Raw genomic sequence first — 72,089 nt, 5'->3', positions numbered from 1 at the left:
AAATTATTTATTAAAAAGAAAGACAAAATTAACAATTAACCTGCAGGCCAGTAATTCGGTTGCCAGCAGATTTCTTTTTATTAATACAGTGTTGTGTGTCCAGCTCCAAATTTTCACCTATATCCAGGACAAAAAGGTAATAAATATTATGATACAATTCATTAACACTTAGACAAAGAGATATAGAGAATGCATAGAGATACATAAAATACTGGTACAAATCAAATGAGAAAATAAGGTAAAATCAGCTACCAATCCTTAAAATATTGAAACCAAAAAGGATATGACAATGGCCAAATAGAAAATCAGCAAAGCACGAGTTTATACCCGAGTAGTCGTAGAAGCGGCAATTTCCAGTGATAGAACCTACAACAAAACCCTGCACAAACGAGAGGACATGAATAACCAAAATTCAGAAGGGAGATTGATGATATGAAAATTAATCATAAATAAAACAGTAGTCAGATTCAAACCTCTCCATCTGGTCGATAGCACACAGCAGTTACCACATCCCGAATATCAACCCAATCAATGACCCGATTCTCTAGGACATCCCACACTCGAACTTTTCCGTCAATAGAACCACTGATGAAGTATCTTTCATCAGCAGGATTGAACTGAACGCTCGTCACTGAAATCCAGGGGAAATTAAGGAAAAATGATGATAAGTTACACGGCGAAAAGATAGAGCAAACTAAAGATTTATAGCTACAATATTACTGAAATTTTTTTTAAAAAAAAGGGTAATGCTGAGGGTAGCAGGAGCATTATCTCATCACCCCCATATCAAGGTCAGGATATAAGAGTTATAGCAAATTCTCATCGAACTTCTGAATAATATCCTAGAATTTTTGTACGTACCGTAATCCTTGTGCTGGAAGATTGCAAGGCAGCCATCACAACCAACTTTCCACATACGCACAGTTTTGTCCTTAGATGATGTCAGGAGACGCTGCAACCAAAAGTCCAAGATTAATATTCACAAAGTAGAAGCAGTATAAGAATGAAATGAAAAAAACTAAGAGATTAATCTCAAGATTATCTGGTCTTAAGATAACTACGAAATGGATAAAGTTAAAATATAAGAGAAAATCAAATAGAAAAAGCATCCTAGTGTGCATACTTATAAATTAACAAATTTAATTTATAAATGAGGATGAGGCTCACATCAGTCTTAGACCAGGATATATCCAAGATATCACTTTTGTGCCCCTGGAACTCGTGCAATGGAGTCTCTTCAATCTCGACAACCCTCTTGGGAATAACAACAGGAGCAGAATTTCCATCTTTTCCAAGCATTATCCTAACATCTTTAACTCCATCAATAGATTTGTAAGATACCTCTGAAGTAAATGATTTACAGCATGATTCTGCTTCTCTAATCTGCCATATTCGCACGATGCAATCCTCACCGCCACTTGCTAAATACCATCCAGATGGACTGAACTGCATAGCTCTAATCAAACCCTTATGGGCCTGAATTTCTTGGCCCATGTAGAGGGCGGTGAATTCTCTGTACTTCTTCCTCTGATGGCTAACTCTCGTGAAACGATTCACTGACGTGATCTTAGGCAGAATATCGGAAACACATGTTCGAGGTGCATGCCTCCTCTTTGAAAAGTTCCTCCACCATCGTTTGGGGTTCTTTTTCAGAGCATTGGAGCATCCTTTGTTTCTTTGTCCTTTGTGAGGAAGTTCTCTCCTCAAGAACTTCAGGAAAGAACGTGAGAGCCCAATTAAGGTTTCAAATTCTTTCATGTTCATAAAATTTTCAGAACCACCCTCTTTAAACATGCTAATTAATCCTTGCTTGCCGCCATCATCATGAACAATGAATCTCTTCCCACTGTCGAGATCCCTTATACAGTGGGCACAATCCTTCGCTACCTCTTGGTCAGAAGAAGATGAATCCAAGACAGCACCACTGCTGCTTGTAATTCTCTCGGACTCCATGGCTTCTGAATACCTACCACTTGTACCCTCTTCTCTATGTGATAAATGGCTCATTGCAGTAGTCAAAAGTCCATCAAATCCCACTTCAGTAATGAATCTGCTTCTTCGTTCCTGAACACTCATCAACTCCCCTGTCCATAATGAATAATCAAATTTCCTTAGCTCTCCTTCTTTGTGGCCGAAAGTACCGTCCTCTGATGACGAAGAGTCGATGGAAATTCTGATATTGTCAAATGCATCATAGAATATATCCTCTCCTTCAACCTTGGGTTCATTGGGGCTCAGCATGTCTGATCAAGCTCATCTAGGAAGCAATTTACCCCACTATAGAGAGCCTTGGGAAAGGACTGTAAGGAATTATTATGATATTTGACCTCACTTGTCGATGATGATAATGCCCTTTGTGGTTGTCAGAGCAGAACCCACAGTGATCAAACTATAAAAAGAAACAACAGAAAGAAGATAACAAAGTGAGATAAATTCATATTGTATAAGTAAGAAACAGGCCTATTGTTGACGTACAATTAATAAACCATCTGATACAGTATTTAGACATAAACAGAGAAAAAGAAAAATTAGAGTGTTACACATCAGGGAGCAGGCCTATTGCCTTCAAGTATGCAGAGTGAAGATGCATAGAAGTTAGAAAGACCCCTTAAAGAGTACAGATTGTTGACAAAATATACAAAGAAAAATCGCGGGAGTGATTAGCAAATAACATAAAAAATATATCTTGGTATAAATCATGGTCGGAATATGGGAACATATTGATTGACCTGGACTCAAAGAAAATAATTTTCTTTCATAAGATACAATTCTAGCATTAGTATGCGGTCAATAGTATATATCTTGGTATAAATCATGGTCGGAATATGGGAACATATTGACCTGGACTCAAAGAAAATAATTTTCTTTCATAAGATACAATTCTAGGATTAGTATGCGGTCAACAAAATTGGACTGTAGGACCAAATAGCAATAATTGAGAAAGTTTGACCCAGAAATGTTATAACAAATCAAAGTTTGAGGACAAAAAGTGCAATTTACCCCCCTCCTTCAATTTAGAATCTAAAAATATCAGATTTTCCAAGAAAGAGGCCTAATTTGATAATATGGTCGCTCAAAACACCATTTTTATACTATAGACAGCTCAAAAAATCCAAGTGTTTATAATATTCCCTTCTGCAATGCTTCAAATTGAAATCACTTTTAAAATTTTTGGGCCTTTTATAGTATAAAAATAGTACTTTTTGGCCCGACATTACCAAACTAGGCCTATGTCACTAATAAATTAAGGCTTAATTAGATAAGCCTTAACATTTTCGTGATATTTTCTCCAGGAAAAAAAAAATGCCAGATACAACTTGCATTCAGTCTAAACCCAAAACCCCACCTAAAAAAACAAGCAATCAACATAACATTATATAAAATCCATCCTACGTTCATAAAAACTAAAACACTAAAACCTCCCAACGCAGGATTAAACCCACAAAATATAACGAACCATGAAGCCGAACAAAAAGAACAAAAAGAAGATCTCAGAGAAAACAGAAGCGAAAAATTCAAAAAAGCTAACGCATTTCACCTTCCAACTACTTCCCAGCTCCAGGTTTTCAATTCTCCTACAGCAGAAGAGAACAAAAAGGTTCCTTTTTTATTTATAGTTGAGCCAAATTATACTCTCCTTAAAAGCCCAATCAAAACCAATAGGTCAGCCAAAAAAAAAAAAAAAAAAAAGGCATAGAAGCATTACTCATAAAATTAAAGGAACAGATATTAATGCTAACACAACTACAGGAAAATGAGTGTAACAATCTTTTCTTCTTTTTGAAAAAAACACTCCTAATTCATGCATAACATGCCAACTTGCAATATGTATTATTCATTTTCTCAAATATTCCGTACAGCTGTACCTTTAGTGAAAACAAGCAATCCACGTACCGAGATGCCATGTAGAATTCAATAAACATATCAACCTTACAGATGATGAGATCGTATGAGTACGTTTTTAAAGCAGGTAGGATGACAAATAAAAACAAATCAGATAGTTTTAAATGCTAGCTGGCCATGTAAGATTACTTGAAATAACTCAAAAGCCTCTGATTTGATGTCCCCAGTTTGACTATTCTACAATTCCAAATTGCANATACATATATGTATGTATGTATGTATGTATGTATGTATGTATCTATCGCAGATCACTTCTCTCTCTCTCTCTCTCTCTCTCTCTCTCTCTCTCTCTCCTCTTAATATCACAGTGAACCGTAAAAGCTATTAAGCGACGCGAGATAAAAAGACGCGGAGCACGGAATAAATAAGAAGAGGAGGTCAAAAAGTTCGAAGAGTCCCTGCATTATCCTCTTTTACGCTTCAATCCATCTTTTTTTTAAAAAAAAAAAAAATTCAGGCTCTGAACTTTCGCTTAGAATTGTGAACTTTCACAATTTCCTCAAATTCTAATAAACCAACTATTAGCAATTGTTTCCAAAAACAAGAAAGGAGTACACAAATCAAGTATGGTATACATTTTATCCCAAAATTATAAAAAAAAGTTGGAAAAAGGGTTTTTTTTGGGGGGTTTCCCCAAACGAGTTTACTTTACTATTTTGTGATTTTATCTTCATTTCAGGGACCCGCCACCCTGTAAAATGTTAAAAATTCATAAACCACTTTACTAATAAAGTGTATATTTTATAAAACGTTCCGTGGCTGAGTGAAATCAGTAATCACTTCACTTTTGTAATTTATAAAGTTTAGCACTTTAATATCCTTCTCACGATAAATTCTTGTGAATAATAAAAAAAAAAAAACTTTGCTATTTAAACTATGAAAAAATAAAATAAAAATCTACCAACCGTCCTAGCGCAAGTGGCAAAGGACTTGATGGTTGGTATCCGAGATCCCAAATTCGAATTCTAGTTGATTCATATTTCAAGCTAAGTTTATTTCTAAATAAAATAAACGAAGCGAGTAGTATGCTACTTATTTCTCAAAAAAAATAAAAATAAAAATAAAAATTCTTTAAACTGCAAAGACAAATTAAATATGGGTTTCATAATCATATCTACTCATTGGTCCAATAATATAGGAGCTAGGCTGAGCATGTCCAACATCTGATTTGACAATCAATTTTATACATAATACATGATCTACGGTATTAAAATTATTTAAAAAAATAAATTTTTTAATTTTTTAATCTTATTTGATTAGTTAACGTCTTAACGAGTAAGATCAAGTATTTAAATAAACGGCTAAAAATAAAATTTAATTAAAAAATAATAAAAAATTAAAATTTCAAACGAGAAGTACTAACATGGCTCTTGCCAGTAAATATAAATTTTTTAAAAAATTTTATCTAATTTGAATTGTTCGGCACTATTGAACTTACAAACATACCACATCGTTCGTTAAAATGATAAATTTTGAAACCTTTGATCACTTGACAAATAATATCAAATGATTATAAAATTTAGTTTATAGATAATTCTAATAGCGTAAACCATATCAACCATAAAAAATTATCGAATCAAATATCTTATCATCAAGAACAACCTAAAAATTTAGACTATCTCTGTGGATCACAAGCGCTAACCAACCAACAATTCTAAAAAACACGTGCTAATAAAAAATGGCGCATCAATCGCATCTAATGGCTCAACCACAGCGTTTACAGATTTCGATCCGACTCAATCCATCTGAACGTTGGGTCTATTGTTGAATCTCATGTGAACCGCAATCTAATTCAACTTATTAGTCATCTGAATTTATTATCATATAGTAAAAAAATAAAATCATTTTAACTTAATAAAAAATAACCTCATGCAATAAAATCGCCGTTTTTAAAGCATGGCAGCTCCGGAAAACGAACCGGACAGCCTGGTGCGCTAGCGTAGCTCCGTCAGACCTACTTCTGAAAAGAGCCGGTCGGTGCAGCCTATGATCCGGTCACTCACCGGCACCTGTCCTCTCCCCACTCCAATCTTTTATTTTTAAAAAATAATATAATTTCAAAATTTACTGCTAAGTAAATATTTATACTCATAGTAATAAAAGTTTAAAATGTATAATAATTAAAAATTTTAAGTTTATACAAAAAGTAACACAAAATAAAAATTAGAAAAGTAAATAAATATGTACTACTTTTTTTTTTTTTTATCTAAATCACTTATGTTTGTTTTTCGCACAGGAGATAAAATTCTACTATTATAAACGTTGGAAAAATCCAGATGAATCTGAGACTTTTTTTTTAAAAAAAAAGAAAAGAAAAGAAAAAGTTTCGTACGCTGCAAAAGTGGGAGGTGAGAACCCGAATCACGGGCGCTATCCAGTAACCGTACGGTACATCAGCGGAGAAAAGCCGAACCCCACGCCGATCTCCTCGTCCGCGCCCTAACCCTAACCCTAATAATGCGATGGGTTTCGTCCTCCTCCACTTTACCCTCTCCCTCGCCATTAATGAAACCCTCGTCCTCCCTCTTCCCCCAACGCCTTCTTCGCCACGCCAAAGATCTCCTCCCCCAGAAGGTAATAAAACCCCCGATCCCTTCCTTAAATTCGAATTTAAACCTTAAATCACCGGAAATCCCCCAAAAAATCGGGAAAAAAAAGAGAGAGAAAAATCCGATTTCGATTCGAAAACTCTCGATCACGATTCACGGATTCAGAAGTTAGTACTTACGACGGATCGATCGCGTTCCTCGCGGCTGCTCCTCCGTCGTCTTCTTCGTCTCCTCTTCCTCTTCCCGATTCGCGGGTCCTCGTCATCGCATTCGATGCGTCGTCGTGGTTCTCGAATCGGGCGAGGAAGGAATCGGATTCGAGCGCGTTCGTGCGTCGGGGGTGAGAGCGAGGGAGGGGGGGTGGTTTCTAGAGGAATCAAGTAGTGGGGTGGGGAAACCATGTGGTTTTATAAGTGAGGTGTTGGGCCCCACACGTGGGTCTAATGGATCGTATTCGGGTCGAGCTGGGTTAATTGGAGCCATTCGATTTGGTTCGGGTCGAACGCGTATAGGCCAAATTACATTTTTGGTCCTTAAGTTATTATACCTTGTTTGGATTATTTCATTTGATGTATCTTAAGATTAAAAAGTATAATCAGCTGTTATATTATTTTTTAAAAAATAATATATACAATATCGTCAGCAAAATATACTATTCTAGCAAGTAATTTAATTAGTAAAAATTTATTTTCTAATTTTCATTCATATAAAAAAATTAAACCTTTCCAATATTCTTTTCTGACACCAATGCAGCGCTTTAGTCTAAGTTCCACTTTGTTATTGGTATGTGATTGTCACATAAAATAAAAATAATAGGTTTTATGACAGTGCAATGCTTTAAAATTTGGATAGTGGTATACTAAAATTTAGGGTAAATTTTAAATACCATTTCTGTGGTTTCACACTTTCTCATTTTAGTGCCCTGTGGTTTAAAGTGTATTAAGTTAGTGTCCTGTGGTTCATTTTTATCTTTTCGTTAGCTTTTTCGTTAATATTTCGTTAAATTATGTACAAAAAAAACTTTAGATATCTAACCTAGATTTATCGAATATTCACTTTAGTACCCTTTAATTTTAACTTTGTCACTGATTTAATGAAAAAAATTAGTGGAATTCATAATAAAAAGATATGAATGAAACCATATAGCACTAAATTGATACACTTTAAACCACATGGTATTAAAATGAGAAAGTGTGAAACCACAGGGGTGGTATTTGAAGTTTTCTCTAAATTTTATGAGTTTATGTGGCTTATTTTCTTTTCTTATATTTAATAGCAACATAATGATGCTGTTTAGAAAACTTGATCGACTAAAGTAAAACACTTCGAAAATTTTATATTATTGAGTATCCAACTTTAGATGTTCTTGATAAGAGAATCTTCAATAATAGCTACTGGGCTAGTGGTGTTTTTTACGCAATCCAATTGAAAAATTAGACCCAAAACCTAATTTTACATATTTGATCCAATCATCTCTTGGATTTAGGTCAAAATTTGGTTCATCTCCATGGTTTTAGTTTGGGGAACGTTGACTTTGTTATATCTAAACACAAGTGCACCTTAACTAAAGGGGAATTGCAAGTGGGTTCTTCATAACCAATAATTATGTCACGCTTTATTTATCCCTAACTTTTCACTTATTCGTTAGTTTAATTACGTTGACCACGAAGCAAGCATGTGCTGGTGAATACATATAATAGAGAAATTGTTCACAACCATTCTTAACACCATGCACAGTTTGTGTGTGAATGATTAGTGGATTGTAGTTAGGGTGCATTCTTTGTAATTAAATGAAATTTTTTTATTTAGGTAATTAATTATAGGGGTAGTTGTAACTAATTAATATCTAAAACATAATTAAAAGTAGGATGTGTTAAAAGTATTCCTAATAAGGGTATAGTTTTTCTTGTGTGAATTGGTTGGGGGAAAAGATTAGTCATGGGTAATGGTGTCCGGACGCAATGGGCCGGATACCCAAAATTTTATCCAAATTTGAATCCGAACAGCGGGGATCTACGTTTACTTGGTGTTAAATGGATATGGATTTAAATTCGGATATGAATTTTGTTCTTACCCGATGTGAACCCGACCCTAACTAGGGATGTCAATGGGTCGGATTCGGTGTGGATTTTTTTCAAGATCCGAGCCCGAGCTCGAACCCGAAATCTAAACCTAACCGATTTTTAAAATTCATATTCAAATGGGAAACTGACAAAAAAATCGACAAAAAATTAGGATGATAGCGGCCCTCTATTGTTGAGTAGGTGGTTGGTTGAATAGTATGATCTACCGGGTGGAAATAATCAAAGGAATAGATCTAACGGTAAAAAATTAATTTAGATTCGGTCGGGTTTAATGGTGTAATATGAGCACGCACACATTTTTTCGGACCGAAACAGGTCAGAGGTTGGCCCGGCACGACAAAAGTTACGGTCCGGGATGGGTCAACGGTTCACGAAGTTCAAATTGAACTATATCTAAGAGGAGAAAACATTAAGAAGATGTTAAAGAGAAAAGAAGCGCAAATTGCGGGATATGATGGGCACGGTGGAACCCACCGTAGTCTATGACGATACAAGTTAAAGTGCTATTTGAATAAAGCTGCTTGTACAAGTACTATATATAAATCTCTTCAGAATACTCTGATCATCTTTCTATTATAAACAAAAGCAAAAGCTTCGAGCTAAAACTTCTACTATTAATTTCACAAGCTCATTAATTCAGCTTCTTAGTATTGTGAAATTTTAACTTTTTATTTGTCAAATGCTTAACTTTTACTTATCTAAATATCAAAGCTATTGCAAAAACTAGGCCAGTTAAATGCTTAGTTTAGTTTAACTCTCTACCTTGTTGATGCTAACTCATTTGATTTTTAATTGTACCTTTGTTGATAATTGTATTTGCTACTTTAAGAACACATATAGCAGTCAAAACAAACACATTGAAATCGGCACTACAAAACAAGATTGTATTCTCCGTTTGCGATGAAATGGGCACTACAAAACAAGATTATATTCCACATTCATTGTCTTTCATGCTTTTGGACTAATTACTTCTTAAGCATGATTTATTGGAGCAAACAACATAACACAGTTCCTTGTGTTCATACTAGTTTAAGGAGCATTAATTTACCAGGAATGGTTGAATGATTAAGACCATTTATAGAGTTGGTTAATTTACAAAGTGGGCTTGAATCAAACCAACTTGACCCAACCCCATCAACTAGGTAACTCACTCATATTTGTATCCTTTTAACATCATTCATTAAAGGAAAATTTGAGGAATTAAACTACTATAATGAAGACCAAAAAAGAAATCGAACAAGTTCGATTACAAGAGGATTAAGCCAGAGATGCATAATGAATGAGAAACATATATATCAAAGTAAGAGCAAACAATTCACTAACCACAGAAGAAGATGGTCCGCGCGCAGTGGTGTGTCGACAAAACTAAACGAGAGCTCCCTCGTTTGATCTCGCAGATGAAGGAGAGAATCGTGTGCAGGCGCATGCACAGCGAGAGATCGAGAGAGAGAGAGATAGAGGAGTGTAGGAGGTTCGCAAAGTTTGCGGAAACAATTAATGTGACACTAAAGTATACAAGTAGGAGAGTTTATTTGGGTTGTTTGTTCAACAAAGTGTTGCATGAAAACCAAGGAATCAATCAGGAAAAAGTGAGAGACAAATAGACCACAAAGTGGAAGTTTTATCCAAAGGCAAGTTTAAGTTCTCAGTTTCAACACCTGAACTTGTGGTTCTTATATTGACAAGGTCATGCTATGGCCATTAAAATAAGAAGAGAAAAACTTTAAAAACAGTAAGAAGCTTCATCTCACAGATCATAAGAGTCACAAAGCCAACCCAAATCTTCAACATATGCCCATAAAGATACACCTTTTTTGGCATTAAATGCGAAAAGGTGAAGAGAGAATAATTTAATCATCAAACCCCACATTGTTGTTCACCACTCCAAGTACACTGCCAATCAGGAAACTATTATATATTTTTCTTGTGATCCTCATGCCTCTCCTTTCATTATTTTTTTTTATAGAAGAGCTTGGACTACTCTTTGCTTGTTCTTTCGTGTTCATGGTCCTCAAGTTCTAATACAAATTGCAATTAAAATACGCGTGGTCAATGATCCAATACATTTTACTTCGATTATCATCGAATATCGTAGCAAATTAAACTATTGTTTATTGGTGATTTGGCGCGGTGTCGATTGGCTAGTGAATGATTTCTTCCAGATTTCACCTTTTTGGGTTATACATTGATTATGTGATCATGAGGATTCCTAGTATCTCATACTTGTATCTTTTGAAAGTTAATGCTATGTATACAGCAAATTAAAAAAGATGTGGGGCAACACCAACCACTCGGATTCGATTATAAAATAGTACATGATCTTTAATCACATGGAGAGGGGATCAACAGAGGGTGTGATTGATTAAGCGCGCATGCACAACACCAAATTGTCACTGACTTATTTGCTAGTTGTTTGTTGTTAGGACTAATATTAAAATTAGCTTCCAAAACATGAATGTTTGTAATTAGTTCTCATCCAAAGACGACAATTTCGTACAGAGAGCACAGAGTTCGATGATCGTGGAAAACTAATCGTATTCTCATATACTGGCTATGTTTATCATTTTAATAAAGAAAATGGGGAGTAATATATATATGGCATCATAGTTTCTGAAATTTAAGAAACCTTAATTTTCTTTCTCAAACACTAAATAGAGTTGAAACAATAGTTCGATTGCAAAGTTATCAGAAAACTTTTCTTTTAATTGATGATCTATTAATGATACTAATATATTACCTGCAAGATACAAGTCGGAAAAAAGAAATATGAATTGGACCACCTCTGAATTATTTTAGCTGCAAGTGTATCAATGTTGGTCAAATAAAGTATATGTTTACATGATTTCTTTATGCTAAACTAGTACTGTAATCTGCGAGTTAGGCGATCGACGTGGTTTATTTAACTAAACAGTGCACTCTAGCTGTCATTAATTAGTGCTCAGGGAAACAATGAAGCTAGGATTAAGATGGCGATAATGGTTATCACGACCGAGAAATATATAGTACTGTTTTTAAGTGAAAACTTTTAGAACCATTTAGGGTCACCTTTTCATGTTTTGTGCATATATAGAGCCTTGTGAATGCATAAAATGGTACATAGGTTGTAGAAGGTTTGTGAAATGTAGAACCTTTAAACTCCATGAGTGCGATATGGCATTTGAACTCAGAATCTCTATTTTAATATTTCATAGTCGCCAACATAAAGCCTCTTGCCTTTTGACAACTGTCTCTTGAACCTATCTTTTTGCAACAAACTATTAACACCAATGAATGAGTCATGCGTAGCTTTTGCGGAGTTAAGTAAATTGATAGAGCTTTTTAGAAGCTTGTTGTTAGCAAAGTGAAAGAAACGTTAGTATACTATTCAAAGGGAGAGGCTAGTGAGGAGCTCTTTGCATGCTTTTTGGCTTATAATGATGATATGTATAGCTTAGGTTCATTAGTGATTGTGGACACGTATCTATTCCCTTGTCATGTATATATACATCTATCCTCATGAGTGATGTGCTCTTTCCTAAGATTCACAAATAGCATAAGAGGACACTAGTGTGTCTATGCATTAAAAATGGGTCCTCCTCTTGTGAAAGATTATTATTAAACATTGAATTGTACATATGGGACAAGCAAGCATGATGTGTGAGAGGTTTTATGTGACACAAAAATGTCTTTGAGGAGCTAAACTAGTAGAAGCTTTAAAAATTTCGTCGTATACGCATCGCATGCACGAAAGTGGTAGGAGATTTAAAAGTTGACATTCCTATACATGCTCTCCATTTGCACAAGCTCATCTAGGTCATTGAGAAGCAGAATAAGTTGTTTATTTATGTAGTATCTTAATTTTTTGCGAAATTTGGCAAGTGATATTTTTTCATTAATCATGAATTGCGACTCAAACTGTTGAATTCCTACATAGAACTAATGTTTGGGTAATAGTTTAATACTTAATAGAGCTACTTTTTTGTCCAAATAAGATCAATTCATGTTGTGATTTCAATAACTTTGGATTAAAATCGAATCTTGTTGCCAAATTATTGCATCTTTCATATCCAATTTTGCATACATTGTCACCCCTACAATGAAAAGAGCCAAATCTTAGTAGCCTCCCTAACCATGTAGGATGCTAGAATCTAGCTAGGTTTGTGCAAATTGATCATAATAGGCTTTATAATTAAATGGCTTGGATCTTAAAGGGATACATAGTGAGAAAATAGAATGTCACCTTTCCTTGTGCTTTTTTTTACTTTCATTTATAAAACAAGGTGTACATCTAATCCAATAAAGTTTAACCATTCATTTCTCTTTTCTCTTTTTTTTTTTTTTTTTTTTGAGAGAGAAAAGGTTCATATGATACATTTAATTTACCAAATCTAAGTTGAACAAACAACTTAATGAAAGAATCTACTTGGTAAAAATTAATATTCAAATTTTAGTTGCAACAATTCTAAGAAGCATTGTATAACAAAGTTAGTGTAATGTTTGTAATAATAATAATAATAATAAGGGGCAATTGCTTATATACCCCTGAAAAGTTTCTGACTTTCTAATTTACCATTTTTAGAAGGTTAATATTAAAAATGCCCTCCTTACGTTTTAAGTTATTTCAAATATACCACTAGAGTTAAATTCTGTTAGTGAGCTATTAGCAATAGCCGTTATTTCTATAAAATAACTATGTTGCCCTTTTAAATAGACCCTCCTACCATCACCAATTTTTCTTATTTGTTGTTAAGTTAAGGACAAAATAGATATTTTAATTTGTTTAATTCTGGTAGATATTTAACTTACATTTAACCCGAGATAATTTAACGGGTGATAACTGCGAAGGTATATATTTTTGAATAACGGAGGAACATATGAGGGGTATATTGGAAATTAAAAAAAGGATAAATTAGATATTTCTGAAGTTTCGAGGGGTATATAAGCAATTATCTCTATTAATAATAATAATAATAATAATAATAATAATAATAATGGGGCGGGTACAGCCGAAGACTATAGATGGGCCGGGCTAAAAGTGAATGCCCTTTAGTTTAAATGGATAGGGTCGGATCCGGCCCATTATTCAACGGTATGGGCCCTATTTGGGCCACAGTACGGCCCATGTTTTTTCGCAGATTCCTCTTTACTATGGGCAGTGTGAGTCGATCCCCCAAAAAAACCCCTCTCTCTCTCTCTCTCTCTCTCTCTCTCTCTCCTCCTCCCCACGAAGCTTTCGATCTCTCCATTAATGGCGACGATGCTCCGCTCCTCCTCCTCATCCTCCCTCGTGCGGAGGCTGATGACGCTCTCGCGTGCGAGCTATTCGTTGATCGCCACAGCCGCATCCGCTTCACACTCCAACGCCGTCGCCCGATCCCCTTTCTCTCGCCCTAGCCCCTCCATCGCTCGCCCTATCTCAGGTTATGCTCTATCTCTATATCTTGGGTTTTCGGTGATGTGGGAGAATCAATTCCCTTTTGATCACCTATGTGGATTGTTTGTTAATAAGAGTAATATATTATTAAGGGGTTTTTTGTTTGATTTATTGTATTAGTGAAGTTATTGGATCGTCAAACGTATGCTAAGGGATTTTGACTGTTAACCTTACACAAGTATTAGGGTTATGGAAGGATCAAAATGAGGTAGTTATTGTAAATACTTTGTGAAATGATGGTTGAACTTATGGACATTGATCCTGAGGACAAGGAAAATCGAAACGTTGGAAGCTGTAGAATCAAAGTTCAACTCTAAAATTCTAACAGTTATGTATGATTAAATAGATCTGATTTTTCTATTGCCCTCGCAGCTATTTTATGAGTTCCTTTTGCCGCTGGATTTTTGGATTTGATCACTTCATTTGAACTGTTAGAGGGCTCAAACCAACTCAAAAGGGTTAAAAGTGATTGGTGGAGAAATCACCTACATCACGTACAGGCCAAAGTTCTTTTTGCTATCTAATATGGAACTATTAGTCTTAACACATGTTAGATGCGATTAGCACGTCGTACAAACCCAATCCACATGCTAGGCCTAGGCACAACTAGAATGCGGCGCAAGCAACTATACGTGCTATGAGTATCACAGTCACTGGACAGGCCGGAAACTAGGGAGTCTGAACTTGTTAGAGGGCTCGAACCAATCCAATAAGCTTAAGCTGATAGGTAGAGATTTTGTACAAGACACAATTCTCTTTTGCTTTCCAATATGGAACCATTAGTTTTGACATGAACCGGGTTTGATTTTTTTTTTTTTGTCTAATAGTTAAAACTCTGTATAGCTCTTACATTAACAATATCATACTCTTTCTCCACACATTTTGGTTTATACTAAAAGTCTCCCATGTTCGTTCTATCTCAGATTACAATTATCCTTTTCCATGGGGTTTTAAGCGCTTGTTTAGTTCAAATCCTAGCCACTTGCCCACCATTGCTGACCCCGACATAGAAGTGGCATTCAAGGATTTATTGGCTATGAGTTGGGATGAAATTCCGGATTCCGTATTGGAGGAGGCAAAGAAGGCACTATCTAAGAATACCGATGATAAGGCCGGTCAAGAGGCTCTGAAGAATGTCTTAAGAGCAGCTGAGGCTTGTGTCGAATTTGGGGGTGTGCTGGTATCCCTGAGAATGGCTCTTGATGATCTTTGTGGCCTAAGTGGAGAGGTCAGTGCATATCGTCTCTGCGAACAATACCTTCTTTGTTTATTGGGAAAGCTGGTGGTTTGAATTTTCGCTAAAATATATGGATGCTTCTGTAATTTCTATTTATAGGTCATTTAGTGACGAGCCACTTTACACCCCCCCTAATTACCAGTCTTTGTAAAATAAAAATTTGCAATCTGTTTTCAACTCACCTCTCATTATCTCTTTTACTTCGCTATTATGAGCAAGTGCTACTTTCTGCAGAATGTGGGTCCTTTGCCTGGTTATATAGAAGATGCCGTAAAAGCTGCATATAAACGTTACATGACCTACCTGGATTCCTTTGGTCCAGATGAGCTTTATTTGAGGAAAAAGGTTGAAACAGAGTTGGGGACAAAAATGATTCATTTGAAAATGAGATGCAGTGGCATTGGATCCGAATGGGGGAAGGTAAATTTCTACTCAAAAAGTATTTTCTTGCCATGTTAGTTTTTCTTGGGAAGGTCTTGCTGTTTCGTACTGATTAACTAGTCATTTTTACTAATTCCTAATGAAACCCATTGTGTTGAAAATTTTGTCTCAACATCGTATGTTTCTTAGGCATGCCTCCAGTATAAAATTTGTCCTTCCTATTGCTTGTCTTCTTAAATTTAACTTCTTATTATGCCTATGAAATGGATCAAATCCTTGGATGATTCTTGTGCTTATTTGAGAAATTTGTGCAACTTGAGGTTTTAAGCTTCATGTTGCAAATTATCATTACACCTGATATTTGCAGTGCACTGTGCTTCTATATAGCTTCCTGCTGCTGGGATTTACAGTAGGCAACTTCCTCGTTTGAATTTTGTCATACCTTTTTTTCTTTTTTCCTGGAACATATCAAAGATTTTTTTTCCTGGAATATGTCATATCTTTTTTTGGGATGCTACAACAGCCTTAGCAGTTCAATATTTTAATGCTGTTCAATGTGGTTGAGAATGATGTATGCACAAAAATGTATATCAACTTAAGACTACGTTATGGGAGAATAATTAGCTAGTAATATGTTTAGTTAAGTGAAGTTCAAAGTTAGCTTCCGAAGCCATGCTAGTTATTACTGCCTCCTTTCCATTTGTGAATAAATCCCATGTATCCCAAGTTCTTTTTTGATGGCTATTACATATTGACACTGAAAGTATCAAGTTAAGAATTATGTAGTGTCTCTTTCTGTCCGTAGACAATTCGAGCTTACTCCTAATGGTATTATGATTTATGTTTGAAACAGTGGAATCAATGTTTCACCATATTTGATGTCTCTTTGTTTCAAATGTATGATATGAATTGTAAATTTGTAACTAATAAAAAACAGATGAATATGTACTTAAGCTTAATGGTGCGTTTGGTTCGCATTGTAAAAGATTACTAGGAATAAAAGATATCCGAGAATCTTATTACTATTCATCCTATTACTAAGAATGTGAAATTCCTGTGTTTGGTTCACACGGTAATATTAATTAGCCATTTTATCTAATAGTACAAAATTTATACAATTAATTAATTTATTTATTTATTTAATTTTAGATAATGTTACCAAAAGTTTCAACATCTTTTTTAAAAAAAAGAGAGAGAGAGTATAAGTTAGAGAGAGAGAGCATAATTAAAAATATAAAAAGAAAAATATAGTCGAAATTAGAGGGAGTGAGAGAGTTGAAATTTTAGAAAGAGAGAGAGAGAGAGAGAAAGCTTAGTTTAGAGAGAGAAAAAAAGTTGAATTTTAGAGAGAAAAATAAGTTTAGAGAGAGATATAAGGTTAGAGTGTAAAGAAAAATAATATCAATTAGCCGGCGGGTAGGAAGAAAGAAAGAGATTAGACATATTATGATTACCCCAATCCATTAATATGAGGATACCCACCCTCCCTCAAGGGAATGAGATTAGTACTTTGGGGTGAATCTTATTTCCAAGTGAATCAAATATTACCAACTAGATTACTTAGTGCATTTAGCCAAACACCGTCATATTTTTTTATTCCCATTGGATTACTAGGAATCTTTAAAAGATAGCGCAAACCAAACGCACCCTAATAGTTATGATTTGCTGTTACTGGAGATGTTAGAACGACTATGGTCCTCCCTACGCTTATAAGATTTTTTTTTTTTTTTTTTTTTTTTTTTTTTTTTTTTTTTTTTTTTTTTGTTGTTGGAGAAAAGGTAGCATGCTACCACTTCCAAAAGGAAGACTCTATTAGGTCAACTTTTATATTCTTTATCTGGACATCTAGAGTTTGCAAGTTTCTTTAATGTAAAGATGCAGAAGAAAATTTCAATTGAGTGATATAGAAGTACTCCCTCTTTGTTTGAATTATCGTCAGTTCTTCATCATAATTGAACATCATAAGCCCTTCTCCCCTGCACAGAAGAAAAACAGAAATATTTTTGAAGTTAGTCTTTTGTGCATTTTTAGTTCTGGCTGCAAAGGGAATATCTTTGAATATCATAAATGCTAGGAGGATGCATTCAACACCTATCCATGAGATATCTGCATATGTTATACAACATAGACGTGGTTAGGGCGTTGAAATATTTCTGCTTCGTCCTGTAGTATTTAGAAGTAGGGCTTTACAAATGACTAGTGAGCATGATGTATCATGATACCACAAGCATTATTTTTGCCAGACAGAAACAAAATTCACTATAAATGGGTTTACATCACTTTGTTTCCTAATGATTTTGTCAAAAATGTCAACTCGACAAACTAATCCTTTAACTTTGCTTGTAGGTTTCACTTATTGGCACGTCAGGGCTTTCCGGATCCTATGTTGAGATGAGATCTTAAGAAAAGATGTGAGAGCTCTGGAGTTTCGGTTGCATCTTTTAATTTATCTGTTTTGGCTGTTTGTGGATGTGTAGTTTGTGTCCTAAATAATACTGAGACAATCGATCACTTCATCTTTTCTAGTTAAAAGCCGTGAGTACTTCAACGCTGTGGGCAAAAGAAGGAAGAAGGTAAATTCCGGACTTAAACCGAATAAAGATGGTTTAGATATGTTTCCTTTGGCTTGCATATAATTCCTTGCAAAATGTTTATATTGCTTTTACTTCTGTTGTTTATTATCTGCTTGTCAGCTTAATTCTATGTGTGCCGTTTACTTCGCATCTTGTTTTGTGTGGTTATTAATAAACAGAAGATAGCTGTGACTTGTGAGTCTTGTGACAGTAGGTAAGTTTGAAAGCATTCTGTGGTCAGATGTCCATTAATTTTGTCAATTGATACAACAATTCAGAAGTAAATTGGTGATTAGGTGAATCGGGGTGAATTCGAGTTATTATTAGCTTAGGAAAGGTTGTTGGACAATACTGAAACTTATTTACAGGAAGAAGCTTTTGAAACTGGAAGGACGAACAATGATACGCTTCTGAAATTCCTAAAGAATTCTTAAACATGCTAAATGAACTGACTTTAACAAAATTCAAAAGAGATAAGAAACAGTAGCCTTACCTTAATAGTCCCTGTATATATGTGAATCAACCTGTTATCTTGGGTTCAGCTATTTATGTGGATTGTAGAATTAAATATGTTGGTCATTACAGATATACCAGGATAATAATATAGATCACATATATACCAAGACAAGATAATTATATAGGTTAATACAAGGAACAATAGCTTTGAAAGTAAATTTGGTTTTCTAACTATGGATCAATACAAAACACATCTATCTACTGTGATAAATAACCGAAAGGAAGAAGATCCTCGAAAATAAAAATAGGAAGAAATGCTATGAATGATATATCAGTGCATGGACAACAATTCTAGGATTGCATCACATATTTGTATTTAACCATACTTATTTGCGTCGAAAATGGATTGACTTTCTAGAACAAGGACATTATAATCCTCATATAAAAAGCTCAGAAATGACGGAAAACAATCTATTTGATTTACTGGAACATAAAGGGGTCTCAGATGATTTTTCCAAGTTAGATGATTTTTCCAAGTTTTGGTAACGGACGTATCCTAGAGCATATATATACCTTTGTCATATGAACGGTGATAAATTCTACAGGTTTATGAGTTATTTATTAAGTTGTCCTTAGAAACTATTATATTTTCTATCCCATATATAATATTTCTGTCACAACCTCTAACCTAAATATTTGAAGTAGAAAACAAATCGAGGAAGCCCCGCACGAACCGCGGGATGCATACTAGTTGGTAGCTTAGATGGTCGCAGCAATAAAATCCAAATTAGTCAAAGCCATTTTTGAAGGTTCTTCATAGCAGTTCGAGACACAAGGGTCCCATCTGAGATTGTAGAACAAACCACGGGGCTAAGGACATGAAATAGCGCGCACATGAACACATGATTGATATAACCTCTCTGTCTCTTTCTCTCTCTCTCTCCATAGCAATTACATCCAATTAAGTACATTTTATCTTGCATAAAAATACTAGAACTTTTTTCTTTTGGACATTATCTCATCTTGAAGGTCTCATATTCTTCTTGACTTAGACGATTTGTCGTGACTTAATAGGATTGATAAGGTATGAATATCTCTCTCTCTCTCTCTCTCTCTCTATCATTCCTCCTACAATTAATGTCAACCGACCAAACACTATTATGTTGGACCTATCAATGATATTTTTCCTTGAAATTATCGTTCTGTTCTTGTATAAGCCTCTCATTCTGGTGTGTCAAAATGTGATTGATTCTCCTCGTCAGTTGCACACGAGAAAAAAAAAAACTGTTAAAGAGAAGAAGCACTTGGGCGAGACCACCTCTCCTCTTGCTTTCTCTCTCTTTACTATTGTTGGGTGAGTTAACTTGTCGCTGAGACATTGATGAGAAGGGCTTTTCACATGGCCACACAACTTGGAAGAAGCTCTTAGCTCTCATGGAAATGTCCAAAAATTTCACGGATGGCAACATAATATCTTACTCCATGTAGCAACCATCTCACTTAGGTTTCGGTGCCTGATTTAATGTTACACGAGGCACCAGTACAATCCGGATCCTGAGGACTGGGACATGTCGCATCATTGCCTTAGTAGCTTCTTTCATGTCCTTGAAATATTGTATGCAAAGAACTTGGTTCTAATTAGAACTCGTGGGAGAGAAAGGAGTTGATGAATGGTTATTTTTATGATCTTTCAGTGTCCGTAGCAATTTGTAGTTATGCATTCAGTATTTTGGCTCGGGGTAACTTTTAAGTGCTTGTGAAGTTGAAAGCTTAAAATGGAAAGGTGTAGACAGATTGAAAAAAGTGCTTCTTGGATTTGATTTGTTTGCTGGAAGTGCTTTAGTGCTTGAACTATGTATATCCGAAGCAGCAGTAGAATTCCTTTTCCTCTGGTCTTAGAAACCGATTGGACATCATTTATTTCTCTGTCTACTCACTGGTGGAACAGTGATTTTTTTGACTGTGACTTCATACAGATTGGGTCAAGTTCAAGTTTAGAGGAAAACCGCAAATTAACAAACCTTTATGTTTTTTCCTTAGTCCAGCTTCTGGAGCAATTTTTCAACTTATATCTAATTTTAGAAAATGTTATCCGTAAGTGAATGTTTAATTTGATGTTCCGAAGATTCGACAAAATTGCTCTGCTCGTCTGATGTTTTTTTGTTTTTTTGAGAGATAGATAGTATGCTACCCACTTTATTTATTTTATTTAGAAATAAATTTAGCTAGAAATGTGAATCAATTAAGGTTTGAATTTGGGACTTCGAGTATTAATCACTAAGTTTTTTGCCACTTGCGGACGGTCGGTCCGTCTGATGGTTCTTGTGCTAAGTTTTCTACTGCCGTTTAGTAATGTTGAGTGAAACTTTGAAACACTTTGGAGTTTTTCTTTGCGGAGCTTCGAAACATTCAAAAAGTGCTTTTTGGAAAATGTATTTTCAAACCATACTTTTAGCAACCAAAAGCAGCAAGCTTAATGATCCTAGTCCCTGTTGGCCACTAGGATTCATCATTTTGATATTACTAAGGATTTTTCGATGGTTTATTTCTTCAGTGAGCTTGCTAAGCCATGCCGTAATACTACTGTTGAGTGATTAGTCTCCTATCTAGTGTTTTTGATCTTTTCTAGCTCTTGGGAATTGCAAAATATCTCTTTTCTATACTACCACTAAATAGTTAGTACATCACATAGCTTCTGTATCCTTTACTTCTCACTCGTCAAAGTTAGATTAGCAGAAAATCATAGTAATTTAGAACGCCATGAGTCATGGTCTATACTAGGGCTTTTTTTTGTATTTAATCTCTCACAATTTTTTTTTCACAAATAGCCTTACGAAATTTATAATTACAAAACTAGTCCTATTCCCACCACACAAGTGTCACGTTAGTGGCTGTGTGTAAGTTGAACACGGTAAAAACACAGTGAATGATTCACTATCTTGAAGCTAAAATACATTACGGGATTGTTTGAGTTTTTTTGCAATGCGGGGTTGACTACTATTCAGCCCGTTCAAATGCGGTGAATGGTTCACCGTGTTTAAATACGGTAAATCATTCGCGGTGTTCAATTTAATCCTCCACAGCTGCTAATGTGGCGCTTGCGTGGTAGTGATAGGATCAGTTTTGTACTTATAAATTTTGTAAGACTATTTGTGAAAAAAAAATTTAAGAGGGGCTAAATGTAAAAAAAAAACCTATATACTAACATAACAAGGATTTTTTACAGTATTAATAGATTCATTTTTACTAAAATAAATTAAATTTATTAGATCTAACCAAATTTAGGTAATGCTAATGATTCAATATCAAAAGATCAGCTTTATAAATAACATACGTGTAAGTTAAAGTTAACACTTGCGCTCACCACTGCAACAAACTAAAGTTAAGATTAAAGGGGTGCAGTGGTTTTACAGCGTTGGTGCAGGATTTTTTTTTNAATTTGTTATTTATAATCATTATTAATTTATTATTTATACTATATTATGTAATTATTTTATTATTAATAATTCATTCTTAATTAATAATTTATTAATTTTAATTATTATTTATTTATATTAAATTGCTGACAAACTGGGAATTCATTGTACAGAAATATTCTGCTGTAGAGGTCAAATCACCACACTCAAAATCTCTAGGATTTCACGCCCCAGCAATGGGCCCCACCCATGTCATACGACCATGCCCCTAAGATTATGTAGCACAGTGAAACTATGTGCCTGGTCAAAGTAATGGCTACAAGATCCGGTCCTTGTTGTGTCCCTTATCACCGACTCTTAACCCCCGTAACGACTCCAACAATTCATAATTATTATTATTATTATTATTATTATTATTATTATTATTATTATTATAACGAGATCTTTATATATCCACATAGTATTGTGTAGTCAAAATAAGAGTTAAAGAGTTAAAATACATTTAACTATATCTTTATATCTAGCATCCTCACTAAACTCAGACATTCAAAAACTATAAAGGGTAGAAGCACATGAATAGTAATACCCTTTACAAGTATTACCCCATAATTTGTTAAATGAGATTAAGCTAAAATTCTGTACCATTAACACTGTTGTGAACATGATCATGAACAGTAAATTATCAATAAAACAAGAACAAGCACACGAGAGGGTTCAAAACCTCATCTTAGCATGTGTATATATATTTCTCATCAGGAGGAAATTAAGGGACAAAATGTATATACCTATACCAACTGTCTCTACAATATATATTTCTCTGCAAAACCCTAACCCTTAACTAGCTAGAAAGGAAGATTATATATCATGAGAACAAGTAGAGAATGAAAGACAACAAACAAAAAAAGAAAAAAGAAAAAAGAAAAATAAGAAACAAATTTACATCCTCAGACATTCTTTCAAACTGTGGACCATATTGTCAGATTTTGAGCTGCACCATCTTAGAAGCTTCTCTCTCTCTTTCTCTTTGTCTCTATGTCATGAGCTAAAGTGATTACTCCACTGATCAAAAAGGTATATCATAGGATACCATTCTCTAGCTTTATGTAAGTAAAGAAAGAGAGAGAAAATTAACATGCACCCAAGGAAAGAGATCTAAGGAGGAAGAGAGAAACAATGTATATATATATGCCTAAACAAAATTAACATGTACATTGATTAAACCCAGCTCATTGCTCTAATACATACATACACATATATATATATATATATATATATATATATATATATATATATATCCACTCATCTTCAAGCATCAAGGTGAACTATGGCTCAGTGCTCCAATGGAGTTGTGCTGCCGCGACGGGCCGGACGGCGGTATCGGCATCCCCCTCGGCAAAAACCCTAGGAAATAGTTAGGGCTCCTCCTCGCCAGTGGCCTCTCTTTGAATGCTTGCATGGTTCTTGACCCATGGCAACATGAAACCAATAGAAGCATAAGCCACCATACTAGAATTGAATGAGAGGAAGATGATGAAGAAGAGAAGAGGAAACCCATTATAAATTCACAAGAAGAAGATGATGAAGAAGCTTGAATTAAGTTCACTTGAGTTTAAGAATAATGAGTAGAGATGAAGAAGAAGAAGAAGAAGAAGAGAGAGAGAGAGAGGAGGGGGAGGGAGAGGTAGAAGAGAACTTAAAGGTGTAGTGGTGGGGGTGAAGAGCTTGGAGGAATTAATGTAAGGAAATGGCAAAGGGGTGGAGAGGGGAGAGGGATATTGTGAACGTAAGTATTATGGGTTGGCACCCATGATCATTAAATATGTAGTTTATATACATACATGGATTTGTTAGAAACCAAAGAAAGAAAGGAAAAAAAAAATGTATTAAAAATTATGGATAGGCTTAACCATACAACTAGGTTGTAGTGCAAATAGTAGTAGTGGTGATGGTGTGGGGGAGTGGTGGGGTTGGAATGTTGGAGAAAGAGTAGAAGGGGGTTTTTTTGGAAAGTGAATGAATGGACAAGGAGATTAACTAAAAAGGGTGAATTGCACTACTAGCTCCTCAACTTTTCTCCAAGTTTAATTTTTCTTTTCTCTTTTAACTTTTAAATTCGACATTCTACATTTTGATTTATTAAAGGTGTCTCACTTAATTTGATTCTTTTTTTTTTTGTAGAAAATATTATTACTTACATCAGATCACTTCATCTTTTCATCTGTGCGCACTTAGATTAATCTATCATCCATCCAATTTTTAAAGAGAGACAACATAGCAACCCAATGGTCGATAGAATCAAAATATGAGATGAGAACGAAGTGTCAATAGATGCATATCTAACATCTAAATGTACATAAAATTTTATTGTACAAAAACAAGGACTAGTACTAATTAATAAGTTGCTTTAGAAGTTCAAGGACCAAAGGTAAAGTTGGCCAAAAGTTGGGGGAGTAGGGATGCAATTTACCCATTAAATAAAAAAGAATGGAATTGGGCAAGGACTAATAGAAAAGGTGGGGGAGGTTCTTGTCGGCCAGTTAGGTGGGTAAAGGGTGGGGAGGGAGAGGCCCACAGGCATTCAATGGCCGACTTGAGGAAATGCTACTGTTGTTTCAAGCCTCCCATGCATGGCCCTACATGTCCCTTGGACCAATTAATTTTGATGATGTGTTCTCTCTCTCTCTCTCCTGTAAAAGTATTGGAGAAGTACTTAACATAGGATCAGTGCTGTGTTAAAGGAACAATCATTTTAGGTGATAATGTTTGATTGAATTTTACTTACTTTATCCCTTTTTTAATTTTAACTTAACAAATAGCTTCTGAGCGGCAAAAACAAAAGCTTTATTGTAAGGAGAAAGATAGTAAACTATCTGTTTCATTCATCAAGAAATATGAAGTCAGCTACAGAAAGTGCGATAACCAAACCTCAATATGCAAGAGTAACAAAATAAAATTTGAATGAAAAGGAAGAGTGAAAAGGAAACCAAAACGAGGGAGAATGATGGGTAACAAAATTTGAGTAAAATCATAAAATAGAGTAAGCGCTTTACTTTAGAGCTTTTGCTTATGCTATTAAGATAATCTAAAAAACTTTAATAATTATAAAAAAAGTAGTATTTTTTTCTTAACAGTATTACTTGGCACTTCATCAATCAATACTATGGTTTAATGCTGCAATGTGATATTCTCTGCAGCTTGCACTTCTTTGAATGCATATATATCCTCTTGAGTATTTATATCATGTGGGATTGAATGCCTTATGGTACAAATATTTGTCAAATAATTATACTGAATAGTATAGTGCATGTATTACTTTTCTTTTCTTTTCTTTTGATTTTTAGGATTGTAGAGACCCACATGTGATAAAATATAATGAAATTGGTTAGGAATACAATTACCCAGAGATTATAACTCCAGATCAATCAAGTAGCTGTGGTAAGTTTTTTATTATTATTATTATTGTAGTTTATTTATTCATGTTAATTGATGGGAAAACCAACAAGTTTCCCATATTGTAAAGGGAGTCAAGGTTGCAACTGCAAAGTCATGGTTTTGTCCCCACCATATTTAAGTAGATGGGTCCAAATTTTCCCATGATTTAGGCATGTTAGTTTGCAACTAATTGGAAGGAGATTATTGCCATTTAATCATAGAAATTCCACATTAGACTATGTTATGGCCATAAAAGAAACCAAATCATAGTTTGTGTAGTCAAAAAACACAATTTGTTTTTGGTAAAAAGAAAATCATAGATTAGTAATATGATGGAAAATGCTGATAACAATTATGTCACAAGTTATATGCATGCTTTGCCATTTAATTAGCTGATTTTGTGGCTAATTAGCTTCTGTGAGCTCCTAATCAATTTTCTCCATGATCAATGGCCTAACCAAATCAACCTATGAAACAACCAATCAAATTAACTGAGCATCTTCTGGTTTAGTAATTCTACTTGATTAGATGCAATCATAATCAATAAGCCAAATACAAATTAAATGGTAAAACTCTTCTTTTTACCAGATTGAATGCATTGTGGAAGCTTCTAGTGTAGAAATTCACAACTCACAAGCAGGTCAATGCCACTGTAAGTTTTTTTTTTTTTTTTTGAGAGATAGGTAGCACGCTACCCGTTTCGTTTATTTCTTTTAGAAATAAATTTAACTGAAAATGTAAATCAACTAGGATTCGAACTTGGGTCTCGAATATCAACCATCAAGTCTTTTACCACTTGCTCTAGGGACGGTCGGTAATGCCACTGTAAGTTGTTTGTCTATCTTAAAGCTCTATCTTTCCTATTATTAATTAAAAAAGCAAAAAAAAGAGCTCTATATATCTTAAAGTAATTTTATGGAATTACTAAATAGAAAGAAAAATGAATGTGGAATGGGTAAAAGCTATAGTGGGAGGAGGAGAATTAATTAAAAAGTAGTCCTTGGCGAGGAAAGGACGAGATCTGCTTACATGCGCGGATTCCTAGTCCTTTCATATGAGAGAGTGTAGAACATGGAAAAAAAAAACAAAAACAAAAAAAGAAAAAAAAAAGGAAAAGAAAAAGGATGATCATAGAGGTTAACATAAATAAATTACTATTACAATTATTATCATGTATGGTGGGGATTGTTTGTTTTGTTTAAAGTAAGGAAAAGATGTGGCCTATGTCTCCATATTTATTGAGCCATGGCCCCACTATCACACTTTTACAATTATAGCATTGTTAGGGTTGTTGCCCTACAAATTATACTCTAACTCAAATTTGAAAGGCTAATAGAGCATGTTTGGATAGCTTCTTAATTAAAAACTCTTTCTCTAGAGGTTTAATGCCGTAAAAAGTCAAAATAAGCTTAATTTTAGAAATACAAGCTTAACTCGAATTAGTATTTCTATAGAAATTCAAGCGCCAGAACAGGCACCAATAAATTCACAAGTTGGAAATAGAATTGGAAACTGTATATAAAACAACAGTGTTATCAATAGTATTGTATTGAATGACAGGAAAATTCATTAAATCTTCTTATTAATATTCACTAGTGTAATTTGATCAGGCTCAATAAATCCATTATGTTCATACAAAAATGGACCGATAATCTACGAAATATTTTCTCCTGTTTACATTGCATCTAGGATTGTAATGGATTAATAATACATGTTTCCAATTTCCAGGGTTAGTAATAGAATAATGTTAATTTGTGGTTACCATAATTAACCCCAAAGGTTGACCCTTATTAGGTGGCTGAGTGGGAAAAGGTGAGACACATTAGAGTACGTTTAAGAGAACAAAAGAGTACTTTAAAACCTTGTTTTCAAAGGCATAATGCTTTATAAATAAAAGATAAAAGATGCACATAAGCTTATATTATAAGTTATGTATTGGATAATTAAATACAACTGTTGCATGCATAAAAGCTAACATGAGCCCACAAGATTATTCTCAAAGTACATAATTATTCTCCAATGTGTCTACTAATTGTGTCATATTTGAAATAATTAGTCCAATGTTGATTGTGCTATTAATTAACTACAATATCAAGGGGTTTTAAACTGAGTGTTATTAGTTGTCAAAGTTATAGACATGCATATCATCCTTGATATTTGCACCATGTTCTCATTCTATTGAACATGTCATAGTTGATGAGGTGGAGCTTGTCATAAGATTTATAATAATAATACATATAAAATAGTAGCTTACATGCTATGTGCTCCATGCAAGCTCACAACTCATCAATCTACTAAGTTGGGTGATATTTTATTCAATTTAAAATCATACAAAGAATCAAAAATAGAGCTCGAGACCTAAATTAGTACAGATAATTTGGAAGAGTTTACAAGATTTTACAGGGGAAATTTTTTTTTTCAAAAAAAAAAAAGGAAAAAAGTTGAGACATAAATTATAGAAAGGCAAGTTGAGCTTACCCACTGATGTCGGCGTCCAAAGATGTTTCGGCGCCGACTACAAAAGGGGGAAATGGCAATATGTATCACAATTAATTAAAAGGAAAACTTCAAAAACCCCCCTGTAGTTTTGTAGTTTCTCACTTTGCCCTCATGTGATTTAAAATGTATCAATTTCCCCCCCCCCCTGTGGTTTTTTTTTCTCTTTTGCTTATCAATTTCATTATTTTTTTTCTTAAATCAGTGATAAAGTTAAAATTAAAGGGTACTAAAGTGAATATTTGATAAATCTAGATAGATATCTGAAGTTTTTTATATATAATTTAATAAAATATTGACGAAAAAGCTATCGAAAAGATAAAAACAAAACCACGGAGGCAAATTGATACATCTTAAACCACAGGGGGGCAAAATGAGAAACTACGAAACCACAGGGAGGGTTTTTGAAGTTTTTCCGTAATTAAAAGTGAAAACTTTCCATTTTAGGTAAAAAATGAGAGATACCAAAATTAGAAACTTATCACAAAGCCCACTTAATCTAGCCAGGCCCAGTAAATTATGGGAAAGGGGTGCAAAAGGGCCCAATACGACTAAATGGGCCTAATGTGGCCCATACGTATGTAGGCCGAATCTAAGTATCGACGCCAATATGATTAAGTGGGCCTACAAACGGCCCAGGTATGGTAACACTTAAAATTGTACCCTGATTTTTATTTTTTTTAATTGTTAAAAAAATATACCAAATAAAATATCAGGCACGCACGCACGCAGAGCACGAAATAAGTCGACGGACGACGACATAGTATTGATCAGCGGAGCAATTGGGCCAAGCAAAAGCTCAGTTGCAATAACATTCATTTGCCGTGTTTGGCTTAGGCATGTTTAGTTCACCAAAAGTGAGGATATATAACACATGAACTCCGCTTTCAGAGAACCTCATATTAAATATTTTTTTATGTTAAATACCTACTGCTTCTAAAAGAAAAAAAAAAAAAATGATTGAAAGGGCAATAGAGGCATTTTAGGAGAAAAAAAGTAGAAAAAATTTCAAATATCACTCCTATAGTTTCACATTTTTTTATTTTAATATTCTATGATTTAAAGTGTATCAATTTATTACCCGTGGTTTTATTTTTCTCTTTTTATTGTTCTCTTTACTAATTTTTTTCCGTTAAATCAGTGACAAGATTAAAACTAAAAGATACTAAAGTAAATATTCTTTTTTGCATATAATTTAACAAAATGTTAACGGAAAAGCTGACGAAAAGAAAAAAAATGAAACCACGTAATACTAAATTGATACACTTTAAACTATAAGATATTAAAATGAGAAAGTGCGGAATCACCTGTGGTATTTGAAGTTTATCCAAAAAAGAAAAAAGTATAAACTACTCACAAATATGAGAATTTTCTTTTTATGGTAATGTTTATAATAAATCATAAATATAGAACAGTGTTAGTGATGGCTCAATTCACCTTATTCGGTACGCACTACCTCGTCAAACTTGGAAATTAATATATTCTACACGTAAAGCAAAGACCCCATCCAATTTAATGTGTTTATTTAATGAGATTTGGTGGAGTCCCAGTCAAATAACAATGACTTCCTTAATTAAGTGCTTTAATTGGCTACTTCCTATTTTGGAGGTTACATAACTTATCTGAAGTATAAATCAATTTCGAATCTGCTATTTATTATTCATCATTTTTATTTGTTTGATTTAATTCAGTCGACAGCTCTTTGATTTTAAATTTTAAATACTTCGCTTATTTTTACAAATTTAGTTACTATTCTTCACGCAATCTTCGTAATTATCATTAGCGTAAATTTTAAGGTCAAAATATCGTTAGCGGACGCAAATGAAATAAGTTGAAAAATTGCATAGTAAAATCTATATTTTTTTTTCTTATAAATTACTGATATAGACAATACATGATGTACAAATTCTTAGTCATTTGTTTATAGGTATAGTTATATAAATTTATCGACACATCAATATCAATAATAAATAAGAACTCAGAGTATTCCATTATTAAGAATTTTTTATCAATATTTATTAGAACATATATATATATATAGAGAGAGAGAGAGGTTTTAAAAACTAATTTGTTAATCTAGTTTAAAATATTACATTTATATTTACTAACAGAGTCCAGCTATGGTACTTGTAAAAACACCAAGCACTTGATATTTGTAAGTTTTTTACCGTTATATCTATTTCTCGGATCATTTTCAACCATTAGATTATACTATTCAACCAACCACCCACTCAACCCTAGGAGGTTCATATCATTCTAATCGCATATCTCTTAATCCAATGGCTAAAAATCTACAAGCATCAATAACTTAGTACTTTTAAAAGTATAGAAGCCCAATTCTTACTAACATATCAATAATTTATAGGATCTTTTTGGGTCCTCCAAAGCAATTTCAAATCTTGGAATTTTGGACTCGAATCCAAACCACACGACCCCAGAATCAGTCAACTACGAAGCGTCACGATCATATCTACCGTGCGTTACGAATAAAGATGCATGTGGGGGTATCTTTTACCAAAAATGGTTCGTATAGTAGTTTTATTTATTTGGTACCTTTTTGACTCGTAATTGTTATTATACAACATTGAAATGAACCCCATAGATTTGGGGATCTCTCCACCCCAAATGTATGATATTTTCTAAATTATGTAAGTTATGCGGCTCGGTTCAATTTTATAAAATATTAAGGGCTAATTACATCACTAGTCACTAATATTATTATATCCCATCTTTCTATTTTGCTTCTAATTTTTTAATCAGTGCAATTAAGCTTTCAGCATCTATCAGTTGTTCCAATCAAGTTAGAAATAATTTTGGGTTAATAAGCTAGTAGATAGAAGGGACTTAATTAATTGAAAAGGTCCAATCACGCTATGTTGAATATTATTTCACGTAATTTCATATCGTATCAGAACATGAGGTTCAGAGTACGACACCCGTCAGACTCCCAGTCTTATTTTATTTCTTTCTCTTTAATTAAAATTCATATTTTGAACGAATTAAGAAGTTTCGAGTCCAAATATCATTCTTCTGCTTAAAATTTTGGACGAATAATATAATGAAATCTCTTGCTAACATTCGGAAGACGATTGGAAACCCAATTGGATCCTTTAAGAGTATCAAAGTTTAAATGAAAATTCTATTAAAGATTTGATGAAACTAACAAATATAATCATAATCTCTCCCTATAAAGTTTGGTCGTACCAATTTTTGTAACCTAATTTGTAGAGAATCATATCTCTCTCTCTCTCTCTCTCTCTCTATATATATATATATATATATTTTGGTGGTGGGAGTAGGTTTGGTTGGTACCTGGTCTAATGTGGTTAAAGGGTTGGGACAGAGCCAACCCAACCCATGTGAGCTTGAACCAAAGCTGTACACTTTTAGAAACAGTTGAACCAAACTAGTTGGTGGACACACACCTCAACTGAAAAAAGTTCTTTCTCTTTTGTTTTGAGAGATAGGTAGCACGCTACCTGTTTCGTTTATTTTATTTAAAAATAAATTTTGCTGGAAATGTAAATTAATTAGAATTCGAATTTGAGTTTCGGGTACCAATCACCAACTCCTTTGCCACTTGCTCTCAGGACGATCGGTAAATTCTTTCTCTTTTAGTTCAAAAAATTGGTGCTTAAGTTTCCTCAACTAGAAACCACCATTCCACCCTAGTATTATGACTTGTTTTAATGCACTAGCTATAGTTTCCAAGAACAAGGTGATAACATTAAATGCAGGTCTCTAACTTCTAAATAAGTTGGTTGGTTATAGTTTCATATATTTTTGTTTGCACTCACAACAATGTTAAAAATTGGAGAGTGCTACATTTCTTTTATTTTTGCACCCAAGAGCCTTGCAACAACAACTAATAGAAATATAAGAGTGTTTGTGTTGCACACAAGTTTATCATTGTATAACCCAAATTAGCAACTAAGCAGGCCTAGAATCTACTTCTTTGATAGTTATTTCATTTGAGACCAAATTATTGCAAATGAAATCCTAACAAAACTTGCACACTAATAAGTGCCATATCCATAAATTCATAATATATATTTACTAAAACTTAGTTTGGTATTGAGACTCATCTGACGCTATTAGATAAAATGAAGTTGCGGTAAAAATATATAGGGATATACTTCAGCGTTCTTCGGTGGGACTGCAAAAAATATATAGTAACCGACTCGTCGCGATATGCGGAACGCAATATTACGTACTGAAACAAATAGAATACTTTTTCATCGTACTTTCTCACCACACATAACGCAATCTTTCTATAATCCCAAACGAGTCCTAAATAGCAAAATGAAAAGCACCTTTTTTAGTCATAGTAATCACTTACTAAGCACAGTTAGCACAGTATTGTTATGCTGATGATAAATAGTACCATGAGGTAATCGGTCACTGGTTGAACCCAATCGCTGAGTTGAATGGCATTAGTATAATGTTATAAATATTTAATTATAATTTTTTTATACAATATAAAGTAAAAAAAAACTTATCCTAAATATAAATGTTCTACAATATTTTTAAATATACTTTAATTAATTATTAAAATATATGATTAAAGATAAGTCGGCAGGTTCATCGGTTTACTAGTAAAAACACTAATTTGAACGAGTTAAAACTGGTTTGAAGTCGGTTTGGTTTTATAGGTTGAACCGAATCAGTTTGGACACTAGGTTGCACGGCGGTCCGACCGGCCAGATCGATTTGAGTTTCAAAACATTGGCTACAATCGATTTATACAGGTTTTTTTAAAAAAATTTAATCAGTCCATTTCAATTTCTTTCTATTACAAGATCTTGTTTTTCTTTTTCTTTTTCTTATATCATTCTATTTCAATTCGAGAGATTAATATCTTACATTGGTTGAAATATTCAATCGGATCTTATTCCAAACCCTGCACTAGTGATCCAAATTTATGGCTACGCCATCAAGAATCCAGTGAGAAAACCTGGAAATATATATATATATATATATAGAACTAGGCTACTATACTATCGGTAGCACGGAGCGCTCCGTGCTACCAAATTGTTTTCGATGATGCGGCTTCCAAATCGACGATCGGCTCCGTTAGACTTGATCTGTACTATTGAAAGTATTTAGAAACTAAATTTCATAATTTTTCGATATCATTTACCTATCAAACAAGTAGTCTAAAATTGAACGGCTGAAAATAAAAATCTCATGAAAAATAATGATAAAAGATTTAAATTCAAGATCAGATATACTGATCTTACTCTAAATAGTGAAAAGAATTTTCTATAAAATTTTCATCGCATTTGGATTATTTTACACCGTTAAACTGACAAACACACCACATTGGCCATTAAAATTGTCAATTTTGAGATCTTTTGATCACTAGTCAAATGATGTCGAAAAAATNAATTAATTTACTACCAGCTCCGGTGACTACTATATTATATTTATATACCTAGTAGTGTCGGTAGCAGGAATCTAAACTAGGAGAGAGAGAGAGAGAGAGAGAGAGAGAGAGAGAGAGAGTTAGACTGGTATGCTATCGGTAGTACAGAGGCCTCCGTGCTATCAAGTTGTTTTCAATGAAGCAGTTTCCAAATCGACGATCGGCTCCGTTAAATTTGATCTACACTATTAAAAGTATTTGGAAATTAAATTTCATACTTTTTCGACATCATTTGACTAGTGATCAAAATGTCTCAAAATTGACAATTTTAATAGTTGATGTGATGCGTTTGTGAATTTAACGGTGTAAAACAATCCAAATCTAGTGAAATTTTTATAGAAAATTATTTTCACTCTTTAGAGTATGATCAGTACATCTGATCTTAAATTCAAGTCTTTTATAATCATTTTTTATGAGATTTTATTTTCAGCCGTTCACTTTTAGACTACTCGTTTGATAGTTAATGATATCGAAAAATTATGAAATTTAGTTTCCAAATACTTTCAATAGTGTAGATCAAGTCTAACAGAGCCGATCGTCGATTTAGAAGCCGCATCATCAAAAACAACTTGATAGCACGGAGGCCTTCGTACTATCGATAGTATACCAACCCAGCTCTTATTATATATATAAAGGTGAGCTTCGATTCACATGTAAGTCAAAAGAAAATAATAAAAACCCCAAAAGTCAAACCTCAAAAAAAAAAAAAAAAAAAGAAAAAAAACAAGGGATAAAAGTCGTGAGAAAGTCTCCGGAGAATCCAAAGTGCAAAAGCAAACGCGAAACACGGCTTAGAACGTGAATAACAAGGCCTATATATGCCGTGTTCATCAAAATCACTTAATAATACAACACACTATTAAAAACTGTGTTGATTCGAATTGTTGAAAAATAAATAAGAATCTATAATTTTTATTATGATCAAATATTGATAGAATTCTATGGATCAAACTTCCATATCTAATTTTTTACTTTTAATTGCCTGTAATAACATATATATTCTGCAATAAAAAGAGTCGAAAACTTTTTTCAGTTCAACTATAAAAGTACGACAAAATTTTTTTTTTCTTTTCTAATAATGGTTCTAAAACAACACTTCATCTAACTGTATTACAATCGATCTTATAGTTCAAACCGGTTCCGAACAAGTTGGAATTCTTATCTCTGTTGTTAAAAAAAAAAAAAAAAAATCTTTAACAAAAATATTTTTATAGTAATTTCTAATTGTAATACTTTATTGAATAGCAATTAATGTACTCAATACCTAAGTCTTAATTACTTGCTGTGATCTAGCTAAGCTCTAGGTTGGAATGCACTGTTGGAATGCACTGTGGACTAATGACCACTAACTCTAATTTCTTTTTTTTTTAATTATAAGCAACACACCTACCACATTAGGTTGATCAAAATTAGTTGTAAAGTTGTAATTTCCATACTTAAATTTTCTCTTTTTCCAGGTTTTAGAATGATTGACTACAAAGGGAGTATTTAATTTTAAAAAAATAGTGATAATAATAATAGTGGTTATTAGTTAGAAATAGTAATAACAATAATTAGTAATAATTAAGATCGATTGGTTAGAAATTGTTGGGATCTCGATCTGTAATAATGATGAATTTATTAATTAATCAAAACACGGCCTACACAAAAAGCTATAAAAGCTTCTCTTTTTTTTTCTTTTTTCTTTAAAAAAAAAACATTAATTAAAACAAAAAAGAGTTTGAACCCCACTTTGTCATTTGAAAAATTACTCTCGAAATTTTAATTTTTCTTTACATTTGAGAGTTCCTTATGTTTCATCTATAGTTTTTCGGCCGATATTAAATAAAATTCAACATATATGTATAATCTATATGTTTTTTTTGGCTAAATTGTGAGAGTTACGGATATAATTATGCAAAAAAAAGGAAAAAAAAAAAGCAAGAGCATTAAATAGATTACTTGTACATACGCGTATACGGAAGTAATAACGTATACACAAGGGTTACGAATTGAAGAGAACTGAGAACGGTATATAAACTAAACCCAGATATAGCTTAGCATAACAAAATTAATTTCTATAATTAGCCAAATAAGTGGAACCAAATACGATAATTAAAGCACTAACCTGACCCGCGCGTACACGCCGCTCTTAATATTTCATAATTAATAGATATAATCTGCAAAGTTCACGAAGTTTGAATTTATTGATGTAAATTTTGACCGATTCAAAAAGGAAAAAAAAAAAAGACTTTTTATTGGAATAAAATAAATGGATATGAATATTATATTTCGTATGTCTTTTTAACTTGGAAATTTTATAGTATTTAATAGATGAAAAAGATAATTATATTTAAATAATTCGTAATTTATTCTGATATTCCAGGTAAAATCAAGTAACGGTAAAATGCATCCCACGTGTTAAGACCCACGCGTGTGATAAACGTCCGTTACCTTTCTCACGGATCCGAGCCGTTAACTACGAGCGACGACCAACCCGTGGAGTTCCCGCGGCGTTGGTTACTTGGTTAGGCACGTGGGCCCCACGTGCCTCCGTAGACCATAATCCCTACAATAACAACAGAACAGTACCAAGCCAGGGTAAGTGAAAAAAAAAATTAATTATTAGTATCTAAAATTTTAAATTCGAAATCTAATTACTTTATATTTCTAGCAAAATTTATTTTTTTTTAAAAAAAAAACAAAATTTATAGCAAATTACCTTTCTTTCTAAAAAAATTTGACGAAATAGTCAAAGTCTCCACAAATATATCAGAGCAAATCACAAAACTCAATTACAGAGATAATTAAATCTGAATTCAGATGTAATCTACGGCCTCTAAATAGCTTATATATATATATATATATATATATATATATATATATATATATATATATATATATATATATATATATATATGTAAATAGCAAAAATTGTTGAGAATTCACTATTTTATAATGCTTCGTTTGAGATTGAAATTGAATGAACTATATTAACCTAATAAGTACAATAAAGTAAAATGAATTGAGCGTACTCGCCCGGTTAATGTATAATTTCTATGATTCAGTCTCCAACTTTGTCCTTTTTTTCTTAAGAGAGAAAAGTAGCAAGTTATCGACTTTATTTATCTTTTTCAGAAATAAGTATAGATTTCGAATTTGAAAATTTTGAGTATCAATTATTAAGCCTTTGCCAACTACATTTGGTACGATTCTGTCTCCAACTCTTTCCAATTCATGCCATACAAACAATCAATGATAAAGAAGGACGGAGTAGTTGAAAAAAAATAATTCATCATATTAGTACGTAAAAATCCCTAAAGTGGTACAAGTAAAAAAAAATAATTTAGATTTAAATTTCTAATGGGCAATACAGAGGCCTCTGTGTATACATGCCGTGTGCATCAAATACCCTCTCAATACAAAAAAAACTCCTAACTAAAGGATGCAAATGGATCCAGGCTAGTGGAGCATCCGTACTGATTCGTTTTTAATGAAATCGTAAGTGATGGTCGATCTGCTAAAAATCTGTCCTAAATTTATTTTCGTTTCAATTCATTTCAAATGAGTGTATAATAAGAAAATATGATAAAAATTAATCCGTTCAAAATATATGTCCTGATCCGTCACAAAAAAAAAAGAAAAAAAGAAAAAGAGAGATGGCGATCTTTCTTGCATTCGGATTCGTCCCGTTTGCATTCCTACTGGTAATTCCTAACCACACGTGGGTCCCACAGCTCCAGTAAAATTACTGTGGAATAATGAGACCATATAATATCACGAATAATCCCACGTAACCAATCCCCACCCCAGTTTTAAATTTTGACCTATATCCCCACGAAATCAGCTAACCCGGAACACGCACCTTTGACCGTAGACCAAACAAGGCAAAAAGAGAAATAAAAAAATAAAAAAAAGAATAAGAAAAAGAGAGTACTTGAATAAACGGATCGACACCATTATTAATACCAGTGAAAAAATATGCGCAGCAAACAAAAGAAAAAGAAAGATGGGAAAGCAATTGGCAAAGTAAACAAGAAAAACCCAAAAAATTTGAAAGCAACCCCCCATCCTACGTCATCACCCTCCCTCAGTTTCTTTGACTCCCTCTCTCTCTCCTTTGAAAAGGATGAAATATGCAAGGAGACCCCTCTACTTAAAATTATTTTTTCTTTAGTTCATATCTACCTAATTTTATACAACATCTGACCCAAAATATTAAATTTTATTATTTATTATTTTATTATGCTTTACACAGTACAGTCATATAATTATACGTGACCTATATTACTTTTAGGTATTAAAATTTATTATATTTCGCTATATGATTAATTTTTTTTTACAAATTATTGGTTAGGTAGTAGGCATCAAATATTCTTTTTTATCAAATATTTTTTCTTCTCCTCCTGATATTGTTTGCCTAAACTAAGGAAAGTACAAGGACCAATTGTAGAATAATCTATAGTTAAGGGGGGTTTTTTTATTTTTCTCCATCTACTCCTACATTTCCATTTCCACCACCTTAAAACCCACTCCTTCCCCCATCTTTCCCTTTCTACTCCATTCTCTCCTCCCTCCCTCCCTCTTTTCTCATCATCTCTTCTCCCTCTTCTTCTTCTTCTTCCTCCTTGGGAGCATCACCATCCCAAATCCCACACACAAAACACATCACAACACACCACACCACACCCATTATTAATTAGCTAGGAATCAGAACAATCAGGGGGAGTAGCAACAAGGAGGAATTAGTAGAATTAATTAAGAAGATTATTAAAGAGTAAGCAAGGTGTTGATAGATAGATTGATTGATTGATTGATGATGATGGGGAGGAGGAAGGAGGAGGAGGGGGAGGAGGGCGTACTGGCGCAGAAGAAGAAGACGAGGAGGGCGTTGGAGGTGAAGGTGCCGAGCTTCTTCCGCTGCCCGATATCGCTGGACGTCATGAGGTCGCCCGTCAGCCTCTGCACCGGCGTCACCTACGACCGCTCCTCCATCCAGCGCTGGCTGCAGTCCGGCAACGCCACCTGCCCCGCCACCATGCAGCCCCTCTCCTCCACCGACCTCGTCCCCAACCTCACCCTCCTCCGCCTCATCCGCCTCTGGAACGACAACGCCCCTAACCCTAACCCTAACCCTAACCCTAACCCTAGCGCGATTACTAGTACCCTCTCCTCCTCCTCCTCCTCCTCCTCCCCATCCGCCGCGGTCAAGGAGCTCCTCCGCGAGGCGCGCGACGCGGCGGACCCGGCCCCGGCGCTGCGGGAGATCGCGGCGATCCTCGAGGAGGACGACGAGGACGAGGGGGAGGTCGACAAGGACGGGCTCGCCGCGGCCGTCGCGCCGCTGCTCCGGGTCGAGGGCGCGGAGGCGGCGGCGGCGCGGGTTCTGGCGCTCGTCCTCGCCGCCGACGGCGCCGACAAGCGGGCGGTCGCCGCCGCCGCCGACCCGGGCGCCTCCGCCGCGGCGCTCGCCCGCGTGCTGAGGACGAAGGAGATGGGCCCGCGGGTCGACGCCGCGCGGGTTCTGGAGTCGCTGATCGCGGCGTGCGGGAGCGAGTCGGAGGCCGCGGCGGTCGCGGAGGCGCCGGATCTGATCCCGGAGCTGATCCGGCTCGCCGGAGAGGGCGACGCCCCCGCGGCGGCGGCGGCTGCGGCGGCGGCGATGGGGTGCCTCGCCGGGATCGGGGCGGGGTCGCGGCGGGGGAGGGGGGAGATGGTGACGCGCTGCGCAGTGGGCGCCGCGGCGAGCGGTTTTATGGGGGGCGCGCGGCGGGGCGGGCGGCGGCGGCGGGCGGCGCGGTTGAAGTTTTGGAAGCGGCGGCGGGTGTGACGCGGAGGGCAGGGTGGGGAGATATGCGGGGTGGAGGAGTGCGGTAGGAGTTGGTGGTGGACGGATGATGAAGAGCGGGAGGGAGCGGGGCGGAGCGGCGGGTCGGGGTGCTGTTGGGAGGTGGTTGCCACCGCCACCGCGACGCCAGGGCCCGTGAGACGCCGCGCGCGCTCTCGCGGCCGGCCTCCTCACCAACGCTGGCTGCTCTCATGGAGAGCGGCGGGCTCGCGAGCCGCAAGACAAAAGCGCTGCCCTGATCTGCCTGAGAATATTCAGATCATGCAAGAGTGCCTGCGCGGCACGGACCAAGACACAAATCATGCATTTTAATACAGGGGAATTTGTTGTACATGGTAACTTGGATAGAGGTTCTTTTATCGTTTTTTTTTTTTTTTTTTTTTGACAGGTGAAAAGAGATAGAATAGGAGAAAAAGAAAAATTATAATGTCAATTGTGATCTGATTCAAATTTTTGCTGGCATATATATTTGTAGCAAGCACCTCTAATTCCTCCTCCTCTTCTTCTTACTTGTGGATCTTTGTTTGAGATGTGATCAAATGACCTTATAATAAATTTGACACACCCTACAGTACTTCTGAATATATTCATAAGAAAAAAATAAAGCAGTTTCTTCTTTCTCTGGGGAATTAATTGAATCAGATGTTTGTTCTTGTTTTTTAACAAGCTAACTTTGTATGCTGTAATTACTTGGTTATGTTAATTCCAATCACTTTTTATGTAGTGTGAGAAACTGTCCTAAGTTTTCTCAAGGGAAAGGAAATTGAATGTCAATTCAAAAAAAAAAAAAAGAAAAAAAAAAGAAGAAATCTAAAGGATTTACAAGAGGCTTCATTTGGAAAGTTTCTTGCTATATTACAAATTAGCTCTGGAGAGTCTACTCCTGGTCATATCACAAAGTGGCCTCAAGTTTGTTTTTTTTTTTTTTTTTGATTTTGAGAATATTGTATAATTTATCCCTAATTATTTCATTGGATCTATGTTCTAGGTGTTTGCATGGACCTGTAAGAAGAGTAGTAGTACATTAATAATTCCTTGTCTTTTTATTGACAATCCTGCAGGGTATAGTAGAAGGAACTGTCATTGAACAGGTTCTGAAATGGACAGCAACACAATTGATTACTTTTTCCTCAAAAGTAAATGAGTTTTTCTTTTTCTTTCTTTTCTTTTTTTTTTTTACAAATATTAATATAATAGTAGGTTGTGTGGGGTCCACACAGGCATATATTATTTTTGCATGACCTGTGCAAATTTTGAAATAAAAGTAAAAGCTTTTATAAACTCTATTTTAACACTGGAATTTTGTTTAAATTTTGTATTATAAATTTTGGATTAATTTCATACATGTTCCTGCAAATATAATGAATAGCAAATATATCTCTACAAAGTTCAACTTTCATATGTAGTATGGCTTAGCTGAATATATGAATAAACTAGAATTCGAACTTTGGAGCTCCGGTACAAACCACTAAGCCTTTTGCCACTTGCGCTAGGAAATCTCTCAAAAAAAAAAGTAAACTATCGGGACATATTTGAAAATATCAGAACTTTTACAGAAACTACATATAAAATTTGAACTTCGTAGGAATATATTTGCCATTTACTATGTTTATAGGGACATGTATGAAATTAATCCATAAATTTACAATGTAATAGCAGATTGGAGTGCCTGCTATATGTGATATTTGATTGAGTTTATCAATCTGAATATTAATTGGTTACGTGTATTGCGATGACTTGGTCAATGACAGATTCCACTTTAATTAATTTATTGATAATTTTGCTAGTAGAACAAGGGACTTACTTGTCAACTATGAACTCATAAATGAGAAGGAAACATCCAATTGGAAATTAACTTGGCTATTAATTTCTTTTGTTCACACAAGTTATTTGTGTATTTTAATTGACTCTCATGTCCATAGATGGAGAAGTTTCTCATCATTTTGACCCTCTCAACCAATCACAATATATATATGACAAATCCCCAACAATCACTTAACATACATGGCCCTTTTCTTCTTTTTTTTTTTTTAGTTTTTCTAGCACCTTCATGTGGAAACTTTGATAGTTAGGTGATGAGAAAGTCTACAATTGAAGGATTAATTATACTACATACCAAGTATTATATTGGAACTTAGGTCTCGGGTACCAACCACCAAGTATTATATTCTATCTAGTTTAATCTGATCAACCTAATTGCAAAGATGTTAACATCTAATTAATTTAGTCGTGCTAGATGATCGATATAGTGTTATTAAAAAATATACTTTGATTAGTATTTTTAGATGAGCGCGACGTTATTGAAAAACTGCTCAATGAGATTTTAGTAAGATATATAATTTGATGAGTCATATGATTTGTCCCACTCTCGAATCTCTAATATTTGTTTCTGTCTATCAAATTTTTGTCTAAATCTCAAAATCTTACTCGGGCATAATAAGAAATTATACGGTGCTGATCCTCATTTACTTTTTTTCTTTTTTCTCTTCTTTTAGATGAAGTGTTAAATTAAATTTTTCTTAAACTAATTTTATTTACAGCAAAAAAAAAAGAAGAAAAGGATTGCTAATTAAACTATAATATACTCTTTTTTTTTGAGATAATAAGTTATACACCTCACCTATTTTAGGGATCGAATATACGAATTACATCCACTTTGAGGTGTATATTTTTTAAAAAATAAAATTGTTGGCCAAAGAAGAATTAGAAAACAAAAACTAAACTGTACTAATAAATGTGGAACCAGCTATGCAACAACTACCATGCAAGAACAAGTTGAAAAACAAAACAAAATAAAATAAAATAAAATAAAATTAAAATAAAAAGTTGAAAAAGAGGGAGTGGACAAACATGGCCGCAATTTACGAACACGTTGCCGACCAAAAAAATAAGAAGGAAATTAAATCCCTTTCAATATTTTCCCTTAAAATAATAAATTGAATACAAACAAAAATTTTATTATAAGCTCTCTATCAACCATTCATTTCGTGCATTATTATTTCGTGTGGTTATATTCAATTAATATCATTATATCAGAAAGAATAAATGCCATTATAAACTATTATGAAACTTTTATATATATATATATATATATATATATATACACACACACACAAATTATGATATATGGATATGCTTTGTTTACTATATATCCAAAGAAATTAATCATTTTATTCAATATATTACTATTAATATGTCCTTACTTCTCATTTAAAAGGGTACTGTTTGATTCCTCAAAAATTATGAAAATATTATTTTCATAGTTTTTGCTTTTTAAATAAACAAATTAGAAAAAAAAAAACAAAAAGGAGATTTTTTTCCCATAAAATCTGGAAAAAAAAAATTCCAGAATAACTACTTTGCTGAAAATCAAAATTGCCAAAAATACTTTTTCAACCAGAAAAACTATTTTCTAGAAATTTTTTTCTAGAAAACCAAACTCTCCCTAGGAGCTCAGCTCTTAAAATATTTTTGGAGAGAAAAGTAGTTTATTCATTTCGTTCATTTGTTAGAAATGAACTCGGCCGTAAATACAAAATAATTAAATTTTAAATTTGAGATATTAAACACCAACTATTAAGTTCTTAGTTAATCGTACTAAGATTTGGTCGGTTGCTCTTGGAAATATTATTGGCAATTTATGATATATAGTATCTTTGAAAGATGAGTAATTTTGGTTGACTCAGACTCTGTATTCTGTGATGGGGGCCTGCACATGAGATGACCAAGAAATTGTAATAAAGAAATTAAAGAAGAGAGAGAGAGAGAGAGAGAGAGAGAGAGATTTTGTGTGTAGTTTTAGTCCTTGGAATCCAACAAGGCTATGCTCTTTCTTTTTGACCACTCCAATCCCTGTGTGTGTAGTGTGTACAACTCATGCCTCTAATTAAATGATGAAACAGAAAGCTAGGAGGAGACTTGTTAGCTTTCTCCATAACTAAATGCTTATTGGACCTCATGAGAAGGTACCCAAAAATATTGTTAATGTGCGCGTGACGTATCAATATATCGAGTTAGGCTCCTCTGCTTTTACCGACCGTCCCTAAAGCAAGTGGCAAAGGGCGCTTTGTGGTTGGTACCTAAGGTCCCTAAGTTCGAATCCTAGTTGATTCACATTTCTAGTTAAGTTTATTTCTAAATGAAATAAACGAAGCGAATTGCATGCTATCTATCACTCAAAAAAAAAAAGTTAATAATAATAATATTAATCAAGAACAAGAATATACATTTTTATCTGCAATATTTAAGTTAATAAATGACTATTTTAAGCAGTATCGGAAAAAAAAAAAAAAAGAAGAAAACTCAATACGAGACTTATCTATTAGTAGGAGTTTACATATCAGTAGTACCATATCGAATAAGTATTAAATGAGTGAAAGGTTTGATATATGTACTAGTGGGTTGGATCTAATAGGCTTTAATATGTAGATTTAATTAGTTCTATTAAATATATCATATTTTCGGAGTTATGGAGTTTTGGGCTGAGCCCTTGAACTCTCCTGAGATATGTGGCTTATATTGAAAACACGTAAATTCGGATGAGTGTATTTACGACAAAAATTGAGCTTCAGAATAAGCTTTTAGATTGAAGGGACTCGTAGCACTATCTAGGGTAAGTCCATTCACCCATTTTATTTTTATATATCCATGCATGTACGAAGTTCATCAAATAGAAAGTTTTCAGGGTAAGCTACGTTTGAAATTAATATTCTTTTAAATGCCATATATATATATATATATATATATATATATATATATATATATATATATATATTATAAGCTAGCTGGTATACTATAGGTAGCATTGTGAGGTGGCGGCTGCCGTGTCACAAGTTGTTTTCAATGAGTGCGGTTTCTAATCAACGATCGGCGCTCGTTAGACTTGATCATATATTGAAAGTATTCGGTTAACTAAATTTATAATTTTTCGGCGTCATTTACCAATTAAACGAGTAGTCTAAAAATAACGCGCTGAAAATGAAAATTTTATAACTCAGTGATAAGAATTCACAATTTGAAATCGAAAGTATTAGTCTTGCTATTGATGTTAAGTAGAATTTTCTATTAAATTTTCATCTTAATTTGAATACTTCTATACTGTTGAACTTAAAAACGCCATCATATACTTTACCATTAAAGATTGTAGATTTTGGAACCTTTTGATCACTAGCCAAATGATGTCGAAAATTATTGAATTTAGTTTTCAAATATTTTTAATAGTATAGATCAAGTCTACGGAGCGATCGTCGATTTGGAAGCTGATATCGAAAACACACTTGTGTCACGGAGCGCTCCGTTCGTACCAAGTTGTTTCGATGATGCAGTTCCAAATCGACGATTCGGCTCGTTAGACTGATCTACACATTAAAGCATTTAGAAACTAATTTCATAATTTTTCAGATATCATTTACTATCAAACAAGTAGTCTAAAATTGAACGCTGAAATAAAAATCTCATAAAAAATGATGATAAAAGATTTAATTCAAGATCAGATATACTGATATGATCTTACTTAAATAGTGAAAAGAATTTTCTATAAATTTTCATCGCATTTGGATTGTTTTACACCGTTAAACTCACAAACACACCACACGGCCATTAAAATTGTCAATTTGAGATCTTTTGATCATAGTCAAATTATGTCGAAAATACTGAGAAATTTAGCTTCTAAACACTTTCAATAGTGTAGATCAAGTTAACGGAGCCGATTGTCGATTTGGAAGCCGCATATCGAAAACAACTTGGTAGCACGAGCGCTCCGTCTACCAATTTGTTTCGATGCATAGTAGCGGACTCTCTCGTATATATATATTAATATATATAACTGTGGTAGCCGGAGCGCTCCGTGCTACCGATAGCATGTAGCGGACATATATATAATATTATATATAGAGCAGGGCTGCTGTGCTCTCAAAGACACGGACCTCCGTGCTCTGAGCCGTTTTCGATGATGAAATTTTCGTATCGACGATCGGCTCGTTAGACTTGATCTAGCGCATTTAAGACTTCTAGAAATATTAATTTTGCGATTTTTCGATATCATTTACCTAGTGGATCGAAAGGATTCAAATCCATAATTTTTAATGGTTGTTATCTGTCGTTTTCAAGTTTAACGGTGTGTGAAGTATTAAATCAGAGTGAAAATTTTGATAGAAAATACTTCTATACTATCTACAACAAGTCTATTATTTCTGATCGAAAATTTTAGTGCTATATCACCACTTTTTATTGGATTTTTTTTTAGCCGTTAAAATTATTGATTTTGAATCCTTTCGATTGCTAGTGTAAATGAGATTCAAAAATCGCAAAAAATTATTTTCTAGCAAACTTTAAATACGCTAGATCAAGTTTAACGGAGCCGATTCGTCGTTCGAAACTCCATCATCGAAACGGCTCAGGAGCACGCGAGACCTCCGTGCTCCTGAGAGACAGCAGCCTCATATATATATATATATATATATATAATATATTATATATATATATATATATATATAATATATATAGAACTAGACTAAAATACTATCAATAGCACTAAGCTATTGGTACTTATTGATTTTTTAGCCTTGGATTGAGAAATGGATGATTAGGATGATTGTAGACTCTCCTGGATTGAGTGAGTGGTTGGTTGAATAGTATAATCTAATTAAATCTAACGGTGAAAAATTCGATATGATCAAATTCTTAGTACTATCAATAATACCCCAGCCGAACTCTATATATATATATAATATAATATAATTGCTAACTCATAAATGTATAATATTAACTTATCAATAATGCGTTACAATATCTTTTGGGTACATTTATTGCTGCGGAAACAATGGCGGATAAAGTGGGGGAGAAAAGTGTGGGGAGTGTGATGAGTTTGTTTCCAACATAGAGAGTTGGAATAGAATAGAATAAAGGTGAGAATTATTATTATTATTATTATTTATTTACATTATTATTTACATTAAAGAAGATATGAGTGATCATATAAAGGTGTGGAAGGCACAAGCCTCTGTAAACAATGGTCCACAAAAAAGTAGCTTTATGCTTTATTTTTACTTTTTATTTTAATTTTAATTTTTTATTTTGTTGTTTTTAATGGGTAGGGAATTAGGGCTCTAATACTATGACAACTAAGGAAACACAATTTGATAGCAGTGATAATAGAGGTTATATGTAAACACTTATAATTAATAATATTTTTTTAAGCTAAAATATTTTTAGAAGTAAATGGAAGAGGTATCTGGTGAAGGGACTTCTAATCGAGAACGGCAATATTAAACACGATTTATTCTATTTGAACTTTATAAAACTTGAATTTTATAAAATAATAAATAATAAATAATATTAAAAAATAATAAAATTCAAGCTCTCATAAGTTTAAATAATTTAGAAAAATTTAAGTTTAATGAAGTGATCGATCTCAACTCCTGATCATCCAAGATAACGTAAAAATAAATCTTTTTGTTTGCTTTGAAAAGTTTTAAAGTACACGTGTTGCATTCAAATTAATTGAGCTTGGTCAGATAAACAAAACTCCTAATAAGTTGAATCCGGTCATTTTCAATGGTGAATGTAAACCATGATCCATTATTTAAGATTTTATATATAGATTTTATATATATATATATATATATATATATATATATATATATATAGGTCATGGCTACTATACTATTATGAGTATTGGAGCCCTCGTACTCATAAGTTGTTTTCGATGATGGAGCTTCCGAATCGAAGATCTACTCTGTTAAATATGATCTAGAATATTTGAAACTTCTAGAAAATAAATTTTGTAAATTTTCGAAATCATAATAAAGTCCATCAAGTGGACATAAAATGAACGGTCAAAATCGAACGACGTCCTAAAAAAGGATGATCGGATCTTTCAATTCAAGATCAAGAATTATTGATCTTTATCTATGTAGTGAATAGAATTTTTTATCAAAAATTCAACAAATTCTGATTTTTTTACACCGTTAAACTAGCAAGTATCTCATACCGGCAGTTAAAAATTGTCAAATTTTTGACCTCTTGATCGTAAGATAAATGATGTCGAAAAACTATAAAATTTGATTTCTAGAAATTTTAAATACTGTAAATAACGTTTAACGGTGTGGATCGTTGATTCGGAAGCTCTATCATCGAAAACACCTTATGAGTACGAGGGCGATCATACTCATAATAGTATAGTAGCCGGACCCTATATATATATATATATATATATATATATATATATATATATATATATATATATCCACGTCATCAAGTAGTAAATCGTATTTCGTTTTCTATTTCGCAACGGAGAGATGATGATTCACGGACCAATTGGGGGCCAAGTGGACCTATCAATGCGAGACACGTGTACAAGAGACTAACGCTTGACACTAATTAACAAATAATAATCCACCCTTAATACATATTATTATTATTATTATTATTATTATTATTATTATTGTAGTATGTAGCACTCTCCTTCAAGTAGAGAATAGTGCGTTTGTTAAAAATTAGATGTAATTTTTTTAATCCAAAATCACTGAGTAAAAAACATTAATAATAATAAGTTTATGAAGAAAAAGTGTGTTGGAGATGAAGATCAATAATAAAAAAATGAATACTATACGCCATTGGATTCACCATTCATATTGCTTTGAGATTTGCGCGTCCATTTTACATAATGGACGATTAAGAACAATAAACATTTATCCGAAATAGTCCCCACTGTAAGATCACCATCATATCCACCGTTCGCATTGCTTCGAGATAGGAAATGGAAAACATCTGAGTAAGAACTTCGTAAACAAAACCTACATCGTCGATCTTCGAACTTTTCAAAATATCGAAGTAACAAATGTGCGGAATTAGCAAATACATGTCACAGAACTTTTTTAAAAAAGTGTAATCTTATAATTCAGGATCTTCGTATCCACCAAATTCTTTCTCAACTAAATTCACTTCGAGAGGTAGAAGCGCGGTCGCGGAAATTTCGTTCCTCATCTTCGACAGCATCTCGGAATAATATTCTCTCGAGTAAACGATAGTGATCTTCCGCAAGCCTTTCGCAGCCTTAATCATGTTTCCGACAAAAAACACAACTTCATGACCTTTTCCTTTCAACTCCATTTCTATCATACTTAGCTGATCACCAAGCAGATTGCGAAATCCATTACTGTGCTGCTCATTAAACTTGACGGCCTTCCACCTGTACCACTGAAAAAGCAAGAAAGGAGTGAAGTTAAAGCAACACGCAAGCGAGCGACACGGAGAAAGATAAAGGACTGTGTTTTTGTGTCGTTGGTTTTGAGTCGACACTCACCAATGAATGGTCCGGTGGATATCGATTCTCACGATGACATTTAAGGGATAAAGTTTGTAGATTACGCAAGCCCGCGAGAAGGGAAGCAAAAGCTGAGAAATGGTAACGCGTCAAACATTCAACTGTAATGGTTAAATGCCGAAGAGAATCCAACGCAACGGATATGCGATGACGCAGGAAAAGTGTCTGCAGGATGGTATCAGTTAAAATTCAAGTTAATGTCGGTAGATATGTATGAAAATATTCATAAAGGTCTATGGAGAGTCAGTGACTTCGTCCTCGAAGTATCACTTAAAACACTTCACTCTCTAAGATTCTAGTGTATTGCAATTTATTCCTTGCTCGTCAAACAAGGTAAAGAGAGAGAAAAAGCTGCATCCGTCGACTTTTACTGTAAAACAACCTTTCTTAGCCCGCCTCAAGTAAACAGAAACAATAAGAAAATTCAGGGACTTGAAAATGTTCAAGGGATGGAGTTAGCAGCTAAGTTGACACATGAAAAAAGAGCGTGTTTACCTCGAGAACTTCACTGTTTATTTGCAGTGCGCTAACAAACCGTACACTCTGAAAAAGCTTTGCTAAGCGGTTGCCGATAGTAAAGCCTTCTACGTAGTCATTACATATACCAACGGAGAGAGTAGCATTCTTTAGAAGTTTAAACTCGCTCAGTTCAACGTTACTCGCCATCCCCGCTATCCACGTCAACTCTTGGAGATTAGGGGCGGCGATTTTCATGCTGTGAAGATGCCTAGTGAATAAGGTTTTTAAGTCTAAGCACAACTTTCCCAGCCTCTCCGTTGAGATGTCGACATTCTTCAAGAGTTTACATGAGAGTACGGATATATCCAACTCTTCAAGAGACTTGCTAACGATATTCAGATTTTCAAACACACCCTGCACGTTTGAAATCGTCAACCTTTTAAGCGATGGGCGTGCACTAGAAACCCATTTTTCAAGGCAACTTTCGGAAACTTGTAGCGAACATAGAGACAGATCCTCAAGAGAAGGAAGAGCTCCAGTAGGTTCCTGGAGACGATTATACCGCATATCTAACTTAAGCACTCTCAAGCTTCTGGAAATGAAGATACACTTCGGCAACTTGAACACTGCATCCCTGAAATTCGGAAAGTTGAACATTGCATCCTCCCTTACCCCGACCTCAATCTCGATCTCTTGAACTCCACGTCTTACGGCAATATCAATCCACTTATCGACAAGATGTACGTCCACGTCGCACTCATTGTTATCGCAAACCCAGCGAAGGGACAAACTTCTTATCTCTGACGAATTCCTCAGGCTTAGAACTCTGTCCACATAATCGCTGAATTGCTTGCACAACGGATTGTCGTACGAACAGATGGATGCGAACTTCAAGTACGGGCTAGAGATGAACATCTCTCTGCATCTTTTCGAGAGGGTGCCGATTCGAGCTATGTCTTTCGTGCCAAGAAAGCCAAAAATGTGATGAACAATGGGCTCTGACAGATTAGAGAAATGATCGTAGTTCTCGGCATAATAAGTACGTTGCGCCTTTTGACCCTCTAGCTTTAGTAACTGAGCCATGATATGAGTAATCTGCAGCAGACGATATTAAACAAGACCCCAGCAGAACGTCCCACAAGCATAAGCTTACATCTGAAACCAAAGATATCGTCATGTATCGATCATGTCGAAATTGATGATCAGATCGCGCCTTTGAACGATTTAGAATCTTGGATTTGGTCATTAACACCATAATTGTGTTGTTTTCTGAAGTACATAGCAAATTGTTCGGTACATTAACTGGTCTTCAAACTCTTTTTAAATTGAACTTTTGATCTTGGAACTTCTAAGTTTGACTCAACATTCAATACTCCAAACTCCTAAAATTGCTTCTCTTTAGTCCTCAAGCGAAAAATCTCAATTCCATCTCATACTAGGATTGTGGGTTATAACTTTTTTTTTCCTCTATCAATGGGCGACGGCAAGGACTAAAATGAAGCACTTGCAAAAGTTCCAGGGGTCGAATGTCCAACTCAAAAGTTTGAGAATCAAAGTAAAACTTTACTACAAGTTCAGGGACTAGTAGTGCAATATACCCTTAAATATATATCTTTGTTTAAAAAATAATTAAGCATCATATACTTATATTTACATCAATTAAGTTCATTAAGCTAGCTATTACCAATCTCTAACTTTTTTTTTGAAAAATATTAAAAAAAAAAAGAAGCTATTTTATACTTTCCTTTGCCCTACTAATTGGGGCCAAAAATCTAAACCCTAATCAATCTAGGTTCACCGAAGAACTTAAAAGAGAAGGCCTTTTGATCGCGAGAGAAAACAGCTCAGAAATTGGACATATTAGATTAAAAATCCAAAGAAAAAGAGAAATAATGGAGGAAAAAAGGGGGGAAAGGGGGGAAAAAAGGGGAAAGAGGAACTACTGAGGGTTCGAGAGATTCGTAATGCTCACTTTGAAGTGTGATCGAGGAGAAGGTGATCGCTAATGGCGTTTTTAGCATTCGGAGGAGTGTGGAGGAGAGAGGAAGAGGCGAGCGAAGAGAGAGAGAGAGAGAGAGAGAGAGAAGTTTAATGGCGAAAAAAAGGTGAAACAAAGAAGAGAGTAAAATGAATGGATAGTCCCTGTACTTTTCCAATATTACAAATTGTATCAACAGTTCAGTCCCTCAATTTTCAGTCTCTGCACTTTACTCCATAAATATCAAAATTTTCTTTTAAAATGACTGTTTTACCCCTGCCTACGAAATGAATCTGCTCTCTCAGTTTTAGTTCATGCGTAGGTAAAAGCGTCATTTTGAACAAAAAGTTCAGATTTTTTAACAGTAGGTGAAGGTGAAGGGAGCAATTCTCAATTTCGGAATAAAACAGGAGCTGTCCGTACATTTTTTTCCTCATTTGAAATCCACCGACGGTACAATGATGAACGGTTCATGATTTGTCACGCAACGATCTACGGTCCCAACTTCGCATCTTCAGTGGGCCAAATTTGAAATATGCGATAAACACGGTGAAGAAACACCGTGAATTGCCGACTATTGTTATAGTAATATATGCGGGAACATTAAACAACGTGCTGAGAACTCGGCAGTGTAAAGAAGTCGGCAGCGAGGGAATTTGCATTGCCGTGTTTAAGAGAATTTTTTTTTTCTATTTTTCTTTTTAAATATCCTGCTTGTTCAGCTCAAATACAAATGCGATGAACAAATCACTGATCTCTAAAATGCCTATTCCGTTCCCTCAATGTCTCTTAAAGATTCCAACAAAGTTCTAAAAATAGTAATCAATTAGCAAAATAAGATGGTAATTAACCTCTCTCAAGAGCTACTAAATAATTGTTGTTAGATTCCAAAGAACATGGGCCATGTCTATGCAGATCATGCAAAGACCAATAAAAAGAGTCTCTAAATGCACAGGTAGTCACTGTTGTAACCGAATGTTGCAATTTAACCTATGTACTTCAAACTCAAAACGTATTCTAATTTTTTAAAGTTTCATGTACACTGCATTTTGAGTAAATTACAACATTACCTTGGGATTAGGTAAAGAACTATCAAATATGTCGTACTACAAAAATAAACACCAGGGATAAAGTGATATATAAGTAGGTACAAATACACGAAGAAGTGGAGAAGATACGGCATGTCCCGCCATGAAAGCGATCGCAACTTCGCTCTGCATCATAATGAAGTCAATAGCTTCTGGGCCCGGTCAACAAATTTCCACGCGTGGTCGCACTCTTTTCCATGGACTTCTGCTTCTGCTTTTATCTGTAGTTATCTGCAATAGAGCATTTCTAAACAATGAGAAGAATATAAAATTTTGTGTTGTGGTAAAAAAGAAGAAAATTGTGATTTCAAAACTCCAAAGCAGAAGTTCTAAACTAGAAAAGAAACTTGCGGAAAAAGAAGAAGAAGATATAATAATAATTCTTCTAAAAGCACTTCTCTAAGCCACCCAAGCGAGTTTAACATGACTAGCACAGGATTGTACAAAATGTCATGGAAAATTATGGTACTAATTCCACTTGTACTGTACTTGTGGCTTCTGCTGCATTGACTGGTAGCAACAGTGATTTAACTATCAGCATATGAAAAGGAATAATTAACCTATTAGTGATATCTACCATTCAAACAGAGTACACATCCCTAAGGTCATCTAAGACTCTTTTTCTTTTTCTTTTCTTTTCCAAGAGAGAAAAGAGTGCAAACAGAGTGGATTGCTCACCTTGTTCCCAGTTCCTTTCCACCTGCGTACACGTAAGGGCACACGTAAGGGCACAATAAGAATCTGGTTAGTCCGCTAAACATTCTTTTTAAGGTTCAATCGAGTAATAAATGTTCTTGCCAATGCTAGTTTAAGAAAAAGCCCATTGATTAATCATGGTAAAGAATACTTACATATGTCAACATGTGGGACCAATATATCATGCCGTGGATTCCGGGCAATCCAGCCCATACTCCATGCTATGCTCCAAAGTTTTTCTTCTCCACCACTTTCAGTTCTTCTAACTAGAGAGAGGAGGAACGAGAAAGAGAGAGAGACGCGCAACTCATCTCGCCTATATATAGAGGTATTAATCAAATGGCGGTGCGTTAAACACAAATGTGTGCAGGTAGTGAAGTGAGTGCTGAGATGGTTTTTCATATCAACATGAGGGCTATAGCCTTCTGCATGGCTCTCACGGCAATGCTCTCATCCTCCTACAGCACTTCCTATCACACCTCTCCGCGAACAGCACGGCAGCCCATCGCCAGCCCTTCGGCCACCCCTGTGATACCACCCGCCTCATTACTCTCCATCGCCCTCTCCCTCTCCCTCTCCATACCCAGCCCCCCCGGTGCACTCACCATCACCATATCCAGCCCCAAAATCTCCACCTCACCGCAAAAAGACACCGCCACTGCCACCACCACGACTGCCGCCACATCGTAGTACTCCTCGTTCACCAGCACCNCCCACCCGCCTCATTACTCTCCATCGCCCTCTCCCTCTCCCTCTCCATACCCAGCCCCCCCGGTGCACTCACCATCACCATATCCAGCCCCAAAATCTCCACCTCACCGCAAAAAGACACCGCCACTGCCACCACCACGACTGCCGCCACATCGTAGTACTCCTCGTTCACCAGCACCAGCGCCATTTTATGTAGTGCCACCCACATACCCACCTTCTCACTCACCGCACAGCGCCACCACCTCCGTACCACACCATTCCTGAGCATTCTCCCCCACCACACCATGGTAGAGTGGCACCACCGCCCTATAATTAACAGGCCTAAGAAAAAAAGAAAAAGAAGCAATGGAGCTAAGAGAGAGGTTCTACTTCAGCAAAAGATTAGCATACTCAGAAAGGCAATCTAGCTTTACTTTAGTAATGATAATGTTTTATGAGAATGAAAGAATACGAATAAAAGTTCCTAGTAGTAGATCAAAAGTGTCTTAGGCTTGATATTTTCTGCTACTATATGAGTTCTTATGAAGTCTATTAGCTGTTCTGTTTCGAGTATTTCAGTAACATGTTCAATGTTATACATGTCATTATCCATCACATGGGCAACTTCGAAATAGACCGTGTGACTTTGATTTTCATATTGAAACCCACTCGTTTGGGTGTTTTGATTGAAGTTACTATTTTCAGTGGATTGGAACTCTGTTTAAATTAACATCTGCGCTAGCTCCGAGCTAGTAATTGCTCATGGAATTGCCATTCCATTAGCTGAAAAAGGTCATCGCTATTAAAGTAAAATAAATGCTGATAAATTTTTCAGTGGATTGGAACTCCGTTTAAATTAACATCTCCGCTAGCTCCGAGCTAGTAATTGTTCATGGAATTGCCAGTCCATTAGCTGAAAAAGGTCATCGCTATTAAAGTAAAATAAAAGCTGATAAATTTAACGAAATCCGTAATTTATCAAATGAACATTAACGTAAAACAAAGCAAAAGTTAGAGGGTCAACAAAAGAAGAAGAAGAAGAAGACGAAGAAGAAGAAGAAGAAGAAAGAGGATACGGTTGGGAAGTCTGTTTAAAAGTGGCTTATAGATGAGGGAGTCTGTCTACAATTTTTCACTTTGATAGGAACATGTCATGCGATCGTGAAGAAAAACATAATGCAAGTACAATGCAAGGATACGTTAGTATCTGAAGACTTTTGCAGGAAGGATTTTTAACTCACTGATGATGGCAAGAAAAGTTCAAAGAATCTTTCACCCTTCTTATGATGGACTGGTGTCTTCCAACCAAAACCCTGCAGAGAAGAAAGGAAAAAAAGAAACAAGAAATTGGGAGTAGTAATGTTGAGGATTGTCGATAACTCTCACTGCTTCTAGGAGTAACATTCAAATAACATTAGATGAATGCATTATTCCCTGCTTATATTAGTACCTAGATCTTCACTGAACTTGTGTGTGTAAAATATCCACATATTTTGTCCTTATCAGGAAGTGTTAATGACTAGAACTTTTCAAGCTTTTTGAAGCTAGAAGCATCTTTTGAGGGCTCTCAAGTCTCAACTCATCCAAATGACCATTTAGGGCTGACAACAGTTCTTGCTAGATATTTCCGAAGAAGAATTTTTCTTTGGGAAAACCAGCAAACCAATGATAGATCAAGAACAGAAGAGCAATTGTACCACCATCTTCAACAGATCTATAGTTTTATTGCCCACTGCCTCTTCCAGCTGCTAAGCTCCAATTAAAAGGCATATAAGAAAACCACTACTAATGCTAAAGGAGTGATATCAAAAGACCTTTTAATACAAAAAATTGACCCCAATACTATATGTAAACAGTTAATTAGCCCAGAATACAGGAAAATATTTTCTTTAACAGAGTTTACAAGTTTCTCATCAATTAGGCAGAACAAAATTCCATTTCATAACAAAAATATACTACCTATATGTCCTGTAAGAATAGAACATAAACAACCAGAGTGCCAGTGTGAATTATAACAGGTTTTGAATATCTTGAACTTTTTCATTACTGAGAATGAGTAAAAGTATGTAACAGACCACAATTGTGGATGTATCAGATAACTCAAATTTACAAGGCAAATATATTCCAAGATAGAATTCTATATGAAAAGTCTCCGCATATTATTCGAAAGCCTCCAAGCTTGTCAGGTATAATTTAGAGAAGACGCAAACTGATAATACCACTTGATCCAGATCTGGAATTAATGTTCTCATCAGTAATTAGGTTGTTTTGATATATCCTGTCAAAGAAGAAAAGCAAAAGAATAACCTATCAGAAAGGCCTTGAACAAAAGCCAAGATATTCAATAACGATTAAGAAGTTACTCCCAAGGGACTAGACACAGCATAGTAAAGCCAAATTCACAATATTTAAGGGGCATAAGTTAAGAACAGTACTGTTATTAAGAAAGAGCGTCTCACACAACATCTGTTTGCGGAAAAAGTAAGCGCATCAGTAAGAATGAAATCAAACAAAGGAATTTAAAAAAAAAAACATACCAGAGCAACTAGAGAAGATAAACAAGAAGGGAGAGAAGAATCTCATAGATTCTTTAACAGTGAGATGCTCATGAGGAAATATCAAAAATCAAGCAGCAGACATCAGAAAGAAGTGTAGCCACATCAAAATCAACCTTATCATTTTTGGTTGATTCGGTTCAGATTTATTAGTGATTCAATCAGGTTCAATTTTAGAAAGTTCTAATAGCTCGATAGATATTGGTTGTTAGATGAGCAGATAGTTGCAGTGCTTGATCAATTCTGCAACAGTACCATGGACATTAGTTATACATGGATGCTAAACCTATAGTAACAAGGCACTACAATCAAAGTGCCATCAAAATATTGCTAAGAGAACCTCTAAATATAGTTCAAAAATGGCCTAAAAGTATACATATTGAATTTAGCGTCCAAACAAAACCCTGTTTCGCTCCATTTCAGCAAGTTTCATATAGCATCCACTAAGAATAACAAAAAAAAATCAACATTATATAAAATATCAGTATAAATTATTACCTTCTCTACCTTTTTCTTTTCATGAACCGAACTGTGTAGTTATCCACTTGCAACTGAGGACAAAGACAGGGGAGCTGTTGCAGAGTAACATTAGGTGGAGGTTATAGATGACTCAGAACGATTTATCCGCTTCCATTATTCGAAACAGCAACCGGACCATCGTCATCAGGAGAGACTTCTTTAACAGTTGACTTCTTCTTGCTGTATTTCTTCAAATACCGGCGATCAGGAGCATTGTCAATTTGTTCCGATTCTGAGGCCTGCGCTCCGCCATTTCTCTCACATTCCAATGCGAGAACAATGCAGTTTGGATCAACAAGCTCTTCCTTGCGAGAAGCAGGACAATATCCCTGCCCCATTTCCAAAGGCCTTCTCTTAGTATACCTGATTATCTCCTTTTTCTTCTTCTTTGTTCCGATAGAACTAGAATTCATACCCAAATTGCTTTTGAGCTCCCTCCCCTCAGTTCCATCAAAGGGAAACTTATTTTCTTCACACATCTCACCTTTCCCGAACCTTGAATTACTACTTAATTCACCATTTTTCCGTCGCTTTCTCTTGTCAGTAACCGAATTCCTCGAAATCCTCTCCGATCCATTCATGGCCAGATGCAGCTGGAGAGCCAGCTCCTCATCGGGGATCGCCGAATCACCGTTCGCCTTCAGCTCATTGGGCGAATTCCCGAGGACCACGCGCAGCGCCGCCTTTGCCCGATCGGCTGCGTGCTTCGCCATCGCAGCCTTATTGAAGGCATTATTCATCGCAAAGGAGGCCAATTCCGCCTTCTTCTTAGCATCAGATCTCGCTTCTATCACTAAATCATCTAGTGAAACAGAGAGGCTACTATGGTTGTTGTTGCTGGTGCTGCTACTGCTGCTGCTGCTTCTGTTGTTTGTGAACAAGAGCTTGGGGATCGGGCGGCAATCGGCGCAGACGAAGGAGGCCGGGTCGGGGGGCCACGACGCGAGGGAGCGGTGCTCCCTGGGGAGGCACGCGACGTGGACACGGCGGGAGCAGCGGAGGCAACGGAGGGACGCGGAGCCCGCGGCGTCGGCGGCGAAGCAGTAGGAGCAGATCGCGGCGGATCGGACGCGGACGAGGCAGTAGCTGCACAAGAGGACGATCCGCCACTGCGACCGGAGGATGCGGAGGCGCCTCTTCCTCCGGAGGCCTCCTCCTCCGCCGCCGCCGATGCCGATGCCGCCGCCGGCGCCGGAGGTGGTGGAGGAGGAGATGGAGTCGGAGGGGAAGCGGAGGCCGCAGCAGTGGCAGAGGGAGATGTCGGGGAGGTCCCTCGCCTTCTTCGTCGCGGGGAGTGGAGGAGAGGAGGAGGCGGAGATGGGGGGGCGCTTCGCGCGAGGTATGATGGGAGGTCGATGGGGAGAGAGAGTGGGCTCCCTCGTCCTCGCAACTGGTTTCAGCTTCTTCCGCCATGGGAGGAGACCCCGGGGTGGTTAGGGTTTGAGGAGGAGTGGTGGTGGCCTCCTTCGTCCCTTGGCGAGGGAGAAGGAGACTCTAGGGTTAGGGTTAGGCTCGGGTTGGAGTGGAGATGCGGGGTATTCGAGCGAGGTTGGGGTTTAAGGGGTTTTAGTAACTATGGAACATGACCTTATTTTTTGAGAATAGGAACATGACCTTTTATCTTATCGGAAAATACAGGTGTAAACGTGTGGAAATTTTTGTGAAATTATTCTTAAGTTGTGAGTAAATTTTTCTGGGATTCAGATTTCAGACGCAGATTCGATTTTAGAAATATTCTCTCATTTCATTGTAAATTTTGAAGTTTAAAAATTAATGTTTTTTGAAGTATTGCTCGTAAAGTCCATAATCCAAAACTATTCCTTCCAAACAATGATACCTATACAACCCAATAAGTATGTATATTTTACATCTTACTTATTCAATGAATAGAATGTGATTAGTAATTGACTCTCACTCATTCTTATGTTAGGAATATAACTGGCACATTCCAATTAGGGTGTATAAAAAGTATATTTTCCATCCCTAAACAATCTAGGGCTAACACCCAAGCACGCAAGGGATCAAATGCTGCAAATATATAATAGCGGGTTCAATCTTCCACATCCAAAATATAGGCTTAGCGTAAGCAGTACTTCACAGCAAAAAAAACAAATAAAAATAGACATGCTATACGAGACAAGTTAATTTGACAGCAGAAAAATCAAACTCAAGTGAAATTCAATTTTTCGATTTACTCATCTAAAACAAATGACAGAATTTCTCATAATTTATACTTCAGTACCACTTATAAAGTATTTATAAAGTGTTGTATTATTTGCCAGCACAGCATTACTCCCTGACAAAGTCGCTATATAACAGATTCACAACATCAACTTCTGATTTTCCTTCCTTAAAAAAAATAAAAAACCAAATAAAACATCCAAAATACTTGCAGAAGACACAATGAACTATGCTCGTAACTACTTATATCTATTTACACGACGAAACCCAAAAAATAAATTATGAAGGGTACTTACTCTAAACAAGGCAAATTCGAACGAAGAATAATAGTTGGTGAATTAATTTGAAGAGAGAATTCTAAATTTTTAATAACCAACCTACCACAATCTGAACTTGCGAAAGAGTAGCAAAAGGCATTCAAGGTGAATCAATTAGCAAATCAGTCGATATACAGTATACATTTTGAGATACAATAATTGTGGTTTTGCTGCTGAGAGACACTGAATTCTTGTGAGGAGAAAGAAGAACCAACAAAAAAAAGGAGTAACAAAAAAGAAAAAAGGAAAGCCTGGTCAGAGAGAAGGGGAAAGAATATTCACAGTAGCCACCAGCAAAATCTAATGACACAGTGAGCAATTAAACCCCCCACACTACCCCCCAGGCTCAATTTTTATCTTGGATTTTCTACTATGTGAAGGAGAGGAAACGAAAAAAAAAAGAAAAGAAAAACTGCAGAACTAAAGGGCAAAACATCGGGGTAAAAAAGCGATGAGAGAGAGAGAGAGAGAGAGATTGTTATTTCGGCACATCGAGCATAAACTAGGGTCCGAATAACAGAGAATTAGCTACCTACAACTTGTCCAAAAAGCTTGTATCCTGATTTCCATTTTAGTCATAGTTGGGCGGTCAGCTCGATTCACCAGAACCCTGTAATAGTGATTATAATAAAGGTTACAAAGCCGGATCACATGATTGGCACCATCTAACTCCTGTTAGTTAAAGAAGCAATTTCGGGTTTTCTCTATTTTGTAATAAACCGACAATCTTTCCAATTTTTGCGATCTTGGTCCAAAGATGCAAGACCGGCAAAATAGATCAATGTTGTGAAGTTCATATGAGTTCTTCAGCCAAGTAGCTTTACAGTTTTACCTGAACTTGGTTAAGAAGCTCTTCTAGTTCAACAGTGATCTCTGAAAAGGAGGGCCGCGTAGCCGGTCGGGTCTCCCAACATCTCTGCATTAAATCTACTAATCTTGGATGCGCATTCTCAGGAAGTTTGGGGCGCAATCCCTAGTATTCAAGAGATTAAATATAAATAAGACATAATAATGAGAACTAGACATTCTTTTGTTTTCTTTTATTTATTTATTTATTTTCTTTTTGGTTAATGATCTAGACAACTCAAAACAAGCTTTTTTTCTTTTTGACATTTTCCAAAATACTTTGTAGTTAAGTGCATGATTCACAAAAGAGTGTTCAAAAACACACTGTAACGGCAAATATGTCTAGTTAATTGGAAATATTCAACATTGCCTTTAGCTAAAATTCAGAAACATCCCATAGATATATCATGATTTGCACTGAATCCCCTCAATAAGTTTTTTTATAAAAAAAAAAAAAGAACGAAAAAGGACCTACAGATAGCGCCCTCGGTTTGCCCCTCAATAGAAAGGGGTAAAATGCTTACATTTTATAAATTGAAGAAACTATCTGCAAAGGAGGGTTTAAGTGCAAACCGCGTCAGCTTTCTGGGTTTTGACGTTTTCTTTGCACAGAACTGCACTGCACCACAGTTTACTAGACAATATAAAGGTAGGGAAGGTCGATTAACATAGTGCAACACACCTGTCTCACTCCAAGGGCGGCTTGTAGGGGTGTCATGGTATCATATGGAATCTGCACATAATCACCATGAAAGACAATTATAGCTCATGCTAATTTTCTTATGAGACATGGAATATTGTACTGATATAACATATAAGAGCTGGGAAGGACGAGAGAATACCTTTGATGTTACAAGCTCCCAAAGTACAATAGCAAAACTGAACACATCTGCCTTATGGTCATAAGGTAGGTGATTTATCACCTAAAGACAATTACAAGAGCAAGTCGACGAAAAATCAACATAAATTGTGACAAGCAGTAAGAATGTTGACACAAGTGTCTCAAAAAATTTGGTAGTATGACAGCAGAGCTAAAGGTTATATTATGTTATGCGAAAAGGAGTAGAGACGGAACACCACAATACAATCTCTTACAAGAAACTGCATACATATTATATATTTCATAGTATGTTGAAAACTCTACTCAGCATACAAAGCAACTAGCATCGACGAGTGAATTCTGAGTTCTCAGTACAGTTCATTTAAAGAAAAAACAAAGCCAGAATCAAGATTGTTGTCAGCAGGATAGGAATACCTCAGGAGCCATCCATCTATATGTTCCAGTTTCTGCTGTCATGACTCCTCCCTGATTTTGAAACCGAGCCACACCAAAGTCTGCTACTTTAACAACCTACAGTATAAATAAAGCCATTTATCGATTCTCAAAGTTCAACACTCTTTTCAGAGACTTAAGGTGTTCAAGTGAAAAAGCTAAGGGAAGACAATATTAGGAAAGCACAGAGACTATCCATACGTTTTACCCAAAAATGAGCAGTTAATGCAGAGATAATATAATTGTCTATAATAACATCAAATGCTCAAACAAGCACAGCCACGTACATGATCCTTATCCATCAGCAGGTTAGCAGTCTTTAAATCCCTATGGATAATGTTTTTTTGATGCAAATAGTCCATTCCTCTGCTGACATCAAGTGCAAACTTCAGCAATTGAGAGAGTTCCGGGGTGTTATGTTGCTTATGCAAGAAATCATAGAGATTTCCTCCAGACATGAACTCTGTCAGATACAAAACCCAGTATTTATTAGGTCAACTATAACAGTCAAATTAACATAATTCTTTTTTGTGCAAAAAGGGGAAGGCACAACATTTCCATTTCAAACATAATAGATTCAAAGAATACAAATAAAGTTGCACGAATGTAATTAGCAGCCTTAATAAAACAGCACAAATCTTTCTTTAGATAGAACATAGTAAGGAAAACCAACACATATCATAAAGAATTTAATATCTGTTATGCTGAAACTTTCTAATAACAAAATAAAAATCATTTCTAGGTGTTAACAATAATCAAAAAAGGCACATAACCTGCTAGAAAAGAGCCTTTCCTATGTGAAGAATACCTTTCAAAGAGGAACAAGGACAATAATATGAAAATCATTAGAAATCATTGTATTAAAAAAAATGAAATTTGCAAGGAGATTTGCAGTGCAGTACGAGATAAAACAGATAAAAATACTTATTGAACTACACGCGATAATTTGCCCGAAATAAGGTTACTAGTGATAAAAGACAAGATTCTAGTATGCTGCAGGAACCAAGGTCAACGCATCTTATATTTCCCTCCCCCCCNTGATACAAACACATAAAAAAAAAGAAAAAAAAGGAAAGCATTTGAATTCCGTCACACCTCATATCCGTTTAAAATACATCTCCAAAGCAAACTGATGCAATAAGAAAAATTCAGACAAACAGGGATCACCTAGCAAAAGATGTTACAGAGGTTAGCCACCTTGAGCTTATGTCTGTATAAAAGAAAGCTAAACTCAAAGCGTAAAAATGTAAGAAAAGGATATTGCTCAACTGTATATTGATCCACACATTGCTCACCATAAGACACTGAACCAAAACCAATAGAAAGATTACCTGTAACTATGCAATACTGAGGTGGTTTCATCCAGGCACCGATGAACCGAACAACATTATTATGATTGACTTCTCTGGATATGAGTAAAAAAAAAGTTAAAATATTATATTAATATAGTCTGCCAACAAGATAATACAAGTACTTAAAAGCAAAAAAGCAGAAAGTCATACTCTTCTTTGATAGAGCTCTTTTTAAAATGCCACACTATCTTACCTTAATATACATACTTCTTGAGCAAATTCGTCTTTGATATTTTCACTTAGATTCTCAGGTCTAAGAACCTTTATAGCAACATCCTCACCAAAGTAGCTTCCCCGAAACCTTTTCATATGCATCATACGTAGTCCCGTGTTAAGAAATCATTAAATTAGAAATGAAATAGACAACCACTATTAAAGATTCTAGCATATTGCTTGACTCACAAATCCCCACAAGATCCGGAAGCAATTTTTTCCCCCATTTTCAAGAATCTCTTGTCGATTTCCCACTCGCCTGCCTTTGGTTGCAGCCCTATTAATTTTTCTGAGGCTGAAGAGTGAGATGAGCCAGACCATGATCCCTGAATACTCTCAAAAGAAACAATATATTATATCATAGCACAACCTATAAGGAAATTTGAAACTAGTAAAAAGTTTGTCAACATGCTCTAGTTCATATGCATTAACAGAAGTCACAAGCATAGCAGAAGAACGGCAATAAATCTACGAATTATGTTCCAATTAATATTTCTTAGAAAAGAGCAATAATCGCCTAAAATGATGCATAAAGGAATAACCAAATGAATGAATTGTCCAGCTACAATATGATGCCACAATTACTCCATATACAAGAATAGTGCTCTCCCATTTTACTGTTGCAATTGATCATTTGGTCAAAGCAAAAGTTCTCAAACAAGCACAGCAGGATCCACCCGGATATCCATGTTATTCGTATTTGAAACCAAAAAATTGTTCCAACTTCCATGCAACTGTTTAAATCTGAAGTACTTCATATTCTCTTGCATTTTCAATTATAAAGACAATTTTAACAGTCACAAATGAAATGCAATAATGGATATTGGTTGCAAGAGGGTTTTTTTTAAAAAAAGTTATTAAATCTGTTAGCCCATTAGATGTAAACAATAAGCATTAACCTAATGGATTCAAACTTGTCAATTACTCAATGTGTACGTTGTAGGTTCAAGAAAGGATAGCGTGGTACAACCAATGCCGCTCGAAACAAGGCAGCACACGCCGAATTATCATATGTGCTTGGCAGAAAAATGTCCTTTTCTTTATTGCTTCATTTTTTTGTGCTATTTAATCCATAATTTCCCTTTGAAAAATATGTCTTAGAGAACAAGATCGTAGAAAGTAGCATGAATAAAACATTACAATCAAGGCATCTCCACATTGTAAGACAAAAAGCCAAACAAAAATACCAAGAGAGTTTAGTCTGTACATGACATAAATTAAAAATATAGCTACCTCGTTTCTAGCGATTGATGCCTCCAACTGCTTGTGCAGGCCATCTATTTCCTGAGCACATAATTGCAGAGTCAGCAATATTCAAATATGGCAAAGACACCTGTCTTTAATGTATAGAATTATATTCATAGTTTACATAGACAGGCCGCCAAATGGTTTTGGAGCATGATAACAAAAATATACCACTCGGTCTATTCACCTAAAATAGGTAAGCCTCTAGTAGTGATTTTGACAGCAAAAAAAAAAATGTATACCTAGAAATATTATATACACCATTTTCATTCACACACAATTATTCTATAATTTGGCAATGTTTCTCAATCTTTTCCTGTATCTGCAAATGCAGAGATTTATAGTCAAACAGAGCACCAATTTCTCCAATTAATATCTCTAAGGCAACATCTTTTTTTCACTTTTGTAGCACTTCCCATATATCTGTAACTTTAGATCTTCATATTTCCTCATCTTTGCATTAATCAACAGAATATCATCCGCAAAGGACACATCACCACACATCCTTCCAAGATTTAAACTTCAGATTAAGCTCCGAGGTTTACATGTAATTTACTTGTGTATTCATAAGAGACTAGGAAAAAACGATATAAACTTCAGGTTGACACAGGACAGTTCTCTTAAATTCGGCAGTTTATTCCAATATATCCTGCTCTCCTAGAATAAAAGTCAGAAATCCTCAACAAGGCACTCAATTAGAAAAGCAAGAAAATAGAAAAATAAAGGCAAAAGAAACAACATTTATTCTGTAGGTGATAGTGAAGGTTGCAGCTTACCGAATTGAATATTTTCCACATCTTTCAGTAATGTGCCAAACCCATTGGAAGTTCTTATTTTTCAATTGCAACAAATATAACAGCAAAGCTGCAAATGCTTTTATGTTATGCTCTTACACAGCATGATTATTATACATTATTAATGTTAAATCAGATAGGCCACAAATTTTATAAGACCACAGGCAAGTTAATCTCAATCTCTGTCTTCAATATTTATAAAAGTTGGAGCCCTTCCAATAATCTTAGGTGGAATTCATAGTTAAAGAAAAAAATCATGATTATTTTGCTTATAATAATTCAAACAGGAAAATCCGTGGTATAAAAGCAGTTGGTTCTGAGAGGAAAATCTAATACTAAATCTAAATCAAGAGACCAAGCCTTCTAGGAAGACATAGCCTTTGTCTCTTTTCTGTAGATGTGCGAAGACAAACTAAGGTCCCTCAAATATCAACATATGAATGAAGAGGATATAGAGGAACAAAAACATTTTAAATTGCATTTTGACTTTGTGAGATACAATGCAGGAGTACAAGCAAATAGACAAAACTTTCTTTTTTAAAAAAATAAAAATAGTGTAATGAAAACTTCAATTCCTGTATAGACAGCATATATGGGATATTCTTATCCCATATCTACCTATCATTATGACTTCAAGTACTTTATTAGCACACATAAGTTTCATATTCAGTGTAAGGTTAAGATCATTGACTGTTGAGTTCCAAAACAATGTTTCCAATAGATAAAGATATGATTAATACAGATTTAAGTTGAAGATGTTTAACACCATGATGCCAATAATTTCCCTCACATGCTTCTATAGCATAAAGACTAAGCACAACTCTTGCCTCTAGTACTACGCAGACCACATAAGGCAACTCAGATAGTGTTTATCAAAGAAATATCATACGGCTGGAAAACAAAATTACCTCAATAGGCCATCCATCGACAACAAATACATCCAGAGAATAGCCATCTGTTGTCGAAAAGACATGAGCCTCCCTGATATTCAGTCCGATATCGGATAGCAGAGTGGAAAGCTAGGAGGGTAAAATTGGTTAGAGCAACAATATGCCAAAACAAATTGAAACCCAACAAGGAAAATACAAAACTCGCACAAAAGGACATACATCTGAGGCAACTATAAGATTGATAATGAGAACATAAAAAATGACAATTGATAGGAATATGTAACAAATCTCTTTAGATTTTTTTTTTTGGGTATATAACAAAATTTTTACATTGGCTACCTAAGAGATTGTTGGGTGGGCTTGCTAAATCCAAAGCTCAGAAAGCAATCTATTTTAGTCCAAATAAGACTACAAATGCTACCTATCCAGTCAAACATACCAATAAGAAGAAGGCCTTGAGCCCCCTTTCAAAACTCATTGAAAGAAAACCGAATGATACTAATTCCCAACTTCGTGATATACGGCCCCATGATTTTTTTAGTCTGAATTCCACAAGACACTAAATAAAATTTAGACACTCATAACGAATTTTAGACAGAGGCGACGAAGAACTGATTTTGGTCAAACTATGAATTGATTCAAATCAGGCCCAATGTGTTAACTTTTCACTCTTTAAGAATAAGGTAACGCCTCATGTGGTACTGCTTATGTTCTTGTTTTTAAAACTCAATTTGTCCTTATTATAGCTTATTAGCTTGCTCTTCTTATTGCTAGCTTCCAAACTCTATCTTTGGGGAAAAAAGAACAATGTACGGATGAAAGTCGCTAACAAGCTTTTGTTTGTTGTTGCTAAACATATCTTAGATTGCAAACAATCCACCAACTGCCGGCACATCCAATTACACAGAATTTAGATTTTTTTTTTTTTGGAGAGAAAGGTAGCATGCTACTCGCTTCGTTTATTTCTTTCAGAAATAAACTTAGCTGAAAATGTGAATCAACTAGGATTCGAACTTGGGAACTCGAATACCAACTACCAAGCCCTTTGCCACTTGCGCTAGGGATGGTCGGTAGAATTTAGATAATTAAAAAGATAATGTAAGGGGCATTCAAATCCTAAACAAACAGCAAAGCTAAAAACTAAACAGGAATAAATGAAAATGAATTCCATATGATGCCTTAACCATCCAGCAGTCCAATTCAGTGCAACAGGAATAAATAATGTTTGATTTAGACAACATCATTTGTTAAACAAACAGAAAAAGTACTGTGAGTGAAAATGCATATACGAAACACTATTCCCTCATTAAAATTACTATTTAGGGTGCTCACCATCTACGGTGGTATTAACACAAAAACAAAAAGTATTCCCTAACTAATATATGAACAAAAACATAAAGAAATTCTGCCACACCAACCTGACTAAGAAGTTTTGGTTTGTCAACAGTTGAAAAGATTATTTCATGAATAGGGGTGTATGCCACATCATGCCTGCGCGTTACAAAAAGAGCAAACACTTAGTTAATGAACAGAAAGTAGGCAATATTTTCGAAGGACGACATCAGAAATAGATATACATCAATACATAGTTACATACATAGATATGCATACACACAATTCAGGATACAATCCAACTTATAAATCTAGTTCCCCTTCTATTTAGTTTTTTTCCTCTTCTATTCGCATCTCTATGTGCTGGAAGTAATTAAATCGTGAAGAAACTAAAAAATGTACAATCCATACAAAAAAGACTGTACCTGTAACCTTACGGTAATTATTTTAGATCAGAAACTAATTGCAAACACTATTGTGCAACGACAATTTTAGCTTGTTACGTGAAAGTAGGAAAATAAATGCAATAAATTAAACCTGTGGGTTTGAAAACAGTGTAGTTCATTATTTCTAGATCATTAATGTAAGTATATATTTGGCCAGAGAATTTGTATACCTTGCTGAGAGGGCATCAGCGACTTCAGTCCCATCTTCAACCTCTTCTGAGTTTACTGTCAAGTCCGAATTTTTGTCCTCGAGCTTCGAGAAAGGTTCAAAGTCAATCCCACAATGTCAATTTCTACCCGAATGACAACTAGAGAAACAAGCAAGTATGAAGTTACAGCATATAAAGGCTAAAAGTCCCTAGACTAGCATGAAGTCCTGGACAAAATGCCTAGGATTTGATAAATGATTGCTGCCATATGTGGGCACTTGAATGAAATCAACTAAGAGATAAGGACAAAGATATCACTGAAAATGCAATACGTTGAAAAATGCACCTTTCAACAGACAGAGAACCTGAAAATATATGTCATTTCTCCCTTATGATCAGTACCATCAAGATTTTGACGAAAATAAAAATATTACATGTTGGGTGATTTCTATCCCTAAATGTCTCTGCCATAAGCATGCCTTGACATTACAAAAATTGGAGCAAAATGTTTGACAGTGTTTGGTTGGAGGTTAGATGTGGGAGTGGGTACATTAAGTTCTGAGAATCATATCCGCCAAGGGGGTTTCAAAAATTATAAGTTTTTTCCATTGTTTTGGAACTTCACTCTTCATTGCTTCCACTTACACTTCATACAGACCAAGCAAATGGAAGTAAACTATATTTGTTAATACATATCTCCAACCAAATGTCACCTTCCATTGGTAAGGGTTAGGCCACGAGAAGAAAGAAAAGGAGAGAAAAGCAATTAAAGAACTATGGCACCTTAATACTAGCTTCCTTCTTTATTAGTTGGTTAGTAAAATCACAAAGGGAAAGCTTTGTATTTAAATGAACGGTACAGTAATATCTATTCATTATATATATGGTCACAACTCACAATTTTAAGTCTGCTATAGAGACATAACTTGTCAAATTTCATCCACTAAAATAGCAAGCCAACCGTGTTTTTTACTTCAAAAGAAAATCTTGCAATAAGTTATGAGCTTCTTAAAGGACCCCAATGATATGCCCTGAAGGATTCCAGAGAATAACTCATTCCTCAATTTCGCTCTCAACCATCAATTAGTCACAGGGAGTATTGATATGAGAAAAAGAGAAATACAGAGATTCTATTTTATTTTACTAACATAAAGCTGCAACATATAACTCAAACCGAGTCAAGGTTAGTTGAGCTGTACCTTCAGGAAACGGACATGGCAGACCGGGCGCTTCTCAGGATCTCTAGCATCTGCCAGAATCTTCTGATGTATCAACACATCTTCTGCTCGCTCGAAGTTCACATCCAGCTGATAACTGCAAAAATTATAACAGAAGATTAACTTTCAAGTATAAGAAAGTAGGAATCACCATTACGAAACCATCCGAACTAGATAACTATTTTGAATAAGGAACTGATTAGAATACTTTAGCTAAAGAATTAGATATAGTCTTCATTTACTATACCACTCAATCTTATGAAATAGTAAAAGGAAGACCAAATCTAAAGTAAAGAAGGCGAATCAGTAACTTCCTCTTAATGGCTAAACAGGAGCTTAGTCGAATCAAAGGTAAAATCCTAATTACGAAATATAGAAACAACAGAGATCAAAATACTCGACCCCAAAGCGAAATCGAATCACTACAGAAAAAGGGAAAAGATGAGAAGATCCATTAAATCACTAAGATTCGAAGGACTCCAAGCAAACAAACACCAAATCCAGCAAGCAACTCGAGCATCGAACTCCATCTCCAACCTCAATCCAAATCCAAACACAGTAGCACTAAAGTATCACCGCGAGAACGAGATCGCCGCAGCTCAGCTCACCTGGGGGGCAACCGCGCGAAGTGAGCATCGAGCTGCTCCTTGAAGTCGGGGTTCGCCACGGCCTCCTCGTTCCCGTCAAGTATCACACTCCATCGATCGCGATTCCTAGGGTTCCGGTGGAGCACCAATCCTAGGGTTCATCTTCGCAGGAGAGAAATGGCGGGGTTAGAAGAAGAAGAATAGAGAGAGAGAGAGAGAGAGAGAGAGAGAGAGATCTTTGACGGTGTATAGGGGTATCCGAAACACGGAGATACAGGAGAGTAAATAACGGGGAGCGGCGAGGGCAAAATCGTCTTTTCGCACCAAAGAGAGGGAAGGGGAGAAATTGATGGAATGTTTGAGCCTCTCGTGGAATGTTCATCTAGCCCGGGGGAGAGAGAGAGGGGAGCAAATATTTAAATGCACCATCTCCACCACGTCATTTTCCCCTCCGCCTCTTATCGTAAAGGTAAGCGGAGGTACAAGCTCCTGATTGGGTAATCTACTCATGACGTGGTGGAGACGGTCTACGGTATGATACTGGCGAAGGATACGGAAGTGGATAAACGACGTGAGCGGATGAGATTGTCCCCACGCAGAGCGGGATCTGCCGCGAGTGAGCCCAGATGCCGCCACGTGTACTTTTTAAATCGGTGTTTGGTGTTTTGGTGTTGTACGGGATCGGATTAGGTGGTCGGATCACCAAAAATATGTAGAAAAGTTGTAAAGCAGTTGAGTTTGAGTTGAGTTGAGTTGAGAAGCGTGGGTTCAGCTTTTTGGTCAGGTGTTGACTATTGAGATAACATTCAAATTTTTATGTTAATAAAAAATAATAATAATATTAATGTTGAGAAAAATGAGAACTATTTTTGTTTAATATGTGAGACAACTAATTTTTGTAGTGACTTGTTCGTCATTTAAGATTGTATTAGGTTAGATAAAACAAGATACAGCAATATTGAGAATAGAAATTATTTAGTATCTCAGAGATATTAGTAAATACGACACGATTTCTCAGATCCTATGCAATACAATTTTGGATTGGATTCGATTCGATAAAAAATAAAAAATAACAGAAAAACTAAGCATACCGCTATAACATAAATTGGGGTCGTTTCAACTGTGTTTGTGTATTACCCCTGTGATTATGTATTATGGCTTTAATTAAAATGGTAAAAAATTAGTAGAGTTGTAAAATACATGTATATATGGATTGACCAATTCACCACATGGATGTTCTTTTATTGGAGTTTAGTGTACATTTTGTAGTGTAAAAGGATTTGTTATAACATGTTGCAATTTTTTGTTTTATTTTTATTTTATTTTTTGTTTAAGAAAAAGAGAAAGGCTTGATGTTGAATGCATACTTCAATATTTGCAATTGGTAATTATTAGTCATATTTTGTTTCCAAAGTTAGAATAATTTGAGCACTTGGCATATAACAGATACAAGAAAACTCAAGCCCTTAATTAGATAGGTTTATATTTATCTCTCATCATGATAATTGATAGAGACATTCACCTTCTTATGCATAATTATAGGTTAAAAATAATTGTACATAACTTTGTATTATTTTTTGTTAAGATAAAATTGTAGGACCTACCATCATAAAAAGTGTTTCAATCAATTCATATTTTAACTACTTTTTTAGCTACTTAATTAGATCCTCTACTATGGCATTTATAGCTAATTAATCTAAGGAAAAAAACTCACAACTAGTGAGACATCCACATACCAACTACCATTAGAGACGTCAACGGGTCAGATTCGGGGCGGATTTTCAAAAACCCGAATCCGAACCCGAATCCGAACCCGACTCCAAACCCGAGACCCGAGCCCGAACCCGACGGATTTTAAAAATCCATATCCAAACCCGAACCCAACCAAAAATCCGAAACCCGAATTCGAAAATTTGAACCCAAAACAATTTTTTTTTCAATATTTCAAAATATATTATATTAAATCTAAATTTTTAAAATACAAATTCAAATATAACATCAAATATATATATATATATATATATATATATATATATATATATATATATATAATACAAAATAAATTCGGGTTCGAGTCGGGTTCAGGTTCAGATCGGGTACAGTCAAAATTCATATCCGTCGGATTTCTATTTTTGATATCCATATCCGAATCCATATCCATTTAGCATCGGATATATTCGTTTCATTTGGATTCGGATTCGGATAAAATTTTGGATATCCATACCTATTGACATTCCTAACTACCATTATTAGAAAAGTTTGTGAATTGTAATCACAAAAGAGAGTGATCTCACCCTTTGGAAAAGACCAAAGCACCCCTTGAGAGTATTGTGTAAAATTACACATACACTTTTCCTATACCACCCAATTTGTGGATTAGGATCAAAAACAAAGTGGGAATTGGAATCTTATAGAAAAACAAAAAACAAAAAAAGAAAAGAAAAGAAAAGGAAAAGTAGGCACTATTGGGATGATTCTTTTGGTATGATTCTCCAATGAGAGGGTAATTGCCTTTCAAAGGGGGGCACACACTTGATGTGCTAACCCTGTCTTTTTTTATGAGGATTAAGGTGCATGATAGCCCATGTCACCATTAGCTTGTGCTTAAAGAAAATAAAAAGTATTTTTCTCACAAAAAAAAATGTATATATCGGCGTTTGGGGTACCAAAAAGCACCCCGCACATAAAGTTAATGTGATTGATATTGAGTTTTCTACTCACGATATATTTGCTGAATGTTTCGCA

At 35.2% G+C, this 72,089-nt stretch overlaps 6 protein-coding genes and 2 long non-coding RNA genes across 11 annotated transcripts in view; 3 read left to right on the top strand and 5 right to left on the bottom strand.

Annotated features, from left to right (window-relative positions):
• LOC109726626 (WD repeat-containing protein YMR102C-like) overlaps positions 1-6,817 on the bottom strand; it is an 8,295-nt gene extending 1,478 nt beyond the window's left edge. The window contains exons 1-6 of one of the 2 annotated variants that reach the window (XM_020256333.1): positions 6,632-6,817; positions 1,168-2,389; positions 862-952; positions 474-631; positions 328-379; positions 41-117 (exon numbers count right to left, since the gene is read on the bottom strand). In XM_020256333.1, coding sequence (XP_020111922.1) covers positions 41-117; positions 328-379; positions 474-631; positions 862-952; positions 1,168-2,241 — 1,452 coding nt within the window. In that variant the 5' untranslated portion in view covers positions 2,242-2,389; positions 6,632-6,817. Of the gene's footprint in view, positions 1-40; positions 118-327; positions 380-473; positions 632-861; positions 953-1,167; positions 2,390-3,538; positions 3,670-6,631 lie in introns of those variants that run through there. The other variant, XM_020256334.1, reaches the window with a different exon arrangement.
• Positions 13,699-18,339, top strand: LOC109726729 (succinate dehydrogenase subunit 5, mitochondrial). Of its 2 annotated transcripts, XM_020256516.1 has the most exons (5): positions 13,699-13,935; positions 14,873-15,177; positions 15,421-15,606; positions 17,914-17,978; positions 18,094-18,339. In XM_020256516.1, exons 1-4 carry the CDS (start codon positions 13,764-13,766, stop codon positions 17,968-17,970), a joined length of 720 nt encoding a protein of 239 aa, XP_020112105.1. In that variant the 5' UTR covers positions 13,699-13,763; the 3' UTR covers positions 17,971-17,978; positions 18,094-18,339. The 2 variants fall into 2 exon arrangements, with proteins under 2 accessions (XP_020112105.1, XP_020112104.1); XM_020256515.1 differs by having other exon boundaries at positions 17,914-18,293.
• Positions 26,230-30,645, top strand: LOC109726824. Its single transcript, XR_002220620.1, has 2 exons — positions 26,230-26,269; positions 30,306-30,645. It is a non-coding gene; the product is annotated as an uncharacterized LOC109726824 (long non-coding RNA).
• Positions 38,193-39,174, top strand: LOC109726362 (U-box domain-containing protein 29-like; the record flags this gene model as incomplete). The annotated part of the gene is given in 1 exon segment (XM_020255898.1): positions 38,193-39,174. A coding segment is annotated over 1 exon segment (982 nt), but the record flags the coding sequence as incomplete, so codon positions are not given.
• LOC109726658 (F-box/LRR-repeat protein At3g58900-like) lies at positions 47,837-51,075 on the bottom strand. 2 transcript variants are annotated; one of them, XM_020256402.1, is made up of 4 exons: positions 50,949-51,075; positions 49,013-50,131; positions 48,497-48,682; positions 47,837-48,390 (listed from the first exon to the last, which is right to left on the bottom strand). In XM_020256402.1, the coding sequence occupies exons 2-4, from the start codon at positions 50,057-50,059 to the stop codon at positions 48,085-48,087; spliced, it is 1,539 nt and encodes a 512-aa protein (XP_020111991.1). In that variant the 5' UTR covers positions 50,060-50,131; positions 50,949-51,075; the 3' UTR covers positions 47,837-48,084. The 2 variants fall into 2 exon arrangements, with proteins under 2 accessions (XP_020111991.1, XP_020111992.1); XM_020256403.1 differs by having other exon boundaries at positions 49,013-50,071; positions 50,949-51,074.
• Positions 51,952-53,261, bottom strand: LOC109726887. The gene is made up of 3 exons (XR_002220652.1): positions 52,894-53,261; positions 52,721-52,742; positions 51,952-52,273 (listed from the first exon to the last, which is right to left on the bottom strand). It is a non-coding gene; the product is annotated as an uncharacterized LOC109726887 (long non-coding RNA).
• On the bottom strand, positions 55,337-57,926 carry LOC109726886 (the record flags this gene model as incomplete). The annotated part of the gene is made up of 2 exons (XM_020256724.1): positions 55,337-55,706; positions 56,482-57,926. A coding segment is annotated over one exon (1,323 nt), but the record flags the coding sequence as incomplete, so codon positions are not given.
• LOC109726361 (serine/threonine-protein kinase STY46-like) lies at positions 59,085-69,726 on the bottom strand. The gene is made up of 18 exons (XM_020255897.1): positions 69,669-69,726; positions 69,366-69,495; positions 68,740-68,854; positions 67,562-67,644; positions 67,032-67,104; positions 65,632-65,742; positions 63,918-63,968; positions 62,874-63,010; positions 62,665-62,772; positions 62,451-62,524; positions 62,287-62,329; positions 61,893-61,927; positions 61,407-61,582; positions 61,102-61,197; positions 60,689-60,769; positions 60,529-60,579; positions 59,833-59,973; positions 59,085-59,610 (listed from the first exon to the last, which is right to left on the bottom strand). Exons 1-18 carry the CDS (start codon positions 69,724-69,726, stop codon positions 59,590-59,592), a joined length of 1,584 nt encoding a protein of 527 aa, XP_020111486.1. The 3' UTR covers positions 59,085-59,589.

This window comes from Ananas comosus, linkage group 21 (assembly GCF_001540865.1).
Source record: "Ananas comosus cultivar F153 linkage group 21, ASM154086v1, whole genome shotgun sequence".
In the NCBI taxonomy this organism is placed as follows: domain Eukaryota; kingdom Viridiplantae; phylum Streptophyta; class Magnoliopsida; order Poales; family Bromeliaceae; genus Ananas; species Ananas comosus.
This window is presented reverse-complemented; position numbering and strand designations above follow the sequence as displayed.

Excerpts from the sequence above, each read along its gene's own strand:
- LOC109726361 (XM_020255897.1), bottom strand. The coding sequence starts at position 69,726 with ATGAACATTCCACGAGAGGCTCAAACATTCCATCAATTTCTCCCCTTC. Across the intron at positions 67,105-67,561 it reads GCTGATGCCCTCTCAGCAAG|GCATGATGTGGCATACACCC; the intron begins GTATACAAATTC and ends TGTAACGCGCAG. Across the intron at positions 59,611-59,832 it reads AGCTTCTTAACCAAGTTCAG|GGTTCTGGTGAATCGAGCTG; the intron begins GTAAAACTGTAA and ends TCACTATTACAG.
- LOC109726729 (XM_020256516.1), top strand. The coding sequence starts at position 13,764 with ATGGCGACGATGCTCCGCTCCTCCTCCTCATCCTCCCTCGTGCGGAGG. Across the intron at positions 15,178-15,420 it reads TTTGTGGCCTAAGTGGAGAG|AATGTGGGTCCTTTGCCTGG; the intron begins GTCAGTGCATAT and ends TACTTTCTGCAG. Across the intron at positions 15,607-17,913 it reads TTGGATCCGAATGGGGGAAG|GTTTCACTTATTGGCACGTC; the intron begins GTAAATTTCTAC and ends CTTTGCTTGTAG.
- LOC109726658 (XM_020256402.1), bottom strand. The coding sequence starts at position 50,059 with ATGGCTCAGTTACTAAAGCTAGAGGGTCAAAAGGCGCAACGTACTTAT. Across the intron at positions 48,683-49,012 it reads TAAACAGTGAAGTTCTCGAG|ACACTTTTCCTGCGTCATCG; the intron begins GTAAACACGCTC and ends ACCATCCTGCAG. Across the intron at positions 48,391-48,496 it reads ATCCACCGGACCATTCATTG|TGGTACAGGTGGAAGGCCGT; the intron begins GTGAGTGTCGAC and ends TTGCTTTTTCAG.